The sequence below is a fragment of the Vanessa atalanta genome, chromosome 30 (assembly GCF_905147765.1).
Source record: "Vanessa atalanta chromosome 30, ilVanAtal1.2, whole genome shotgun sequence".
In the NCBI taxonomy this organism is placed as follows: Eukaryota; Metazoa; Arthropoda; class Insecta; order Lepidoptera; family Nymphalidae; genus Vanessa; species Vanessa atalanta.
The window spans coordinates 2,645,172-2,706,119 of NC_061900.1; the positions used below are offsets into that span (position 1 = coordinate 2,645,172).

Here is a 60,948-nt window from a genome sequence, read left to right on the forward strand (position 1 = left end):
GCACTGATGTCGGTTGGTGGACGTCTTGCGGTATAGATACCGCAAGCCTAAATCACGACCAATTATATCGCGTCAAATAAATGTCAATGTTGTTCATTTATCTTTGCGTCTCCTCTGGTTGAGTTATATAGTTAAATTTAAAACGTATCACCTTAAAATAGTAAATACCGTTACATTATAACCTTTCTCGTGAAATTGTAAACCGTCGAAAGATTGTCAACGGTGATTCGACTTGCAATAAAATGTAAACAATTTCGTTTAAGTGAGGTTAGATTTTTTTTTTTTTGTGAAGCTTAGTAAAGCTTCGGAAAGATACTCGGACACCAGATGCGGGATTAAAACCAATAAAAAAAAAAAAGAAAAAAGAAATGAATACTTATTTTAACCTAAATTCACTTTTATATTATTATAATAAACTGAAATATTCTGTTTTTAAATTATAAATAGTATGTTGCAGTTCAAAATATTATGACCGTTTACAATCTTACGAGATAGTTTATATGTAATCTAGCTGTATTAACAATTTCACGGTGACATAATACCAAAAATGAACGTCTCCAATTATGACATATCATTCGAATCATTGACGCAGATTATCTGAAGTGTCAAAATAAAAACTTTGAAGTGTTCGGTCAAGTATACTTTCTCCGTAATTATGAAAGTAAAGCGAAATAAATACACTACAAAATAATAGACATTTTCTTTTACTATTCGTTTAATTTTATCAACCTCACAATTCTGAAATCAAAATAAAATAATAATGTCGTAAAATTTCGTTGACAAAATATAGGTGGCAGACATTTTGCTTATAATTTACGCGGGAAAATCTTGTACTCATTGCAAAGTACGAATGACATTCTGAAATCGTCTTTTTTTTTAAAACAATCGGATACAATAACAAAATATATATTTATCAAATAAAATATATTATTAATATAAGTTCATAAATAAGTATTTCTAACTTTACTAAATGTTTATTCCGCGTTAAATTTGTGTTATACATAGAATATAATTATGTGTTGGTACAGTGTCGAAACTCGGTCATAATCATTATTCAATATTTCTGACATTTATTTTTCTACTCTTGTTTTTTTTTAATAATTTTTATATAGATAAGCAACGGCGTGATAGTTTAGTGCCTACCCTTTTCTCCTCTACTGTATTTTTTTTTTGTATATTACAAAGATATTAAATAAGAGAATTTATTTACAACAATTTGATTATTTGATTATTTTTTAAATACGTATTTCCTAATTCTTTTATTGTAAATTTTTTATAATGTTTATGGTCTTATTTCGACCAATGAACACTAGTTATGCTGGTGTTCAATATAGTTTATAATAATTTTACTTTATTTACACGAGACTCAAATTCATAGTACAAAATATAAACTTAATTAAAAATAACGCTAAAAAAAAACCGTAAATATATGAATTATTGCCAGTTACAAATTTACAATCGTTAAAACAAAATATATTAATCACTTTATAACTGCCATATAATATCTATGTTATTAATTAGTATATAAAAGCGAAATACCACTCACTGATTCATCAGGAAATCTCAGAAACGATAACACTTACAAACTTGAAATTTGAAATTCTGATCACATATAAAAGGGGGTAAAACGGGGGTTTGAAGTTTGTTTTATAAAATTCACACGGGTTCAGCTAGTATTCATATATTCTAAAATATATAAGAAATCATACTTGGAATACGTTAACCGCTATTATAAATGCGTTGGTTTGTTTGTTACGTTTTATACGTCACTAGCGAACCTCCCGGCTTCGCACGCGTGCAATGCTGATACTAAATATACTACAGAATGTCTTACAACGTTCACAGTTTTTCAGTCGTTAGACAATACAAACAGCTGTGTCCCTCCGTTTTAAATCTGTAATATCTTCGAAAATATTCATTTAAATTACACGCTGTAAAGGGCCGTATTGATCTATATTAAATACACTATGTTTTTCAAGTACTTAATTGGATGAGGAATAATGCTGTATTGCTTAAAATCGCTTCGAAAATAAGGCATTATTTCTCGTAAAAGTAAAGGATAAAAAATGGTTATTATGGGTTATCCCTAAGAGATAGTCATATACCACCTTAGACTTTATTATAGAGCTTTATAAGGTGTACAATACTATAGTACATTATTTTGATCTAACTCGTAGGGTTCAGCCAGCGTTTGCAATGTAAGCTTAAAAAATGTGTTTATTAACGACATCACTTCAGAAACCTCTAAAATTATCAGTGTTTCTCTACTATATTGTGCGTGTATTATACATATAAACCGCATCAAAATCGGTTGTGTAATTATAAATATCTAAGCATACATAGGGACCGACAGCGGTAAGGACTTTGTTTTATACTGTGTAATGATGATCACAGATGCGGATATAGAGTACTTAACAACTCAAACTCAAATTCCTTTATTCAATATAGAAGCATTACACTTAGGTACTTAGTTATTGTCAAATTAAACACTACCACCGGTTCAGAAAAGAATACCCTGACGTGAGAAGAACCGGCAAAAGAAACTCAGCGGGTCTGTTTTTGTTATAAATTTTATTATTTACAAATATTGAATATGAATAGAAATAGCCAGGAGGCGATCGTTTCATTCCCAAAGAGTGCTATCAATCATAAACTCACACGTATAGTAACCTTTCGCAAACAAGAGTTCTTTAACATTTTTTTTTAATTTGGCATTTTTTTCTGTTAACACAGACGAAGCCACGGACAGAAACGAGGGTATACTATCGACAGGCAACTTTTTAATTTAATTGCACCCATTTAAATATGGTTTACGGCAAGTAGTCCCAATCCAGTTAAACCAGTACAAATCAAGATTATGACTCAACGCGGCCAAACCTTATTAAGATACAACGCGGAGTAAAAAACTTCAATAGACTAAGAGCAGACCTTTAAATTCCGATTCCATATTTTTTTCTTATTTAATATATATTATTATTATTATTAGAAATATTAATCATCCCTTACTTCGCCAATGCCACCAACCTTGAGAACTAAGATGTTACGTCTCTTGTATCTGTACTTACACTAGCTAACTGACAATTCAAACCGTAACACAACAATACCAAATGTCACTGCTTGGCGGCAGAATATCTGATGAGTGGGTGGTACCTACCTATATTTGCACAAAGCCCTACCACCAAGTAAAACGCAATGTACGATATATAACAAAGGATTCTTGGAACGAAGTTCTTTAACGCGGCTTACAAGAGTAAACTAGCAGAAATTGTCACGTAAGGGAAAGGCGTTAAGTCCAGGCGAACCTGTCCTCTCTTTCTTTTTATCTCTGTCTCTTTCTATTATTGTTTTAATTCACACGTGATTGTTTTTTTTTAATTGTTATTGACTTTTTTATATTTTCAAATGCTGTTATTTTTTTTTATTAGTGCATGTGTTTTTTTTTTACCCATGTAATCAAAAATACAGTAATGTTAGTTAAATACAATTATATATGTATGTTATGTCTGTCGCCTGGAAGTCAATAAGCATTAACTCCACGCTTTTTTATCATCAATATAATCTTGTATCGAATAATATGCCTTGTTTACCGATGTATTTTTTACAATTGACTTGAATCTATGAAACGGCAAAGTTAAAAATACTGCGGAATTTTATTTTTGAAGCGGATACCTTGCCCCAAGAATTACACACCTTGTGATTGTTACAGTGCAGTTACATTGACGCACTCGCCCTTAAACTGTAAAAAAAAAAATATCATGTCCTTCTATAGGGTTCGAGCTTTCTTCCTTGCAAATTTCGTCAAATTCGATTCAGTGGTTTGGCTGTGAAAGAGCAACAGACAGAGTTACTTTCGCATAGACTTATTCGCCATAGAACCTTGTCATACGTAACATTACTGACATTATAATGAAGTCAAATTTGTTTGTTTGTATGTAGAGGGTAATCTTGGTAACTAATGATCCAATTAAAAAATATTGCCAATTAAAAAAAATGTATTAAAAATCCTTATGAGTCAAAATTAATAAACAAATCTGCTCCGGAAGTCAGATTACATATTCATTCAACACGACAAATAGATTAAAAAACACAGCAAGTCTATGTTCAAAAATTAAATTTATAAAAAAAAAAAAAAAATATTGAAATGTATAAATTTACATTGCATTATTTTTTTAATAAATTTAAAAGTAAAAGTTAAAAAAAATATATATTTAAATACATGTCAAACTTTTGACTTTTAATACAAAGTTTCAAAAAAGTCAAACTCATTAAACTTCTTTAAGATTTAATTAAACAACAAATAATAATATGAACTCCTAACAGTATACAGGGATTTAATGACAACATTGCGCAACTCTAAGCCTTTAAGGTCAAGGGAATGAGTCATAGGGAAGTCAGAACCCGTGACGTCAGCGCTATTCTTGCGTTGAAACTTTAAATCTTAATTCTTTCAACGGTTAAAAGACGAAACGACATAAATGTATTAATGTTGTCATGTTAAAGCTCCTCTTATTCTGATACCAGTGGCGGACTAACAGGGGGCCGTAGTCATGGCCCTCAAATGCATCCCCGTTCTCCTGATCAAACCCTAAACAAGACTTTAAAAATGTGCTTAGTACCTACATAATTTCATCAAGATCAAAACACAACACTCTACAGACTGTTTATACATAAACATAAATCTATACATATAATAAAATTGGAGTGTCTGTTTGTAATATTATAATAACCGCGTTTTACTAAATGCATATGAATGTATACACGGTACATATACCTAAATAACATTTTTTACAATTTTTATCTGTCTGTCTGTTTGTGACGGCTAATCTCTGGAAAAGCTGGACCGATTTCGACGGGACTTTCACTGGCAGATAGCTGATGTAATAAGGAGTACTTTTATTTTAGAATTATATGTAAAATTATAATATAAATGTCAACTGAATAAAAATATTGTAAAAATATTATTTTTTTAAACTTGAGGCTACCTCATCCTGCTTTGCCGCCGCGGGCCTCTGACGGGCTTAGTCCGCCATTGCTGTAAAGTATTCCGTAATAACAGTTTCGAAATTCAACGCAGACCACGCTCGTTAAATATTAAGCAATATGCTTATACTATTTTAGTAAATTTTAATAAAGCACTTTTAAATAGTAATTTTACAGAACTTTATCAAAAATAAAGCTACAACCGGTTCGGAATTTAGATACTACCGAGAATCGGCTTGACAATCAGTAGTTACTATTTTCCACCATTTTAATTACCAAATATGTCAGTAAAGAAAAAATAACTTTTTTTATATCCTGCTTAGAAATCAATAAATACTAGGTTCACGGTTTATAATCTTTAATATAATCTTGTATTGAGTAATATGCCTTATTTATCAAAGTTTTTTTTGACATTGACTTTACATTTTTAGTAGGAAAAGTTAAAAATAGCTGTGGAATCTTTTTTTTTATGTGATAGCGGCAAACGAACAGGAGGCTCACCTGATGGAAAGTGACTACCACAGCCGGTGGACATCTTCAACACTTTAGGGAAGGAGTAGACTCTTTTCTTGAAGGCTTCCAAGTCGTCTCGGTTCGGGAGCGCAAAATAACTCCCCTCCAGAATTCTGGCTTTTTCTTGCTCAGGTGGTGTACGTCCTGAGCATGGATGTCCAGAGAAGGCTTCTCCACCGCAGTCGCTGATGGTATCCTCCTGGGGTAATGTAACCAAATTCTGCACAACCATCAAGTTTTTTACTATAGAAACGAATACCGTGCGAATTCGGTAACGAGGTAATATTACTTTACCTTCCCTCCTCGTGTCTACACAATTACACCGTTTCTTTCGAAAAGATCTGTATTATTGTGAATTCATTATCACTGTATCATTGTGATCTCGGTGGTAGGGCTTTGTGCAAGCCGGTCTGGGTAGGTACCACCCATTCATCAGATATTCTACCGCCAAATAACAGTACTCTGTATTGTTGTGTTCCGGTTAGAAGGGTGAGTGAGCCAGTGTAATCACAGGCACAAGGGACATAACATCTTAGTTCCCAAGGTTGGTGGCGCATAGGTGATGTAAGGAATGGTTAATATTTCTTACAGCGCCTTTGTCTATGGGCGGTGGTGACCACTTAACATCAGGTGGCCCATATGCTCGTCCACCAACCAATGCCATAAAAAATAAAAAAAATTACATAATATTGTTGTAAACGTATTGTGAAGCAACTATAAGTATACCCACTCTATCAAATACATCACGAAGGGACTCTCGAGCTTCAAGATTATAAATAGACCTAACAGCTCTTTTTTGCAGCATGAAAACACTTTAAATATCGGCAGCGTTACCCCAAAAAAATGCCGTAATACATTATACTATAAAAGTAACCAAAGTATACTAATCGAACAGTATAAACATCCGTTTCTTGTCTAACTTTTCTAATCGTGTCCACTGCGGAGTTGAGTCTCATAACTCAACTCCGCAGTATCGGTAGCAGCAGGTCGGACACGGACGGACGATATATGAGGATTCCACTGATGTTTTGAATCTAAAGTGATTCCTATAAATACTGTAATGTGGGTTACATTTAGATCTAAATTGTTTAAAGTTAACTTGAAATTAGCATTCAGAGATAAATAATTTTTTGTAAGCCAACTTTGTATCAGTGACAATGCATTGTTTACATCGTTATAATTCGGTTGTTTCCTGTCAACTTTAAAAAGTAATGAGGTGTCATGATCAAACAATACAACTTCACGAATACCTTTACCATAACACTTACCATTTATATACAACAAAAATAGAAAAGGGCCCAAAATTGTTCCTTGTGGAACGCCTATTATTAGTAGCGATCCAGAAGACTTTATTCCATTAAGAGACCGCTGTTGAATTCTTCGATTCAAGCATGAAGCAATAAGATCAAGAGTTTAACATTAACACCGTAATTTTTAGCTTGTAAAAACGTCCTCCGACCGCTTTGAATGATACGTTGACTTGGGTTCTCCCGCTCCGATTGAATGGACGATTACAGTCCGTAACTGTACTCTACAATGCTCCTTCGCATCACCAAACTGCCTTGATCCGCGTCAATGGACAGACAGCCTTAGTTTTGTAACAGTTCTCATTGGTCAAGTGTTCGGAGAGTAACGTGCGATCAGTCGCTTAGTTGCAAAATGTCATTCGATTTTTAAATAATACAACGCGGGACAGAATGTTGAATAGTTAAAAAGTTATATGCGACAATGACCACAATAATTATATGAGGAAGGCTCAAAATAGCGTATCATTGTATATCGTTTCAACGTTTCACGATTGAGATGGGAAGATATATTCCTGGGATAACGTTGCTGAATAATGCACTAGAGGATTTAAATAAAGGTTTTTGGCGTGGAATTAAACGCAGGTAAAGTAATGAAACTGCGTTATATTTAAATATCAAAAACTCGTTCCAAAAAATATTCGAAATACGTTCGATTTTCAAAAAGGCATTTTATCGTTACGAATGTGTCTTTAGATATTGTTGACTTCAAATTTCTATGGAAAATTAACGTGACGTAATTCGACAAAGACAAAACAAGTTCATTAGCTTTTTTTCCTCTGTTTGTCAAATTTTTTTTGTATCTGTTGTTAATCTTAACCTATCAATAAAAATATAGTTACAATATATGTAAAAGTAGAAAAAATATGTTCGAATCGTACCAATTAATAATACGTTTTCCTTTATGATTAATAAAAATCGTAATCGTGTCGTTTATTTATCTTTTAATTGATGTGCTCATTTCAATAATAAGATTTTTATATTCTAAGATACAGTAGACGCTCACATTACACGAATATATTCAATAAAAATAATGGGGATCAAAATTTACGAAGATTAAATATAAAATACTTTAATATAATATTTTTACCGCCGAATGCATCAACACCTTGTAGCATAATACATTTAAAAAAAAAAGCGCGCGATCGCCCGTCACGGAGGCTTGGGTTTACTTTTTGGCGCGAAGTTTCATTGGTTTTTGTCATTAATTATTATTCATTTAAAGTAATTAATTTAATTATTGATTTTAATTATGAAATCAGACATTTATTTTAGAAATATATATTTTTTTAAAGTGAAAATTATCACTTCTGTACGGTAAGAATAAATTATGATTGTTGTTTTAAATTTAGAATTATTATTAAAGCTAGAGGTCGCTGATCGGTCGAAATTCATTAAAAGAATGGAAAAATTTGAGAGATAGGAAAAATAAGGCTCAGGTGAACGATACCTTGTATTTATTACAATAAAAAAAACCCAAATGACAGAAGAGCGTCGTTCATTTTTTTTTAATTTGACATGACGTGGTATTAGTCTAAGAGCCAGTGATCGGCAGACATACGGTATAGTAGCAAACTCTATATTGTTGCATATTAAATAAATAAATAATGCACATTCATAAGGACAGCTAAGAAACTATTATATGATCTGCCTGCACCTTAGAACCGACCTATGTGTCTGCTTTTGTAAATATATATATATATATATATATATATATAACTTATATATAAATATAGGCTTTGCTGAAATAAAGAAAATTTGTATCAAATTTAGGTACATTTGAAATTATAAAAAATATACGAGTAACCGGAATAAGTGTCTGCCATTATTTTTTTCTATAAGTTTTCTAATATATTTTAAGATATCAAAATGGCAGACATGGTGCGATCACATTTTGAAAGTCAATTTTTATACTTTTCGACTCCTTGGCGTGCCCCCTCCCTCGATGGGAATAGTGAACCTCCCTTTCCCCCACAGGTGAATATGGAGTTTGCTACTTTACCGTAAGTCTGCCGATCACAGCCTCTAAGTCTATATTGGCTATATGACCATAAACTATGAATATTTCATATTAAATAATATGTATGTGTGTGTGTATGTCAAACGCGTGGTAGTGTGTATAATGTCATACATTTAATTAATTTCTAATGCAAACTATATAAAAAAAATTAGCTTTTTGCCTTTCTTCTCCGTCAACTTCAACTGTGTCTAATTTCATACGGAGTTTCGGATTCAAGAATTAATTTATAGAGAACTCATGTTAGGAGGGAAAGTTTTAAAATATAAAAAATTACCTAACTAACTTGCTTCAATATCAACAAATGCGGTGGTTTAACAGACAGACAGTTACTGTCACATTTATTATATTAGTATATATAATATAGTTTTTTTTTTTTAAATATACAAATGCCACGACATCTTTTAAACATCCACTTTTGCTTTCGAATATTAAAAACTATTACAAATGACACGTACTATAATATCTATCTGTAATAATAGTCTGTCTGTTGCTCTTTCGCGACCTCTGAACCGAGTTTGATGTAATTTCGTATAAAACTTGAACTCCAAATTATTTTAAGTTTAACAGCTTACGACTAGCCCCTAAAACACAATCGAAGCCGCGGGCGGTAACTTGTTATTCATATAGTTCATTTATTGAATTAAACATTTAACAACGCGAGTTATTCCCCGACGTAGAACAAGTTCAAACGGCCTTGTACTTAATGCGTAAACCTGTCTCGCATACTAAAATTTCTAGTGTTTAATTTGTTTGATGGCATTCACGAACTGTTTATTTGTTGTCATGTGGTTTAAATAGTTTTTTTCTTTTGTGGCTGTTTGTAATGCGGTCTTATCAAATCAAATCAAAATATACTTTATTCAAGTAGACTTTTACAAGCACTTTTGAATCGTCATTTAACAAACTATTTAAAGTAAACATACCACAGGTTCGGAATGTAGATTCTACCGAGAAGAACCGGCAAGAAACTCAGTAGTTACTCTTTTTCAACATCTATAAATACAGTCATGTTAGTTAAATACAATGAATTATTTAGCCTTTAACATTTTAAATCTTTTAGAAAAAATCATAATTTTCTTTGTATTGTATGACATTTATCTCATTCGTTCATTAAATTCGTCCTTTCACCATTCAGATTGTTGACCTGGCTCAGTGACTCTTCAAACCGGACAACAACAATAGTTTTCTGAGACGGTAGAATACGTGATGATGGCAGTTCGGCTGCGGCGGGCAATTTCAAGGGAGACCAGTTTATTTTTTTTATTTAATTTACAACATCCACGCTCACAGTAGCCCGTGCCTTTTTTAACATTTTATTTTTATAAATTTTGTCGTTATTTTATATTTTTCGGCCTTCCCTTATTTCCGAGATGGAGTGCACATATCTAACTTCTCGGAGTGTTACTGAAAATCTTTCGATAGTAAAACCCAATGAATTTTTCATCAGCCCGATCTGGGTTTTAAGCCCAGGATACGTCTAGCCACAACACCAAAGAACTAGTCAATGAGGAATTAGTATCTAACTACCCAAACGGTCTTGCCAATCACCAAGCGTCTACTACCTTTTTTTCCTTGGTCCATTTTCCTGCATATAAAACATATGCCTTCGCCATTTTTGCTGATCAATTTTTCTTAATATAGTTTTTTTTAAGTTCTATGTCTTTTACTTGGTCTGTTCTGATGATGACCCATTAGAGCCAAAGCAAAAAGCTACGCTAATGAACTCCATTAATAAACAAAAACTAAAAATAAAATTTTACATGCAATTTGTTAAACAATATCATTTGATAGAACCAATGAAAAGAAAAAGAGCCAAATCAATCTTTAATAACACATAAGACAACGACTAAGGTCGTATAGAAACAATACACATTTCCACATATTTTTTGAGGAAGACTGACGCAAGCATCTAACCGTAAGGTCAGCTCAGACAATAATCATTGAATTTATAATTAATTTTAAGCTAGAACAGAATCATATTATGATGCACAATTATATTAGTCTAATAGAAACAAAATCATTAAAGAAGTTACAATATATAATTTAGACAAAGTAAAACATAACAGAGTACCTAATGTCCCTTGTACCGATACTAACAGATTTTAACCCTCGTTTCAAATACACAACAATAAAAAGTAATTATCAGTTAGCGGTATCTAGAGAAATGGCCGCACGCAACATAATAAACAAGATTAATTGAATTTAATCTGTGATTAAATCTCTGGTACAATTATATTTTTCTAGAAAGCCTTTACTGTAAAATAAAAAACGATAAGGTACTTTGTTAAACTATAATATATAATTAGTATCTACCAAAAAACACAATAAATGTCGAGCCTACGCCATATTGGTCGAAAATAAAAGTAAAAAAGTCGGAAGAAACGGGTCATACTTAATTGAATTCCATTTAATCAGTACTGATACAAAAATAAATAAACATGAAAATACTAAGAATTATTTTTTGAATATAGCAAGTCTACTTCGAATATTGTCGAGCAACACTAAAAAGACCGTTAATAGCTACCGATTACAACGATACGTATTAAAAATTACTGTTTAAATAAATACCACGTAAAATGGTGAAGTGAATTACAGCTTTTTCCTTTTGAATCACAATTTTAGTATCGAAATAATAAATTAACCCATAGAGACTATAAATGTGTTTTATATTAATATTAATATTACTAGTTATCGCCTGCAGCTTTTCATACCGTATTTCATAAAATTCGGTTCAGTGTTTTGGACGTGAAAGCGTAACAGGCACACAAAGTTAAGCATATACTTAAGCATATAATTATAATATTAGTATAGATTATTTTATACTAATAAAATGCCACTCTATTGACCTACTAGGTACAAATAAATCTCGAAACTTAAAATTTAATAAATGTATAACGTATAACGAATAAAAATCACTAATTTTAAATAATTTGAAAAATTTATTTAGATGCATAATACGTAAAAACTTCACGAAAAATATCGTGAAGTATTTATATTTAAATAAAAAAAAAAACGAAAACTTTTTAAAAACGCAACAAGGATATAAGTTATTTGCAAAATTGATAAGATGACCGTCTGTATAAACGGACCTCACCACATGTCAACTTCGGAAATGTATTTTTAATCTGTGATCTAACATGTAATGGAGGGAATGGTAGGGGTGAGGAGCGCGACGGCAATTGAATAGATTACAGGGCTACTAGCCTAGGTAATTTACCCTAAATTTAACAAAAAATACGAAGATTTGAATTTTATTTAAGGTAAAAAAAAAATTGTGAAATTTTCAGAAAATGGCAATAATCGTAACATAACTGCTTTGCGTAGAAAAAGAATTAAAATTATTAACATTACCCTAAATCATGAATTTTATATATTGTTGTTATTTTTTATAGAATTATACTATTTTTTATAATTTATACTATAAACGCAATTGTTTTAAGATCCTAATATTTATGTAATGGGAACTGAAATGTGATTTTTATGGGTAATTTTTTTTTTGAACTAGGCAACACTTTGTACATTCAACAGTGCGGTGTGGACATTCGCCAAACTCATGCGCAATATCGTGATCCGGGTGTAGCTTGCGAATTTTTATATCAATAAAAACAATTACTTCCACGAACTAAAGTGCATGTTGTGTAGTTTTCAAGTATTACACAGTGTTGGATTGCGGTGAAAGTAAAGTGGTTAACATAACACGGTGATAAAAGTTTTTTTTTATAAACTATTTGCCTCTTGGAAATTCAGCTCCGTACGTCAGACGAGGTATGTATGTATGACCCAGTTGAAATTACTTAAACATAATTTTCCTTAAATACACATATTTTTTCGACGTGGTGTATTCGCTAACAAAACTTGAACTTGAGAAAACTGCTTATGAAATACGTGTCTTAAAAAACGCAGCCCATGAGATGTTATCGTTCTGAAATTAAAAAACAAAAAGTTTTTTTTTTTTCGTAACATTATTTTTTGATATATTCTATACTATAATCTATAACATCGATATAATTCTTTTTTTTTTATTTATACGTACGATGCGTTTTGTTGGCTTTAAATGCATTATCTGTGTTTCGATTTTGTACTAAAACAATATATTTTATGAACAACACGAAAAATTTGACCAACATAATGTAAAGATTATACCAAGAACAACTTACTACAAAGATAATTAGAAAACATTTCTGTGGCCTGTTGTACAAATACATTTAAAACACCAAACCATTGCGAGATAACTTCAAAGATTATTTGAGCTTAATTTACAAATATCAGCAATTCTAACCTAAACAAAAGTAAGCATAACTTAGCCTCTTATAGCTACTCAAATCTGTTTCTAGTATAGTTCATGTTACATTATCATAATCCTGAATGTCACTCGTGAAATTACGTATACTATGTATGTTTAATAGTTAGTTGCAAAAAGCTTAATTGAAAGTATAACACCTCGCCTTATACGGTGGCAGGCTGTATCATTTCTTGCCTAGAGGATCGGAATTGCGATTCAACGAGGAAATGCTGGAATTTTGCCTCTATTCCACCTGGTAATTTATACAGTAACTATTTATTATCAATATTTGTATATAGTTATGGACTTATGTTGTTCTTTTCTTTTTTTTTTTGAAAAACTTGTATTAAATTTGTGATGATATGTTGATGTGAGATAGTTGCTGTTCTGATCAAAATCAAGCAGAGTTGTGGCAAGAACGTTAGCATTATCCCCTGGAATGTTAATGATAATGAACAAGCCCTATCATAGTGCTGACCATAAGACGAGTTGTTATACTTACAATAGATATTATTCTCATGGATTTTGATAACTAACTTGATTGTAATGCTGTGTTCTGCTCTGAAAGGTTAATAATACATGCACAGGGGACAACTTTTAAACCTTAAGATGGTGGTGGTACATTGGCGTTGTAAGAAATGGTTAATATCTCATACAATACATGTGTCCGGGTGGTATTGGCCCTTTAACACATCTACCTATCTTATAAAACGAAACAAATACTTCCTCTTATGTAATTTACACATGCAGCAGACACATCTGATATCTTCTGTATTCATTTTCGTATAATGTCAAGGCCAGACTAGTTTGGTTTATATAAATATTGACACTAAACAAGATAACCATGTTAATAGTACGCCTTATCTATAAAGGAAACCTTTGTACAGATTTAATAAACTCAATGTTATTTAGGTCTGTTATATAAATAGTTACATACTTGACTTGGTGGAAGGTCTTTATGTAAGCCCGTCTAGGTAGGGCTTGCTCATCACCTGCCTCACCAAATAGCAATACATAGTACTATTGTGTTACGATTTGATGAGTGAGCCAGTTTAACTAGAGTTACAAAAGACATAACATCGTAGCTCTCAATGTTAGTGGTCCACTGGCGATAGTAAGGAATGTATCATATTTCTTACTGAGTTAATATCTAAGGACAGTGGTGACCACTTCCACCGACACCGTCAGCTGATACTACTATATAAAAAAATCCTCATATTGTATATAACACTAAATCTTTATATATAAAAATTTATGTTTTTATGTGGCTAAATTATTCATCCAATTGTAATTTAACTTTGATGAGTCGTTGTGTTCTCATGCAAAGTTACTTGATAAGAAAAAATATGTATACATATACATATTTGTTCTAAAAAATATACATTATATATAAAACCTTATTCGATGTAAAGCTGGAAGCTAGTAGCTTAAACAGAAATTATAGAAACGGATACCTTGGCCCAAAATGATTTATTGACTTTGCGGAGTCGCAAACTTGGCGTTATAAGCTTATCCTTACTTCCTGTGCACATAGAATGATTATCACTGATTTTATCAAAGTGATCAATGCTAACAACCACGACTGATACTCTTATATCCGTAATTAATTTTAAAAAGTCGTATCCATACAAAGGTGCAAACGATAAAAAAAAAAATTGTTTTCATAAATAAGATACGTAGTCTATTTATAGAGTGTATTGAGTCTATGGATATGTAAAATGATATTGACATATAATATATTCCAGTCACATGTGGAGCAAAGACAAATAAACAACTCTGACCTTGAAATCAAGGGATATCATTGGTCGAGATCTTGAAAGGAATCTATGGTATAAGTTGAGTGAAATAGCATTGTATCTATACTAATACTAGCTGTGACAAACAACCTTCCCCTGTTTTGACCCCAAAAGGGGGTTGATTTCTAAAGATACATAATTAGGACACCTCCACACCATCTAAAGAGATTTATTTAAATTTCAAATCTCTTAATTACATAGGACTTTCATACAAACTTCCAAACCCCTTTTAACCCCTTTAGGGGTGGAATTTCGTAAAATCCGTTCTTAAGCTACGTGCCAAATTTCAAGTTAGTAAGTGTTATAGTTTCCGAGATTTCGTGAATAATCAGTGAGCGGTATTTCGCTTTTATATTTGTATATATATGTGAATTTATCAAGAACTGTTTGTAGTGTGCAATAACACACAGCCGTGCGATTCTGTATAATGATTATCATCGCATATCACTCGTGATATGTTGACACCCGACCTACTGTGACACGCAATTTTGATACTTGTATCCCTATATAACAATTGTTATTATTATGTCTTGGTATGGGCATGTTATGCGGAGGAATGAGGACCATGTTGTGAGAAAGGTTCTGAGAATGGATGTGGATGGATATAGAGGTAGAGGACGACCCAAGAAACGATGGATGGATTGTGTGAAAGACGATATGGTTAGAAAGAATGTTACTTGTGAGATGACGTCCGACAGAGAAGTATGGAGGAAGAAGACATGCTGCGCCGATCCCAAGTAAATTGGGATAAGGGCAAAGGGATGATATCCCTATAATTATTGCAGTCAATATCATATTATATTCTGATATTTAACGCTCGTATTCTGCGATGAGTAACTTCAGAATCGCTACTGTACGCATTACTTCATCTTCTAGAAGTAGCTACAGGTCTTTATAATGTAAGTATAAATGCTAACAGCATTTCCCCGTTGAATCGCAATCCCCGATCCTCTGGGCAAAAAACGTACCAGCCCTCCTGTCGCCAGTGGAGGCTATTGCCTCATGCCTTGCGGTTTGAGAGATTTAATTGGCTCTAATACATAATTTAGGCGATGATTAATTAAAATCAATTAATAATAAACTTTATCATTACGCGCTCCTGATTTATACAGTGATTATTTTTAATTCATATTTTTATATGTAAGGACCTCAATTTAATTTTTATGGCATAGTAGGACGAACTCATGGGCCACTTGAAGATAAGTGGTCACCACCGCTGTAAGAAATATTAACCATTCTTTACATCGGCAATGCGTCACCAACCTTGAGAACTAAGATGTTCCTTGTGCCTAGTTGCACTGGTTTACTTACCCTTCAAACCGGAACACAACAATACTGACTACTATTGTTTGGCGGTAGGATATCTGATGAGTGGGTGGTACTACCAGACGGGCTTGAACAAAGCCCCACCACAAAATAAATAATGTTAATAATTCTTATATAAATAAATGAATGTTACGTAATAATTAAAAAAAAATCCTTTGTTAAGTTTCTTAATTATGACACTAAAATTAGTAATTGACTAATGAATACTTAAAATATTGAGGATAAAATTTAATTAATATCGTCATTAGTGGTTTGCAATAACATAAAACGCTTCATCATTCTGAATAGGACCGATCATAGGAGACCAGCTAACTCAGGACATATAGAGCACGTGTGTGTGCAAACAGGAGCTCTCTTTCCTTCACACTCATAATCCGATTGGAGTACAAATCCGATCGGAAAGTGTTCAGACGCAGGACCAACGGTTTTATACTATATTCCAACTTTAAAGCCAAATAAACAACATTCGACAGGAAATTGACGCGATATCATTGGTCGAGAGCTCGATTAGTCTATGATATTCGGTTTCGCTATGGATTTGCGAAAAAATGGCGTTGTGAACGTCGACGAAACTTTTATCAGAATTTTGGAAGTTAAATTAAAGCGGATATAAGTAGTTAAGTGTAATGGTGTTGTATTATAAATAAATATTTGTTAATCATTCATTGTTAATAGTGCACAATATAGTACGTAAATTTAGAACTTCAATTTCCAATCTCCGGGTTTACTGAGAATTTTTCGATGGAAATACCCGACCTGAGATTTACGGCCTACGGCCCTATCTGGTCAATAGTTTTTCTATACAAACCAAACCTGATTTGTTCATTTTTATTTCCAATTGAAGTCGAAGATAGTTGAAGAACATCTATCAGCCGGTCCCGGAAGGTATTTGTTCGGTTTCGCGGTCCAGTCAACTTCAGGGAACACTGTTCTATGGTGTAACAGAGATGCGTATAGTGTGGAAACGAGATGGAGATTTGTCGTCATAGTACTTCGTTCTTTATTGGCGTGGGTTGCATACATAATTTACTACATACATAATTATATGTTATAAGAGGCGGTTCAGTGGCTACACGTGATTAACCTATGAACGCGGGTTCGAATACGGATACAACATTGAGTTTTGTGTTAATTCATCTCGTTATTTTTGTACCCACCAACCCTTATTGGAACAGCGTTGTGGTATAACTAAAAATAAACTACCGTACGGGTACTGTACTATTGCCTTTTTCAATATTAATTATATATATAATAATTAGTATCTCATAAATTCAAATCACTTGTAAGTAATACATTAATAAATTAATAGTTACAAAAACTAACTAAATTACAAAAGCAAACCCTTTCATTTGGTATCCATATCAGGGGGTGCATTTCAAACAGCCAGTCCGCCATCTTGGACCTCCGCCATATTGGATTCGGAATAACGTTTCTTAGCTAGTCGTGTATTGTCATCAGAACTCGGAGCGTGTGCAAAATGTCATCCTAATCGAAGACCGGCAAGTGGGTCGAATTAAGATTCCATGATTTTCTTACATACATAGTTACAAGTGAAGCTAACATAAGCATTCAATACAAGATTATATAGATGATAAGAAATCGTGGAGCTAATACTTGTTGACTTCCAGGCAGGATGTACATACATATATAATTGTATCGAACAAAACTTTTGTATTTTAAATGTTTAAAAAGAGTACTAGAGTTTCTTGGCGATTCCTCTCAGTAGAATCTACATTACGAACCGGTTGTTGTTACTTTATAATTTGTAAAATGACGATTCAAAAGTGCTTGTAAAAGCCTACTTGAATAAAGTATTTTTTTTCTATGAACAGGGAAGTTTTTTTCATTAACAACACAAACTCGGCAATAGGTACTATACCCTAAAGAAAATCTTTATTTTTTTATAGTATAGGGTATTCTATTCTTCATCCTACAGCTATATATAGAACCTTAATGTACCCTTGTGAAGCCGGGACGCGTTGCTAGTATAGTTATAAACTGAATAACACACGGACGAACGTACAAGCACATTTAGTCTATATATAAAAATGGCAAAAACAAAACAGTTCAGTAGTTTTCCTCTGCTATTTGTCTAAGCCAGTGTAACTACCGCACAATGGTCTTAACATCTTAGTTCCCAAGGTTAGTGGCGTATTTACAATGGTTACGGTGGTGACCACTTACCGTCAAGTGACCTGTATATCATAAAAAAATATATATTTATATTATAATATTTCGTTGAAATTAGACATGTGCAGGTTTCCTCACGATGTTTTTCTTTAGCACGAGATGAATTATAAACACAAATTAAGCACATGAAAATTCAGTGCTTGCCTGGGTTTGAAGCCGCAATCATCGGGTATGATGTACGCGTTCTAACCACAGGGCCATCTCGGCTCTCATTAAATATAAATTAGGTAATATGATTTACATGTGGTTGGTATTAATATTTTAAATTATCTATTAAAAAAATTAAATTTCATGTACAAAAAACATTGATAAAAAAGACACGTTACTCCATACAAGATAATATTCACAGATAAAAAAACAAGCACTTAGTATTTAAAAAAAATTAATTGTACATCACTGACATACTCTGCTAATAAAATATAACGAGTAACTACTGAGTTTCTTGCCGGTTCTTCTCGGTAGAATCTACTTTGTATGTGGTACTATCTTTACATTGAATTCAACACATGTAACATGATTCAAAGAGCTATGGGCCTACTCGAATAAAGAATATTTTGATTTTCTTGTTTGTTTTTTGTTATGAGTATTTTAAGAACTAATTAACTTGACTTTGTGCGATATTGAGTAATTAACTCTACAGATAAGTCGTGACGTTATTGTTTTTTATGTGTGAGTGGTTATGTAGAGGAGTTATGCGTGTGTGAGTTTCGTCAAGTGTGGATCGAATGGCTGACATGAGATTATATCTGAATTATTACAATATTTTTTAGTTAAAAGGTATAAAATATGTATGCATAGTATAAAACAAAGTCGCTTACCGCTGTCTGTCTTTATGTATGTTTAAGTCTTTAAATTACGCAACGGATTTTGATGCGGTTTTTTCTAATAGATAGAGTGATTCAAGAGGAAGGTTTATGTGTATAATACATGCACAATGTAGTAGAGATACACTGATAATTTTAGAGGTTTCTAAAGTGATGTCGTAAATAAACACATTTTTTGCGCTTACATTGCAAACGCAAGACTTGATTTGAGACGTCCCAAAGCTTGACGCTCGTTGGCGCTCCCTGCATCCTCAAAGACCTTGGTTACCCTATAAGATATAGTAGGTATGAAGTTTATCCTCTTATATATAGGTTTAAAATACATATTTAAATTAACACGATGTTGTATCATTGAATCCGATATCTGTAACATTCTTAATGTGTATACAAATTCCAACTCCCACGCAATCATTTTTTTTATAGTTAAAGTCCCACTACTGGGCTGAGGCCCCCTCAAATTTTCTGATAAGAACAATTGCTTGTTCCACCACGCTGCTCCAATGCGGATTGCGGATACGCATGTGACAGAATTTCCTTAAAATTAGACACATACAGGCTTCCACGTATTATCAACACAAATTGATCTAAAAATTCAGTGGGGGTTGAAAGAGTTTGAACCCGCAATCATCGGTTGAAATGCACGTGTTACCATTGGGCCATCTTAATATCGTCAGTCAACCGATTGTCAAGATAAATTGCAATAAAAGTTATCAACGGCCATAAAAGACTTATTAAAGGTACTTTACAACTGACTCCCCCCCCACTCACACATAAACTAGCTCCTTATAAATACTTAAATAAGGAATGTAGGTATTTTATATGTTTAATTAAATATTATATATATATATATATATATATATATATATATATATATATATATATATATATCTCCGAGTTTCGTTTTCCTCTACATATAATAATAATTATATATTTGACGTCAATAAATACCTGATATATATAAGCGAGAAGTATTCCTATACATATTTGAATTTATATATAATGTCATGAATTGGTATTTTCATTGACCTATTAGTGTTTATCTCTGTGTGTGTATAATTGCGTATGATACAATCCGGTAACGATAGATGGCGCTGATCGAAATTGGTGCTTTTCTGAATCGCGCTGTCTAGATGTTTGCTTAAATGGGTATATAAAGTGCTGGGTATACAAAGTCGAGGTTTTGATCAATACTATCAACACTATCGATAGTATCGCTAGCTCTCTGTAAACAATACTTTTGGTAGCAGCGATAGTATCGATAGTTTTGGACTATCGATAGTTTAGGTTAAAAATACTACTATTGATAGTATTGCTCATGGGGAGCTATCGATAGTATTGACACGTAACAATACTATCGATACTATCTCTAACACCTTAACTATCGATAGTGGACTATCGATATGCAACATTAGTTCAGAGCACTAAGCCCTCCCTTCAGACGTTTACGGCATCCTAGACCGTGGTCCTGACCTCACAGGAGCCCTTAAGACGCGCGAACTCTGTGGGCTCTTCAGTGGGCTCCCAACATCCGGCATAGTCTTCTCAGACTCGCCCACCCGCCCGGCGACCGGTGTAGTAGAGACCACTATGGGCAAACGCTACTGTAATTCCGAACAAAAATAAAATAAAAACCACCTTAAATAGAAATTTCGATAAAGCGTCAACATTCAAACCCATTTATATCCGAGGTCAGCAAGTATAGCCCCTCGGATTGGCACATGACCCTGTCGATAGACTCACCGCCGACAACATTAATATTAATATACTAGGCAACACATAACAGTCATTTCCCTCCTCTCGACGTCGAAGGCGTCCTAAGCCGTCACTGGAGGCACTCTTAAGACATGCGTTTTCTGAGCCCTTAAGTGCGTTCCCAACATTCAGGGTCGAGTAATTTGACTCGCCTCTCCGCCCGGTGACGCTGTAGATGCCATTAGGCCCAACAGCATACACAGTTCAAGAATTAAATATATTTAAAAACCCCCGATAATACTTCGTAAACTGTCTGACTGACCAATGAACCGAATTTGATGAAATTTGTTATGACGCAAGCTTAAACCTCTAGGAAGGATATGATTAACCCTTACAACGCGAAAGCCGAAGGCGAAAACTAGTACTGTAACAATACTGAGTATCGTTGTGAACTGGTTCACAGGGTGAGTCAGTGACCACAGGCTCTAGGGTCAATACCTTAGTTCCCAAGGTTTGTGGTTATATGAATGGGATATTTAAGATTTCCTACCATTTCAATGTCTGAGCACTAGTGACCATTCACCATAAAATGACCCATTTGCTTTCCCTACCAATCATAAATTAACTAGCGACCCGCCCCGGCTTCGGCTTGCGATACTAATACTAAATATACTACAGAATGTCTGTATATACAAAGTTCATAGGTTTTTGTCGTTAGACAATACAAACCGCTATGTCCCTGCGTTTTAAATCTGTAATATCTTCCGAAAGTATTCATTTAAATTACACGCTGTAAAGGGCCGTATTGATCTATATTAAACGCACAATGTATTTAAGGTACTTAATTGGATGAGGATTAATGCTGTATTGCTTAAAATCGCTTCGAAAATAAGACATTAATTCTCGTAAAAAATAGTTTTTGTGGGCTATCCTTAAGAGATAGACATACACCATCGCGGACTTTCTTGTAGACCTTTTTAAGGTGTACAATACTGTAGTACAATATTTTGATGTATCTTGAAGGGTTCTGTTAGTGTTTGCAATGTAAGCGCAAACACTAACAGAACCCTACTTACTTGGTGGTAGGGCTTTGTGCAAGCCCGTCTGGGTAGGTACCACCCACTCATCAGATATTCTACCGCCAAATAACAGTACTCTGTATTGTTGTGTTCCGGCTAAAAGGGTGAGTGAGCCAGTGTAATCACAGGCACAAGGGACATAACATCTTAGTTCCCGAGGTTGGTGGCGCATAGGTGATGTAAGGAATGGTTAATATTTCTTACAGCGCCTTTGTCTATGGGCGGTGGTGACCACTTACCATCAGGTGGCCCATATGCACGTCCGCCAACCAATGCCATTAAAAAAAATGTGTTTATTTTAGACATTACATTAGAAACCTCTTAAATTAACACTGTTTCTCTACTATATTGTGCATGTATTATACATATAAACCTTCCTCTTGGATCACTCTATCAAAAAAAAAAAAAACTGCATCAAAATCCGTTGTGTAATTTTAAAGATCTAAGCGTACACAGGTACAGACAGCGGTAAGCGACTTTTTTTTATACTATGTAATAATAATGAAGTATATTTATCCTCATTTAACAGAAGTATCACTTCTTAAACCGTCTCGTGAGCGCTAAATGTCTATTTTAGAAGTAAGTTTCCATTTGCAAATTAACCCATAATTAGATTAAACGAACCCACGCGCAACTGCGTGATCTTTGTACTCAAATTACCTCTAGGCAGGCTACCTGTCCGATAAAATAATATGAAGACGTATTTGTGATTTTATTTATAAAATAATTTGTCTCGTCAGAAATAATTCTACGTGCATTCCAATGGCAGGAGGAGTTAAAATAAACAAACCTTTTAACCTGATATATCATGCACTACGAACAGTTCTTGATTAATATATATTTATTTATAATACAACACTATTACACTTAACTACTTATATACACTTTCATTTTACTTCCAAAGTTACGATACCAACTTCGCTGAAGTACGCCACAGATTATTTAGATCTCGGCGAATGACGTCACAATAATTCAAGTTCAAAGTTGTTTGTCTTAACTCCTGTATTGGGATAGGCCTCATTAATAAAATTAGCACTGTGGTTTTGAAGTTTTATGAATTATACATAATCAAAGTCAAAAGTCACCGCCCATAAAAATTGGCGCTGTAAGAAATTTTAATCATTCCTTACATCTCCAATGCACCACCAACCTTGGGGACCAAGTTATTATAACTCTTGTGCCTGTTGCTACATCGGCAAAGACATATTATTGGTGCTTGGCGCTTTATATATATGTTGAGTGGGTGGTACCTACCCAGAAGGGCTTTACGAGCTACTCCCTTTGAGAAGGTTTATAACATAATATTATTATTTTTTTATACGAAAGTAACTCTATCTGTGACTCTTTCACTGATAGGTATTTGATAAAATTTGGTATGAACCTCAAACCTCAGGAAGGAACATCGGCTTCCTTTTTATTTTCCTCGTCGTTTAAATGATTTAACATAAATAACTTTGATGGGTATTTGAAACGAAAGGAAAACGTAACATAAGGAATATTCTGACGCCATGAGATAATTATAGCATTTATTAGGGGTCTGTTGTTAAATTGGAAAAACCAAAAATTAATTTGCTTATAATTAAAAGTCTACTTGAATGAAGTTAATTTCGATGTATTTTTTTTTACCTTTATTAAAACAGTTATTTGTATATATACAACAATACCAACTAATATTAAAAAATTCGAAAGTATATTTGTTTGTTACGCTTTCACATCTTCACTAGTAAACCGATTATCGTGAAAGGCCCCTAAGCGACGAGGGGCCTACATTGCCTCTATTGTTATGTAATTAAAAAAGAACCATTAAAGCAAATAATCTCTAGGAATAAATCGCCTTTTAATAATCCAATTGAAAATATCAACAGTCACGCAAGAAAAATTACGTATACATTACTAATACAACCAATGTTTGATCAAATATTTGTAATGAACGAACAATAAAACTAATGGAACAAATATTTGAACCAACGGAATTTGACTTTGAGGTTTGATCATATGTTGGGTCCAATATTGTCACCAATATACTAATGTAGGTAGCGTAAATAGCAGCCGATATGTAGTTACTCACGTTAACTGAAACTCACTTCGATTCTCACTCGTGAAATGTTAATAACTTAGATACGCTATTTTGAAACGTACATGGTATATGGGAATTTATTATGACTCTTGTGCCTGTAGTTACACTGACTCACTCATCCTCCAACACAACAATAATAAATAATGCTGTTTGGTGGTATAATACCTGATGGTACTTATACAGACGGGCTTGCACAAAGCCCTACCACCAACTAGTCAAAAAATATTTTGATATTTAAATATACTTCATTCATATAGGCTTTTACAAGCACTTTTGAATCGTCCTTTAACAAACTATTTAAACTAAAGCTACTACCGGTTCTTAATGCAGATTCTACCGAGAAGAACCGGCAAGAAACTCAGTAGTTACTCTTTTTCAACATCTAAAAATACAGTCAAGTTAGTTAAATACAATTATATTATATTATAGTGAGGTCATTGATACGTACAAAATGATCGTTTTCGTGTCATACGCCGGTTCCTCTCAGGCCTGAGGTATTTCTATCGGAACCGGTTTTAATCAAGAATTAAGTAAACTCTATATTAAATACGAGGATGCTCTATTAAAATACAATTGACTTTACTTGTCTATACTTATAAAATAACATGTCTCGTCGAGCGTAAACTATTAAAGTTAGGCACATGAAACCTGGTGAGTAAGATCGTTTTATTGAGTAAACACCCACTAAGGATTTTTGGAGTTTCTGGCCCTAAGGGGGTGAAATGGGGATTGAACTTTTTTAAGTTAGGAACATGAAACTCTATTTTGGGCAGATTGAAAATAAGTAGATATATTTAAGCGTTTCTGGATATTCTACCCTAAGGGGTGACATACACACCAATGTGGTATACAAAGACGTCTTAAATTACGTAATATTTTATGTTAATATGTAAATATATTTATCTAAGTCCTAACTCCACAACAAACACTAATTAAGTTCATAAATTCTATACGAATATTCTATACGATTTAAGACGTATAATGTGTTTAACATTATGTACAGTCGGGGTAAGAAAAGGTTCGTCACCTTAAGGTCTATTTTCGTGTGAGTATGCGCGATAATCTGCTTTACCGATTGAGTATGACATATTGTGTCACAATGTACACTATTTTGAACCCAGTTATCATACTATGTTAGTTTAATTTTATGTTCAGTCTTCTGTTTAATGCTTTAGTTTCAAAATGTACTAAGAATTTACGACTTGATAAAGGAATGAATTTGAAAACTGACGAAGGTTTTCTTAATCTGACTGTACATTTCTTTTTCTTGTTAATTTGAAGTAACATGGCCCAAATATTTGATCCAATATTGTCACCAATAATTGGCTTAAATGCAGGATTATGACATCATCGCTTATCTTTGTATTGTTTCTGTCGTAAATATCGGTTCGTGACGTTGATACATATGTGAATTTATTTATACAATCTCTGACCGAGATTTTTGGCACAATGTTTATTTTAATATCATAACGCACTGTTAGTATCATAAGGATAAACGGTTTTTAAGAAAACCTTTTAAATTAAATAACAAAAAAAATAATTGTTAAATGTATAAAACTATAATATATATAATACAGACAGACAGACAGACGGCGGTAAGCGACTTTGTTTTATATATATAATATATACAACAAAGTCGCTGTCTGTCTATGTATGCTTAGATCTTTGAAATTACACAACGGATTTTGATGCGGTTTTTTTAATAGATAGATTGATTCAAGAGGAAGGTTTATGTGTATAATACATGCACAGTATAGTAGAGAAACACTTTTGGTGAACGGATATCGACGGGCTGCGAGCGATGCATGCAAAGCAGTATACTACAGAATGTCTTAAAACGTTCACAGTGATCTATCTCGTAGGGTTCAGCCAGCGTTTGCAATGTAAGCTCAAAAAATGTATTTATTTACGGCATCCCTTTAGAAACCTCTAAAATTAACAGTGTTTCTCTACTATATTGTGCATGTATTATACATATAAACCTTCCTCTTGAATCAATCTATCTATTAAAAACAACCGCATCAAAATCCCTTGTGTAATTTTAAAGATCTAAGCGTACATAATGAACCTCATTATCAACGAATCGTCGAATTACGCCCATATCTAACAAAGCTAATGTCAGCTAAATTGACTAGAAATCATTTAATGATGAAACAAGTCAGGTGATGCTTCTGATATCGTTATCAGCATTACATCCCTTTCTAGCAACATGACGTCTCGAGTGTGATAACGTATCAAGTCTTAGTCACCAAGGTTAAATAGTGCCTATTCATGATGATACTGAATTTTTTTCATGCACCTTGTTTCTTGAAGGGTTAGTAACCTTATTAGGATTAACTTTCGAATCAGAGATTAGACTCTTAGACTTAGGGGGTACTTGTTATGTAATACGTACCTTAAGGGGAGCTTAAGTTTGACATCTATCGTCTTCTTGGGAGTAAGTCCGAATCGTACGTCGTGACGGCAAACGTCATGACGTTATACTATGACGTCATGTCTCTCCATCCGCTCGCGCATGTACTGTATACGTTGATGTTCCCATGCGGTGGTCTCCACCATGCCCATGAGAAATAATAACCATTCCAACCATCAGGCGGCCCATTTGCTCGTCGGCCTTCGCAAATAGATCTCGATCCGAGACCTCTTATACATAAATTCCTTGAATCTTACTCAAAACTCAACCGGGAAAGAATGGTGTTATTCATGTGTGCTATCTTCTTAGTTTAAGGCTCAGTTCAAGTGCATTCTTAAACGCTTATCATTGTTTGTGCCGCGTTAGATAACGCTACTTGTAATGTAACAAGATTAACATTGAAATAGACTAGTCTTGTATCGTTGTAGGTAAATTATCGTTTCAACAGACAAAATAGCAAATTGATTTCTTTACTATTCATAAATAAACATCGGGTTGAATAGCTTTTTCTCATAAAAGCTCTTCCGTTGCGTACCCAAAGAAATCTATATCCGATGACTTATTATGGGCAGAAAGGTGTTCCAATAACAGACAGCGCTCAGCGAGCTTTGTAGGTTTATGTTGGGACTCCAAAATGCGACTAGAGTAGATTTGTGCACTACAATGTCTCCTGAGCAGTTGGTTAAGCTCCCCCCCTCCCCGTTTCCGCAATTTCAGGACTACATCCACATTTCCTGTTTTATCTAATTTTAGTGACATAAATTTCGGTAACATCATTTGGTTTTATTTTAAAACGAAGGCATTATTTACCTATTAAAAATTTAAAGATTATGTCAAAATACATCGATAGATAAGGCATATAACTCATAACAAGATTATATTACAGATAAAGAATCTTGATATTGTTGATTTCTGGGAAGGATATATAAAAAAATAAATGTACTTTATTGATATATTCTGTAATTAAAATGGTGGCAAAAAGTACTGAATCTTGACGGCTCTAGGTAGAATCTATCAGAACTTACATTTATTTAAGCTTTACATTGAAATCAAGTGTAACATGAAGATTCAAAAGTGCTTTTACGAGGCCACTCGAATAAGGAATATTTTGATTTCGTTAAAGATTTTTGGAAATTCCAAATTTTTATGTATTCGGACAAAGTAAGGACGTGCAGCTAGTGCTCGATATAAAATGAAAACGTTATTCAAATATATACGTTATCTCTCTCTTACTCACTCAAGAAACGTCATACGGATTCACTATCTCATTCTAAATCAGTCAACACTCGGGTGCTTCCCGTTGACTAAACTTTACGACCATATGGCAAAATATCCTGCCAAATTCACTTGACATTCGTCTCGCGTTTTCTAATACCAATATGCAAATCAGAGCGAATAATCCCAGTTAAAACCATGTCCGACAAAGATACGTCGGATTTTTTTCGAACAACACTTTGCAGGCAAGACATGTTCATTGTCATCGAGTACCATATTCTGGGCCAGCTGCCAACAGTTGGATTAACATTGCAAATGTGTCGCCAATTTTGTTGGTTAAACATAAGCAGGATGACGCGTACAACTAATTTATTTTGTTATCTATACATATAATAAAATTGGAGTGTCTGGAAGCGACTGGTTGTCCCCTGTTGAAGCTGCAAAATTAAGAATTCGTTGAACCAACTTAAAAAAGAATGGGATACAGCGGAATTTTTTTTTGTGTTTTCCTCAATAACCTAGTCGATCAAATAATCCTTGGCTTGTATTGAATTTATTATTAGCAAGAAGGTTGTTCCGTATGAATTCAACGAAATCGCACGAAATAATACCTAAAGTTTGCTAAAATATTGTTGACATGAACAGAGTTGGATCAACATTTTCCAGTTTTTTTGCTGACGCTCCACTCTAGAACAATCTTTTTCGTTACACTCTGACAAAAGTTCCATAAGATTTACATACAACGTGGATGGAACAGATCGTTCAAGTCCTCGACCAATGACATTGCGTCAATTCAATGTCAAAGTTGTTTATGTGCCTTGTGATTGGACGAAGCCATAATATATAACGTTGTTTTAGATATATAATGTTATGACTAGATTTTACATAAAACATGCTACGATTGAATAAACATAAACAAAACGATGGATAAACGTCCTGTAAACAGAGATATATTAATCATTATTAGCATAAATGTAAACAGTCCTAATGACCTTAGGGTGACAATTATTATATGAAAAACCTCAGGACAAGATACTTTTTAGAAGTTGAATCTATGATGCAGCTCAGAGTGTACTTAGTAAGGATTTGTGCAAGTCCGTCTAGGAAGGAAGCCACTTATCGCAGGTCATACAGTGCACAAGTGTGTGCAAACTGGTGCACTCTCTTTTTCCCCATTCTTATAACCCGGTGAGAGCATAAACCGAGGCAACCGGAAAGAGTCGAGGCTCAGTACCATCAGTCAGTGGCGGACAATGCCCGGGGTGGCAAAGCTGAATGAGGCCGCCCAGCTTTAAAAAACTCATCCACCTAATACGACGATAACTATATTTAAATACTGGTATTTCATATCAGGAACATTCTCGAAATATTTATAAACATAAAACACATAACGATACATAATAACGACCTTCAGTCCGTTATATATAAGGTACTAAATACACTAGTCAATCAATCAAACAAAAATCGACTTTAGAGACTAAGGAATAAGATCTATGTAAAACATTTGATCTATCTTCTAGCCTTCAAATTGATCGATTGAATACGTCATATGCAACGATGTATTTAGATTTTATAGGACCGCAGATAAGCTGTGAGTTCAATTGCCTGGTCCAACTTTTCAAGGTTCAAGGAAATTTGAAAATAGCAGTCCCTACGCCCTCGTGCCTTGGAAAGCTTATCTGTTAGTCCAGCGTCTGAACTCACCTGTGTCGGATTTGCCGTGCCATGCCGTTAGAACGCGTGCATCTTAATCGATGATTTCGGGTTCGAACCCAAGCAGGCACCACTGAATTTTCATGTGCTTAATTTGTGTTTATCTCGGCGGTGAAGGAAAACATCCTGAGGAAACCTGTATGTGTCTAATTTCAACGAAATTCTGCCACATGTGTAATCCACCATTGGAGCAGCGTGATTGAATATGCTCCAAACCTTCGCCTCAAAGGCAGAGGACGCCTTAGCCCAGCAGTGGGAAATTTACAGGCTAATGTTCAATAGGTCAGACTAATCTAAATCAAAATATACTTTATTCAAGTTGGCTTTTACAAGCACGTTTGAAACTATATTAAGTGAAGCTATTTTGTAAGTCAGAAGTTAGTCATTTCCGACATTTATAATACGAAATTATGTTAGTTAAATACAGTTATACATATAAATGTATGTTATATATAATACATCCTGCCTGGAAGTCAACAAGTATTAGCTCCATGATATTTTATCGTATATATAAGCTACGTTATTTATTAATGTATGTTTTACAAACGATTTGAATTATTTTTTTATGGCATTGGTTGGCGGACGAGCATATGGGCCACCTGATGGTAAGTGGTCACCACCGCCCATAGACAAAGGCGCTGCAAGAAATAGTAACCATTCCTTACATCACCTATGCGCCACCAACCTTGGGAACTAAGATGTTACGTCCCTTGTGCCTGTTATTACACTGGCTCACTCACCCTTCCAACAGGAACACAACAGAGTACTGTTATTTGGCGGTAGAATATCTGATAAGTGGGTGGTTCCTACCAAGACGGAATTGCACAAAGCCCACCAAGTGATGTATGAATCTGACGGCGGAGTCGGAAACTAGGTGTTACAAGACTCTCCTTATGTCTCGTGTACATGTTACTGTAACAGTTTGAACTACGGTAAATCTTAAGATTTTCCAGTAAAACCTAAGATTTACCGATTATGTCCATAAAACTTTGGGATTTTAACTTTTACCATCATTCACTTGGTAAATCTAATTTACATTAGGTTTGGTTGGAACAGTAAAAGTCCGAAAAAGTCGTCCCTTTATAATAAATACTTACATTTACCGACTCATGTCGGTAAATCTTAGGTTTTACTGGAAAATCGTAAGATTTACCGTAGTTCGAGTTTATACAGTAACATACAATGATGATAACTAATTCTATCAAAGTTATCAATGTTACTGTGAATATACATTATGAATAATATTTTTTAGGTATAGTTGTCGCGCGGCTTCGCTCGGTTTTACGACTTGGTCGTAAGGCCTTAGATATCAAAAACTAGTCTATGTTCTTACAGTCTCGGCACAAATACAATTTCAGAGACTCCACAACAGTCGAACCTTCGACTACCATCACGATCATTTCCGACTATTCAAACCGCAACACAACGCTTGGCCTCCTGGAGTTCATTCACTTGCATATGCTGTGAACAGCAACCTTGGTGAACAGCAGGCTCTCTTGGCTTCTCGTTTTCATCCGAAACGTCTTAAATTTTAAGTATTTGATGATTCGCAACCTTTCGAAAAGTGAAAGTGAGTAAAATTGTAGATACAAGCGCATTGGAAAGTATATTACCTATGTTATTAAGTTTGTTTTAAAGCAACAAGTGCGTAGTATGAACTGAGGAGGCGTTTTGTAATCTATGCATACATATAATAAAATTGCGAGTGTCTGTTTGTTATATTAAAATACCGAAATTGCATACTATTTTTGTCTGTCTGTCTGAAACGGTTGGATAGATTTTGACGGGACTTTCACTGGCTGATAGCTGATGTAATAAGGAGTAACTTGGGCTATAATAAAGTCGCGCAGCCCTCGCGTCTGCCACCTCTCCGCCGTCACGTCGGGTGCCTCCCACCAACGACTTAATATCACAAAAGCTTAATACAGAATTAATAGGCTATAGTAAAATCTGCGAACTGAACAAAGTCGCGGTCACAGCTAGTCTATACTATTATAAATGCGAAAGTAACTCTGTCTGTTTGTTGCTCTTTGATTTTCATACCACTTACCCAAAATCCATAAACTTTGGTTTAAAGCAAGATTGTACCCCACAAGAGAGAAAGCGTTCAAAATGCTCCTGTTGCCAAATTTAAAAAATTGTTAAGGAACTCTTGTTTGCGAAAGGTTACTATACGTGTGAATTTATGATTGATAGCACACCTTGGTAATGAGACGATCGCCTCCTGGCTATGTCTATTCATATTCAATATATGTATTTAATAAATTTGACAAAAAAAGACCCGAACCGGTAGTGTTTGATTTGACTATCAACAAGTAAGTGTAATGCTTCCATGATAAATAAAGGAATTTGAGTTTGAGTTTATACCTAACACCTTACGACAAATATATTTTGTTTATCTTTTTTTTTTTTTAATCTAGCTTTGAAATGTAATTATTCAGCCTAATTTAATTTTATATTTAGCCTCGTAGAACATAAATGTTTCCATCAACGTCTGCGTCACAATTGATTTGTGCTTGATAGACTCGTACAACCGTTATCCGAATCGCTACACAAAACACAAATTACTTACAATTTAATTAAAGCCTTACCACTTCTGAACGGTACGATAATGGTAACATAAAATGGTAATGGAAAGATCGATTGGAAAGATTATTTTAATACGACGTTAGATACGTTTATTTTTACAAGATATTCGACATAGTCGAGATGATCCAGTGGTTAGAACGCCTGCATGTTAAATTAAGACTATGGGTTTAAATCCTGGGAATTATTTTTACGTAATTAATTGTTCTGTATTAAGCCCGTATCCTTAAGAGCCTTATCTCAACGGTGGGTCATAAACAGGTTGTTTGTCTGAGTTTTCTTAAGAAAATTATTTTTGTTTATTGTAATTTAATAATAATAAATAATAATAATATATATTGGACAACATCACATACATTACTTTGATCCCAATGCAAATAGCTAAAGCACTTGTGTTATGGAAAACCAGAAGTAACGACGGTACCACAAACACCCAGACCCAAGACAACATAGAAAACTAATGAACTTTTTCTACACCGACTCGGCCGGGAATCGAAACCAGGACCTCGGAGTGGCGTACCCATGAAAAACCGGTGTACACACTACTCGACCACAGAGGTCGTCGAATATAACATTACGTAACACACAGATACCCCCACAAGACAATAGAGGAAGGAGAGAAGTGACGTCATAAAAGAGCGTAGTGCCGTTTGCCGTCACGATATACGGACGCCCTTAACGAAAACAGATGACATATCAAGAATGTTAATTTAAGATATTTGTGAAAAAAAAATTTTAATATATTTTTTATATGTTATTATTGCAAAAGTTCATAGAGAATTTAAATTAATCTCTAGTGTTAAAGGGAGCCGAGATGGCCCAGTGGTTAGAACGCGTGCATCTTAACCGATGATTTCGGGTTCAAACCCAGGCAGGCACCACTGAATTTTCATGTGCTTAATTTGTGTTTATAATTCATCTCGTGCTCGGCGGTGAAGGAAAACATCGTGAGGAAACATGCATGTGTCTAATTTCAACGAAATTCTGCCACATGAGTATTCCGCCAAACCGCATTGGAGCAGCGTGTTGGAATATGCTCCGAACCTTCTCCTCAAAGGGAGAGGAGGCCTTCAGCCCAGCAGTGGGAAAATTTACAGGTTAAAGTCATATAAGATTATTTTACTAAAAATAAATCTCTCCATGTAAACCTCTGACTCAACATGAATGTTGAGGCAGACAATCGATTAATGAGTGTGTTGGCAGAACACCAAGATATACTTCATTGAAGTACACTTCTATAATTATGTTCACCAATGCGATTCTAGGAAGACAAACTACATAATGACTTCAATCGTAATCAGTATTAACAATAAATTCGAAAGTCTTTTTATTTATTATACTTTTTTAATTCCGATCGTATAGTGATAGTTATATGAATCTCTACGTAAACACAGTCGCTTACCGCTGTCTGTCCGTATGTATGCTTAGATCTTTAAAATTACGCAACGGATTTTGATGCGGTTTTTTCTAATAGATAGATCGATTCAAGGGGAAGATTTATGTGTATAAAACATGCACAAAATAAAGGCACGCTGATAATTTTAGAGGTTTATAATGTGATGTCGTAAATAATGCTGGCTGAACCCTACGAGATAGATCAAAATAATGTACTTCAGTATTGTACACCTTAAAAAGGTCTTTAAAAAAGTCCGGATTGTGTATGTCAATCTCTTAGGTTACCCACAATAACCATTTTTTATCCTCTACTTTTTACGAGAAATAATGGTTAATTTTCGAAGCGATTTTAAGCAATACAGCATTAATCCTCATCCAATTAAGTGCCTTAAATACATTGTACATTTAATATAGATCAATATGGCCCTTTACAGCGTGTAATTTAAATGAATATTTTCGAAGATATTACAGATTTAAAACGCAGGGACATAGCGGTTTGTATTGTTTAATTACAAAAAAGCTGTGAAAGTTTTATATAAAGACATAAATGTAGTATATTTAGTATCAGCATTACACCCGTGCGAAGCCGGAGTTTATCACTAGTAAATTATCTTTAGATTTTGCAAGAAGACATCGAACTTAATTATTTATATAAATGTTAATTTAACTTCCAGTTTCGTAACAACTTCGCAAAAATTAAGGCCGCCATTCTGAAAATTCATAATAATTTCGTTTTTGTTTTTTTATGGCATTGGTTGGCGGACGAGCATATGGGCCACCTGATGGTAAGTGTTCACCACCGCCCAAAGACAAAGGCGCTGTAAGAAATATTAACCATTCCTTACACCACCGATGCGCCACCAACCTCGGGAACCAAGATGTCATGCCCATTGTGTCTGTGATTACACAGGCTCACTCACCCTTCTAACCGGAACAAAACAATACAGAGTACCGTTATTTGGCGGTAGAATATCTGATGAGTGGGTGGTTCCCACACAGAGGGGCTTGCACAAAGCCCTAGTAAATATCACAGATTATTAAAATTCTCGACCAATGATATCGCGGCAATTCAAGGTCAAAATTGTTTATTTAGGTTTGTTATTATTGTGCTTGGAATAAATTATATCATTTAGAGTCGGTTAAGATTTAAGTTGTGAAGTCATCTTAGCTCTGTCTAGAATCTCTAAGACGATCATCCACGAGGGAATTTTTTTAGTACTATAAGTGTTTGAAACGGGATGTTTACCATGTTTTTTTTATTTTTATTTGGTGGAGCTCGATATTTCGACGTTATCTACGAATCTTGTTCACGATTCTCGTGTCGAGTCGGTCTGTCAGTATGGCAAATAACCCGTTTCAAATACTCGTACATATATAACCGTGTAAATTTAAAATCTTATATTTTTTTAGTATTATCGTATACATTTTCGCTGAATTTCGTAACGATTTTATGGAGTAGTTATCGCCTGGACTTTTGGCACAGGATCAATACAAAATATCGTGTAATTCAACTGCATTTGTTTTTTTTTGGGTTACACTATCGTTTTATTCATGGCATTTGTTGATGGTAATGGTCACCACTTCTCGTAGACATTTGGACAATCCTCATATTGTAAATTCGGCACCAAACTCCAGTTCATGATTTTCAAATCAAATGTACACCAATAAACGGATATATTAGTCACGTTCAAGAAAGATGATAGAGCCGAGATAGCCCAGTGGTTAGAACGCGTACATCTTAACCGATGATTGCGGGTTCAAACCCAGGCACTGAATTTTCATGTGCTTAATTTGTTATTCATCTCGTGCTCGGCGGTGAAGGAAAACATCATGAGGAAACCTGCACGTATCCAATTTCAACGAAATTCTGCCACATGTGTATCCACCAACCCGCATTGGATCAACTTGGTGGAATATTCTCGTAATCTTCTCCTCGAAGTGAGAGGAAGCCTTAACCCAGCAGTGGGAAATTTACAGGCTGACATGGTTGATGCTTTTAAGAATTAGAACGGGCGTTTGAACCGAAGACCTTAAGATATGCAGCATTAAAAGTTAACATATAACAAAGAGGCAGAAAATACACGAATAATCAACCCAATGAAGTCTTACAAGTTCACGAACAAAGATCACAGTAACCAAATTAATAACACGCATGACGTACACGCGCTTATATATAACGAATATGTACGCGGCATTATTTTCAATTATAGACATACATATTCGAAGAAAAGTTATATATAAATAACCTTGGCTTGCGCTGAAGTTAAACAGGGGACGATTCTACTAATGAATTGTCACTATCGAATCGAAATCGTTGCCGTTTTACCGTTTGGCTATTCCGTTTCTATATCATCAAAAGTTATCGGGTTTGTCTAGCGAAAAATTCTCAGTGAAAACCCGATCTGGAAGTTGGAAGTGTGTACAATATTTGCAGCACGTAAAGCCCTGCTGAATTTATTTCCAGTCGTTTCTGTTTTTATTTGACGGCGCAGCGATGCGGCCATCTTGGATCGACGGATATTCAAGATGGCCGCTACTGAGTACCTACAGCAGTATGGCGGTAGAATATCACTCAGATTTACCGACTGGCTTATGAGAAGTGTTTTTTTTTTTTAATTTAATTTACAACATCCACAGGCTCACAGGTGCCCGTGCCTTTGTTTTACATTTTATTTTTATAAATTTTGTCGTTATTTTATATTTTTACGTGTGACGTGGCCCATACAGACATTTTTTTTTAAATTGAATATATCCACTTATGAACTATAACATGTCCTGCGTAGTTAACTGGTCTTCCTTGAGATTGACCGTCACTGTAATCGGTCAGGCAACATCAGGTTTAGACAAGAATTACCCCCAGTATTTATCTTATCAACAAAATACTTCACACGTACAGATAGAATTATACTTTTATTTTATATATAGATATGTGCTATTTGCAAAATAAAAATATTAAGTAGGTTGCTTTTTTTTTGTTTTTTTTTTTTTAGCAAAAGAATACTGGATTTAGGAAAGGAGCCAAAATTTAACTGAAAATTCATTTTCAAAGAATGACACATTCACTCAAACGGAGGTGTGTTTTTTTTATCACTAGATGGCGTTGCTGTTCATGTTCATTATAATCATAATTACAACATAATAACGCTTATATATCTTTATCTATAAACTAAAAATAGAAAATAACTAAGTCGCTTTCTTGTAAAATAGTTACGTAATCTGATACGGTTCTCCGTAATAGAAAGAGCGATACAAATCTTCGGTAGTTCTGTTAATGTTTAAAGATCTTTATTTCTCAAAAAAAAAAAAAACACTTACATGAGAAACACAGTGATAACTTAATAAAAATCGTCTGTCCGAAATACGGCTAGCGCTGTGGGTTAGAGAGAGAGAGAAGAAGAGCCCGCCCGCTGCCGTATGGGTAAGAGAAAGGGAAACCAGGCAGACTGTCGCCGTAACGCGTTACGTAACGAAGCGGTTTACCCTCCCGTAAGAAGTTATCGCTACAAAAGCCACTACCACCGGTTCGGAATGAAGATTTTAGCGGGAAGAAACGGCAAGACAATCAGTAGTTACTTCTATATTATACTATCTTTTCCAATATTTAAAATACATTATGTTGGTTAAATAAAATTTTATATAATATATCTTGTCTGAAAGTCAACAAGCATTCGCACCAACCTTTTTTTTATCAACTAAAGGGTCTATAATTATACAAATTCTATATAAAAAACAAACATAAAAAAAACTTTTATCATTCCCAACTAGGGAAGCCAAAATCATCGGCCTTTCTCAACTATGACATACATATAAACCTCCTTGAATTGCTCTGTTTATTAATGAAAACCTCATTAAAATCCGGCGCGTAGTTCAAAAGATCCAAGCATACAGACGGAAACCGAATATGTTTCACACTATGTGGATATGTTAGTTTTATTAACACAAAGCCGCGTCGTATAACTCGTTAGATAATCACGTTAAGGTGGAATCAGACGGTTCATTTTTTGTTCATTTTCGTGTTTCATTTTGCATCTTTCACTCAAAGTGCCGAATGAATTCATTAGTGAACTGATCCAACGACGTTGCATCGGTTCATTCGGCTTTCATTCCCACTCCGAATTAACGAAAAATGTACAGTCTGAACACAGAGAGAAATGAAATGATCACAAATTAAACTTATTCCAAGAGACACGACTTCATTCGACGCCATATTGAATGAAACTGAATGAATGTTATTTTAACGTCATTCCAGCTAAGAACGTGGAATGAAAGAAAAATGAATCAATCACTCGAATGAACCGTCTGATATCACCTTTACTGAATGGGATGTTATCGATGGTAAATCAGGCGAGGACAAAGAATCTTTAAGCTTAATATTTCCGCGTGTATCTACGATATGGAGTTCCCACACTATCGTGTTTATATTATACATATAATAGCAGTGTTTGATGGTAATTGTGTTACGATATATTATGTAAGATGTCATTAATATGTCGTGATGGTTTTTGCTAGACTGCTATGTATACATTGATTCATATATCTATATATACATAGATACATTAAACAGCCTTTAAATTTTCCACTACTGAGCTAAGACCTCCTCTCCCTTTGAGAAGAAGGCTTTGGAGTATATTCCAAATATATTATATTCCTTTGAAATTAGACACATGCAGGTTTCCTCACGATGTTGATGAATTATTGACACAAATTAAGCACATGGATATTCAGTGATGCTTGTCTGGATTTGAACGCGCAATCATCGGTTAAGATGCACGCGTTCTAATCATTGGGACATCTCGGCTCATTACTAACATTTTTCTCGTGAACAAGACATTCGTAGATATTGTCGAAATATCGAGCTCCACCAAATAAAAATAAAAAAAACATGGTAAATATCCCGTTTTAAATACTGTTAGTAATAAAAATAACCACGTTAATTTAAAATCTTATCTCGGCTCATCTTCTGCGAAAATAGAACTCACTGATTAATCATGAAATCTCATAAATTATAACACATACTAACTTGAAATTTGGCGGGTAGGTCCCTTATAGGGTGTAGACATCCACTAAGAACGGCTTTAACGAAATTCCACCTCTAAGGGGGTAAAACGGCGGTTGGGAGTTTGTGTTTTATAAATATCAGCTAGTAAACTATGTTTTTCTACTAATATTATAAATGCGAAAGTAATTATGTCTGTCTGTCTGTTCTTAAAACAAACCATTGAACCGAATTTGAGAAGGTCACGGATTACTTTTTATGCTTATCAGCTGACGACCAATCTCTTAAATACGAGCAAAGCCGCGGGCGACAATTAGTAATATTATAAATGAAGTTGTTTAATTTTTTTTTAATATTATTTATTAAGCTTTAAAAATATTAACCATTCCTTACCAATCACCAATGCGCCACCTTGGGAACTAAGATGTTATGTCCTTGGTGCCTCTGTACACTGACTCGCAAACTCTTAAGTATTGTTGCATGGCGGTCGAGTGGTACCTACCAAGACTTAAAATATTTTTTTTTATCAAACTCAAATTCCTTTGTTTAATAAAGAGCATTACACTTACTTATTGATAGTCTAATCAATCACTACCACCGGTTCGGAAAAGGAAACACCCTGATCTGAGAACCGGCGAAAGAAACTCGACGGGTGTTTTTTTTTTTGTCAAACTAATTAAATACGTATATTGAATATGAATAGACATAGCCAGGAGGCGATCGTGTAATTCCCAAGGCGTGCTATCAATCATAAACTCACTAATTGTAGAGTAACCTCTCGCACACAAGCGTTCCTTAACATTTTTTTTTTTTATTTTGGCAACAGAAGCATTTTGAATGACATTATCAAATGACAAGTCCCAACATCGAGCATTTACAACTTATGTGAAATAAAGTAGGTATTGGAAACTCGATCTATATATAAACAAGGAAACAAAACGGTTCAGGAGTGCGATTCTGTAACAATGCATTTTTTATCTCACCGATTTACGTTGACACGCCATTTTGATACTTGTATCCTGTAAATTTCGTAACCAATATTGTCAATATTGCATATCAGACGGATTATAAAAATGCAGGATGTATTTATATAATTGTATCGTTTGGGTTTGAAATATTGGAAAATATAACTGGTGAGTTTCATGCCAGTTCATCTTGGTAGAATCTAAATTCTGAACCTTTCTTAAAAGTGTAAAAGATCAGAAGAGGGATTAAGTAAAAAAAACAATTGCTTAATTCCATATATTAGATTATTGGTTTGTTTTACATGTATATTTTAATTTCAGTAGTTTAAGATGACAAAATAAAATCACGTTTTATAATAATTCACATTCACATGATTATGACAAATATTTAATAACGTCATATATGTATGTATGTATGTATGTATGTAGGTAGGTATGTATGTATGTATATGTATTTGTTTGTATGAATGTAAGTATGTATGTATGTATGTATTTATTGATATATGTACGTATGCATAATATTGTATATTTATTACTGTTATTTATTTTTGTATGTGTTTAGGTTGTATTTATTTTAAGAGTATTTAAAATTGCACCACCCTATACTGTCTTCCAAACACAATCCTCTAACCCAAGGTAGTCTGGAAGAAATGGCTAATAAGCCATAAGGCCGCCTTTTGTTTCACCATTAGTTTATTAGTTTGTATATTTTGTAATCGTTTGTGATTGTGCTTGTGGTGTACAAAAAAGTGTTAAATAAATAAATAAATAATTCTCCGACAAATATATTTTTCAATGATATCCAATCTCATGATATTTCTCGTGACAGATCAATCGATCTAAAGTATTTGTGCCAGTCTTAAATAATATGCCAAATGAAATAGTATCAATTAGAATTTAACAAATTATTAAACGACTAATTATAACAATAATTTTATAAGTACATAGTAATGTAAACTAAATAGTTTCGATTGTAATCATTATATATAATTATGTGATATTAATTATGACATTCTCTGACGTAACACCGTATTGGAGGCTAGGGCTGCTCGCTAAAAATATATATCAGGTGATAAACTTTAACAAATCAAATCAAATCAAGTTTATTCAAGTAAACTTCACAACGAAGCGTTTTTGAATCGTCGATATTTAAATACCACCGTATCGGAAAGTCTCCAGCGAGAAGAAACGGCAAGAAACTCGCATAGTTGCTCTTTTCAAATAAACAGATTTAGAATGATGTTTTTTTTTTACAAAAATTATATATAGTGTCCTGTGATGGAACCCGAGCCTGAATCGAGGCGTTTTTTTCTAAAAAGTACTCATTTAATGAATAATAAGACTTATTTATTAATTTAGTCTTAATAAACTTGATAAATTTCGTAAATGATAAATTGGTTACATTTCACGATGTTACAATGTAAATAAAATACAAGCGAGTGAACCCTCCGACGACTTACGTACGAATGCCTCTGAGTGTACGGATGTATCTTGCTTGAAGTATTGCTGTTGACCCTACTGGCCTTTACAGTGTCACCGAACGTTGGGGCGAGTGTGAAAACTCTGCCTTAAGGTGAACCCTTTCGGGCTCGAGAGTGACGTTCGTCCTGAGGCTGTCTCCTATGAGATCGCACCTCGGCTCAGAACGTAGTCGGTGGGGCTAGGCTGTGCTTCCTACAAAAGTATATTTTGATTTGATTTGACATTTCGCGTGTTCTGCAGTGGATTTCGAGTTTCATCTTATAGAATACCTCAACAGTGCCTCATCCTCAACTATTTGACTAGTGATTTTCGTTTTTGATGAGTAGGTACTGACAAACTTCAGTATTATTAAAACGTTCATTTTTTTAGCATTAGCAGCCCTTAAATGTCCCACTGCTGGGATAAAGGCCTCCTCTCCCTTTGAGAAGAAGGTTTGGAGCATATTCCACCACGCTGCTCCAATGCGGATTGGTGGAATACACATGTGCCAGAATTTCGTTGAAATTAGTCACATGCAGGTTTCCTCACGATGTTTTCCTTCACCGCCGAGCACGAGATGAATTGTAAACACAAATTAAGCACATGAAATTTCAGTGGTGCCTGCCTGGGTTTGAACCCGAAATCATCGGTTAAGATGCACGTGTTCTAGCCACTGGGCCATCTCGGCTTTAAAACGTTCGAATCATTCAAAATTTAAATTTCGTTACAAATATAAAACCTGTTTTCTTAAACTGTTACAAAGTTTTAATTATGAAATATCAATTGTTTCAGATGCCAGAACACTTAGAAGCGTTATAGATTAAATCAATTATGGGAAGTCCTAAGGTGTCGAACCTTCAACCGCATTCACCAATGGCTGACGACAAGAAATCGATAAAGAACCTCCTCAAGAAACCCTTCCAAGCCCTATTCCAGAAGAAAGACAAGGTCAAACAAAAGAGAGAAGTAAAAAATGAGACAGCAACGAAACCGACAGAGAAAACCGCAACACCGATATCAGTCCTACTTGACAAATTCGATAAACTAGAAATAGAGAAGAAAGAAGAAATAAAGGAAGAAGAGAATGAATTCGATAACTTCTCCTATAAGATTATAGAAGACGACAACAGATCTGCTAGAATAGATTCGCCGTCTGACGATAGTGGATACGCGGAAAAATTCTCAATTACAAATGATTCAGAGGACGAACGAGACGAACTGAAGCTCATTGATTCGTTGAAGAATTTAAAAGTTGACCCCGATAAGAAAGTCAAAGAAGATGACAAGAGGAAAAGAAAGTTGCAGACTGTTCTCGTGTCGAGAGGTCCGATTAGGAATCGGGCGGCGGATTTTGGAACTTCGGTCCACCCATACGGCCAGGAAGCAGCAGACAGCGTTTACAGACAGGTAATTTCTATGTTTATTGGTTATTCTGATCGTTATTTGGTGGTAGGGCTTTGTGCAATCCCGTCTGGGTAGTTACCACCCTTAGATTCTACTGCTAAACAGCAGAATTCAGTGTTATTGTGTTCCGGTTTAATGGGAGCCAGTCAGTGAGCCAGCTTAACTACAGGCACAAGGGATATAACATCTTAGTTCCCAAGGTTGGTGGCGCATTGGTGATGTAAGGAATGGTTAATATTTCTTACAACGCCAATTATGTATGAACGGTGGTGACCACTTACCATCAGGTGGCCAATAAGTTCGCCTGCCAAAATATATCATAAAAAAATAATCTTGGTACGTTTTCTTGGTGGTAGAGCTTTGTGCTGGTTAACACTCACTATTCTGAGATATTTTCAATACTTAATGTGTTTCGGTTTGAAGGGTGAGTCAGTTTACTTACAGGCACATGGGACATCTTAGTTTCCAAGATGCTGTAAGGGATGGTTAGTCTTCTGGGATGATCACTTACCAAGTAGTTCACTCAAGCCACCTGCATATATCCAAAAAAGGCATATTAGCGATGTTTTCCTTCATGAAGATGATTTTTAAACATAAAATAAGTACATGGAAATTCAGTGGTACATTAAGATCGAATGTTTTAACTACTTGGCCATTTAAACTATTAGTAAAACTATTAATCTGTTATAAAATATTAATTGACTTAAATTATCTTTACGAATAGCAAGCGACAAAAATAAAAAAAATAAAAATCGAATACTTCGCACTATTAAAATCCATGTTATATGTTGTTATATGTTTAAATTGGTGTATTTATGACATCAAATTAAAAATGTATACTGTGAAGGTTCTGCAAAAAAAGGTCGAATAAAAAAATATATATATTTAGTTACAGTATTCTTGGTTACTGGAAACGAATACCATTATATAATCATTTGGAAGATGTTAAGTATTTTATTTATAGCGTTTACGTATCTGATATAATTGGATGACATCCGTGGTCGAGTAGTGTGTACACCAGTTTTCATGGGTACGCCACTCCGAGGTCCCGAGTCCGATTCCCGGCCGAGTCGAATGTAGAAAAAGTTGATTAGTTTTCTATGTTATCTTGGGTCTGGGTGTTTGTGGTACCGTCGTTACTACTTCTTCCATAACACAAGTGATTTAGCTACTTGCATTGAGATCAGAGCACATATGTGATGTTGTCCAATATTTATTTATATTGGTCGAAATTCGACCGTATCTCATTGCTTATAAAATATAAGATGCGTTGATTCGAAAGATAATTAGGAAAAATAAGGCTGAATTGGACAATACCTTGTACACTATAACAATAAAAAAACACATTGAACATAATGGCATTGATTCTCATCTTCGACATAACGTGTGTTGTCTTTGTCAGTGTATACGTAAACTATTAATGTTTCATGTTAAATATTACGTAGATAAAGGTGTATCTGTTAAAATCGTATCGTAGTGTGTGTGTGTGATGTTTTTTTTTACTATTGAAATGTATTTGTAATGCATATTTTATGAAAATATCCGCTTTCTGCACTCCTCCACGTAAACTTTAATAGTGGCAAATTTCTTTCACCTCCGTCCGCGTCTTTTTGGTATAAAAAGGCTACAAAGTTATTTCTTCAAGTATTAATATGTATTCATAAAATAACAGGTCCGGATCGACTGATTCATCATCGCCGAGCGTAGACTATTAAAGTTAGGGCCATGAAATTTGGGAGTGGCATCGTTTTATTGAATAAACACCCACTAAGGAAGGGATTTTGTAAATTCTACCCCTAAGGGAGTGAAACAGAAGTTGAAAGTTTGCTTAGAAGTCCGTCATTTTTTAAGTTCGAAACATGAAACTTATTTTTTGGGATACTGATTAAAAATGACTAGATCAAAGCGTGTCTGGATATTCTACCGTAAGGGGTAAAATACACACCAATGTAGTATACAAATATATTCAACTTCCACGCGAACCCAGTCGCAAATACTAGTTAATATATTATTGTAGAACGATAACTGAGTGACGTGGTTAAGGAAGTGACGTCACCTCTCAGACGTAGTAAAAGAAAGGGGCGTCCATCTTGGGTCGTCATTGCGGTAACAAGTTTGTAACTGTCAGTTGCATTCTTAATGAATTTAATATTTTGTTGATATACAAATGAAACTTGTTAATGACTGTCCGTCGATATTGTCGATTATGATTTATGATATAGATAAAGAGGTGAAAATTGTTTGTTTGTATGTAGGGGGTAATCTCCGGAATAGGCTATTTGACAATGCGAAAAATAAAGTGTCAATTATTGTAATCAGTATATATTATAAGTTTGAAAATGGTTATTTATTAACGAAAGTTGAAAATAATATAATTAATTTATACAAAAATCCATTTTTTTAAACGTTTGTCACGTGACACAAAACGATCCTGATTGGTCGGGTGGATACAATAGAGACAAGTGACGTCACCGACCCCATTGCAGCGCCATATTGTCAAAGTAGCGTTTTCGCGCGCTATTTAAATGTTGTATTTTTTATTTGATATTTTTCAGTAAATATGTAGGTATTAGAATTAAATAACACAACGTTTACTGGGTTCCTTAACCTCTACTAAATAATATAAAATGGACTTTAAAAACCTGTCAAATAGATTAATGTTTTTTTTGTATGTAGGGGGTAATCTCCGGAATTATTGATACAATACCAAAATGTTATTCACTGGTTGAATGTTACATTATTATTTCCAAGTGTTATATAAATTAATTTCATAACATATAATTTTATTTATAAATAAATTACACCCTTAAAAAGGGGGTGGATTTGTAGTATAATGAAGATAATATTAATAATATCATAAAGAGGAAAAATCTTTTTCGTGTTTAGGGGGCAATATCCGGAACAGGGGGCAACGACCGCAAATTGTCTGCCAATTTTTCTGTGCTAGAAAGCTACATTATTTCTGAGTGTTAAAGAGTATTTAATTATATTTAAATCATCCATTTTAACCGAGTTGATAGAAAGAGAGAGAAATACTTCTTAAAACAATATCTTTATAATAATATGACCTTTCTTATTAATAAATTAAACTCGTGCGAATGCGAGGTTTCTGTTGCAGAAGATTTTTAATTGAAAATAATAAAATCCTTCGAAAAAATTAGAATGACGTCACACACCATGAAAGTGAGTTATTCATAAGAGATAGACATATACCATCGCGGACTTTTTTGAAGACTTTTATAAGGTGTACAATACTGTAGTACATTACTTTGATCTATCTCGTAGGGTTCAGCTAGGTCACATTAAAAACCTCTACAATGATCAGTGTTGCTCTACTATACTGTGCGTGTATTATACATATAAACCTTCCCCTTGAATCAATCTATCTATTAAAAAAACCGCATCAAAACCCGTTGTGTAATTTTAGAGATCTAAGCCTATATATGAACAGACAGCGGTAAGCGACTTTGTTTTGTACTATGTAATGATATCGTACTAGTTGACGGCCGCGTCTTCGTTCGCGTTTTAAGAGTTGCTTGGCATATAAAGTAGTATGTACTCCCTTGGAGTTCAAGCTCGCTTTATATCAAATTCGATTCAGTGGTTTGTCCTTGAAAGAGCAACAGACAGACAGAGTTACTTTCGCATTTATAATATTAGTACAGAGTGGATACTTAGTGTTTATTTAATTAAGGGCTTAAAGATTTTAACCCTCATAGGGTTAAAATCTTAACCCTCGGGGTAGAGGCGATTTCAAAGGTGCACCTCAATTTGTTTGTATTTTTTTGTTTCTTCAGAACTCCGCCATTTACCATTTACTTGGTGGTAGGGCTGGTAGGGCGGTAGGGTGGTAGGGCTTTGTGCAAGCCCGTCTGGGTAGATACTACCCACTCATCAGATATTCTACCGCCAAACAGCAGTACTCAGTATTGTTGTGTTCCGGTTTGAAGGGTGTGTGAGTGTAACTACAGACACAAGAGACTTAACATCTTAGTTCCCAAGGTTGATGGCGCATTGGTGATGTAAGGAATGGTTAATATTTCTTACAACGCTGTTGTCTATGGGCGGTGGTGACCACTTGCCATCAGGTGGCCCATTTGTTCGTCCGCCTACCGATATCATAAAAAAATATATATAATGTTTGGGAAATATTCATGATTTAAATAAGAAATTAAAAAAACACCCCTAATGTTGTAAGCTAGGATGATTTTATTATGAGCTCGCATTAAGTTTGTCTCGTATTTGAAGTCAGATTTACTTTGGTTCAAATTATTGGAATACTAGACACGTTTTTACCTGATCTCCGAGACTGTCTAAAAACAAATCGTCGCTATTGTACGTAGGTTTCCGACCTGAGACGATGTATTTTTTTTCCAATAGAATCGCCAATGGCCGGTGTACGTTTCTTTGAACCCAAAAAAATACGTCTTTGTATGTATTTATACATAGTTTGAACTTAAAACGCTAATTTACCAAACTTAATGGTAATAAAAATTATGGCAACATTCGAGGAATTTAGATTCCACTATCGTTTCCGAGCTGGCAAAGTTTTAACAAAATCATTCCTAATAAATTAATTATTTTAATCCATACTAATCATTACACAATATAAAACAAAGTCGCTTACCGCTGTCTGTCCGTATGTATGCTTAGATCTTTAAGATTACACAACGGATTTTGATGCGGTTTTTTCAATAGATAGATTGATTCAAGAGGAAGGTTTACATGTATAATACATGCACAATATTATAGAAAAACACTGATTATATTAGGGGCTTACTTTGCAAACGCTGGCTGAACCCTACGAGATAGATCAAATTAATGTTCTACAGTATTGTACACCTTAAAAAGGTCTTCAAAAAAGTCCGCGATAGTATATGTTTATCTCTTAGGGATAACCCACAATAACCATTTTTTATCCTTGACTTTTTACGACAAATATTGGCTTATTTTCAAAGCGATTTTAAGCAAAAATGCATTAATCCTTGAGATCCGCTATATATCTTCACAGAAAACTCCAATATTTTTTTTAATGGACAAATTTGAGTTTTTCACGTACGACTTCGTAATTGACAGCCTCATAAGCTCGTGATTAGACCATCGAGACAAATATATTTTATCTGTATATTACTGAAGAGTATTTGTCACTGTCTATTAAAAATTATATTTTAAATCTGGTAACACAAACATTGACAGATACATGTCGTGGCGGGAAAATTGATTCTCGGCTAAATGTTTTTAACAGCGTATTGAGTAAAACCTTATTTGTAATCCAGTTATATAATAAAACCTAATAAACATAGTTTTATTTCTGACTTAAGACTTAAGTTCTTGCACGAGGAATTTTAATCGCTGATAATAAAAAAAATTATCTCAATTAAAACCTTCAAATTGTTCATCTGTTAACACCCCCCCATAAAACACTTGGAAGACTTTTGCTTTTGAATCTTAACGTATTTCAGACGCAATATTCGAGAACTATATTGACAAGAATAAAATATAAAAACTCTTGTTTTTGGTCGGGTTGTAATCAGATCACGTGATTTCCAAGTATTACAAAATTATACTAATTTAATCTGTCCTTATCAACTGACTTCTTGGTATGTATACGAAATATTAATACGTCAAATATATATATATATATATGACGGCGCCTGCGATAGATCAGCGGCACGCCCGTCATCGGTAGGAGCTTCTGGTACAGGGCGTAGGTCCCAGGCAATTAACCACAACGATACAATATGACAATTCTTGTATTTTATGTAGGTAATCAAAAATCACGAATTATAAAGTAGGTATATTATAACTATCCGAGTCCCGTTAGGAAGGCCCGAACTGTATCGCTCAATAGAAAAATTTAGCTTCCGACTCATCGCTCTCGAAATAATTCATAATGTGACAGTTGTCCCTTCAAACGATTCCGATCACGTGACTCATTATGTCACCGCGTCCACACCCCACAGATACAACAAAATCATCTAAGTTAATCATTATTCATTATCGACGACATATGTATGTATGTCAAGCAATGGCTTCACTTTGTAGCCCTTTTTATCAAAAACGACGCGAGGTGTAAAAAATTTGCACTATTAAAGTTTACGTGGAGAAAAAGAAAGCTTATACTTTTATAGAATATGCATTACATAAAAAAAAAAAAAAACATTACACACACTACGATGCGTTTAACACATACACCTTTATTTACGTAATATTAAACACGAAACAGTAGTTTACGTATACACTGACAAAGACAACACACGACATGTCTAAAATGAAAATAAATGATATATTTTTTTGCATTTGTTTTTTTTTATGTATTAGTGATCTTACAGTTCGAATCAACGCATCTTATATTTCACTAACAGTTGTCTGTGGTACCATTGCTTAATATAGTTTGTTAAATAACGATTCAAAAGTGCTTGTAAAAGCCTAAACAATTGAGTGTACAGACAGACTACAGATTTATATAGTAGTATAGATCGATGTTGATTAGCAATGAATTACGGTCGAATTTCGACCAATGGGTCCCCAGTTTTAATGCCTGAAATGTGTATTCTTAAAATAATTGACGTTGAATTAATAAGTTTTGAGTATGATATATGCAGTGACGTGGAAGCTTTGAAGCTGATCTCTGGGCGATTTCATCTCATGTCTAGCTTAAGCTTAACAGTTAATAGGTAGGAGACATAGAGATAATGAGCTAATGGACCTTAGATAGTGTATACTGATGAGCCACCAAGCTTGGGAACTAAGATGTTATGTCCCCTGTGCCTGTGGTTACGCTACCTCACTCCTTGCCTTTCAAATCGGTTTCAATAATACTAAGTAGAGCTGTTTGGCGGCAGAATTGTCTGACGATTCTGTGTCTAGTCAAAGAGGCACAAAATTCTTGTAATACTGGCATTGTTAGTATTCGTTTTGAAATAATGATGATTTCCTCCTGACCGTTTTCGGTCATGGTGATATTATGTGTGTGCACTTTTGTAATCGGATGGGACAGCCAATCCGATACGACCGGAAGGAGTTCAGCTTCAACGTGGTCTTGCGCCAGGTTTTACGTGTTTTCCGAGGCAGGGGTGTGTAAATACTGCCAGTAATCAGACTTCGGACTATTACTGAGAATCGGAAGTAAAACTCGATAACTTTATCAGCTCGACCAGAATTTCTAACCCGAAACCTCGAGATCTGCAGCGGCTATTATTATCAATGTTATAACTAATACATATCTTCAATTTTCAGATAAACCAGATAAACAAACAGACGTTTTCGGGTGGACAAGTTATAGTGAACGCCAATGCGAGAAGCGAAAACTGTTCCGAAATAGATCTCGCTCTCAAACAAATCGAAATAAATGTAAGAAATTTCGCCCAAAACTCGCAACAAGAACAAGTAGATCGTTGGCAAATCGCTCAAGAATTTATTACGGAAAGTTCCAGAAACGTCGACGATATTCTATCGGAGTTCATCGACCAAGACGATCAAAATATCTCCAATCAAATAACCAATTATGCTTCGAATACTAAAAGCCCCACCCCTAATCCGGTTGAGGAGTTCTCAACAGCAAACCATACACACGACTACGATATCGATCTATCGATAATCGATGGCGGGGAATTGGAGAAACCATCGATATTCCCAACGCCACCACGTTCCGAGAACGTCCCAAGCCCCATGTCAGACTCTCACTCATCTTTTAACCCCATAAATTCTGACTATACACTCTCTCCCGAAACTTCATCGCCAATGTCGAACAGTGATTATGAAAAGTATCAAGACATAACACCGTTCGACGAGTACCCAAGCTGTATCACAGATAATGTAGAATTAGATAAGGATGTCACAGATAAGAAAAAGGACAGGACGTTAACGTCATCAATGACAATGAAGCAATTCAAAGATTTGCAGAAAGAGATAGCGAATAATTATTCGAAAAAGGAATGCTGTCAAATCAACAGAAGGCCGTGCAAGGAGATATTCACGGAATATTTGCAAAAGTTGGACATCGATGAGAGAAAGAATAATTGCCGGAAGATAACGCAATTGGATTTGGAGAACTGTTATGGGTGAATATGATTGTTTAATTTTCGAACGTTCTTTTTTTTTTAATTGCCTATCAGAATTTTGGGTTTATTCATTTTTGCCTTTTACATTTTTCTTTTGAAAGGGTTTAACGAGTTTTCTTAAAGGGATAGGGAGCCAAATATTTATCAATTACTTAAACAAAATACACTGAACAACAGTTAAATCTCTTATTAATAGAATTTATTGAAAAAAAAAACTAAATTAACATTACTAATATTTGACAAATTTGTTTTTGAAAAATTTTACAATTCGTGTTTTTAACGCTGCTTTGAACAGTTCAGATTTAATTAAGACAATACTCAATAGATCGGTTTTAATTAAGATTAATCTAAAAGGATTATTCATAAGTGATAGTTATATTTATATAAGAGATACCGACGACCTCCGTGGTCGAGTAGTGTGTACACCGGTCTTCATGGGTACGCCACACCGAGGCCCCGGGTTCATTAGTTTTCTAAGCTGTCTTGGATCTGGGTGTTTGTGGTACCGTCGTTACTTCTGATTTTCCATAACACAAGTGCTTTAGCTACTTACATTGGGATCAGAGTAATGTATGTGATGTTGTCCAATATTTATTTATTATTTAAAAATAAAAGATTATTTGATGAATTACAAAGAAAATAAATATCAATGAAAATAACTAATACAATGAAATTTTTAACGAAATAAACTTGCCGTCCATAAGATTATCCAGTAGTTGAATTCGTCGGCGCTTTTCATGTCGATACCCAATTTTTTGACGTTTCTCGACAATTCTTTTTCTTGTTTCTGGGTGACGTGACAACTACACGACGGAGTCTCTCGCTAAACCGAAATAGACAACTTCACATCTTATTTTATTGACAATTTAAATTGTGATTAGTTTAATTTGTAAAGTGGAACTTCTACGCGCACCTCTATTTTAAATTTAACTTTTTTTTTTCCAGAGTCCTTCATTACGTTCTGTTAAACTTGTCAAACGATAAGGATGTGAATTTGAATATGTCCCTATTTATGCTGATCTGTGAAAAAGTCCTCGCTTTGAAGCCGATGCTGTTTGTCGGTGATTTTGGTGAGTGGTTTTTTAAATTATTTAAAAAAAAAACAAATGGTGTCGCAGGACGATTAAATAATAGACATCATGGAATAAATCTGTTAAAAAAGAACCTTATATAAAAAAGACGGAGAGAAAGAGAGAGGAGGGGGCGTGATAATGCTTTCTCCTTACGTTTAAATTTCTGCCAGCTCAGAGTCAGTATAAATTAAAAGTATGTACTCCCGTGCCCCGGACAGCACGTAAAGCAGTTGGGCCCCGCGCCTGAGCGAATTTCGGTCGTGTCGAATTTAAGGTCCCATTGGATTACGAGAGTGGAAGTTTATGCAAAATATGAACGTAGCTTAAGAATAGCAGACTGGCTAAAGTTAAGCTGATATATATATAGGGCTTTTGGCAAGCCCTATGAATCAAGCCTTTTCTAACTTTACAAAACTATATTAAGTGAAGCTACCACCGGTTCGAAATGTAGATTCTACCGAGAAGAACCGACAAGAAAATCAGTAGTGCTCTTTTCCATCATTTAAAATACAAAGTTATGTTGGTTAAATACAATTATATATGTATATAATATATTCTGCCTATATAATAAGAGCCGAGATGGCCCAGTGGATAGAACGCGTTCACATATATAATATTAGTAAATTTAAATGTTCATTTTCCTTGGTCACGCCATGACTTCAGAACTACTGTACCGATTTCAGTCATATTTTCCACTAAGTTTTCTAATGTCTTAAAGAAGATTCTCACGGAAAGACTTTTTTTTTTAATGTGCAGATAATAATCAATTATTAGCACACGGGTTTTCTTATCGGGTATGATCTAGGAGTTTACCACGCGAGTGGTAGGGTACCTAAGGTGGATACCTACCCACTTTGAATCTAACTCAACACATACCTATGAATAACAAACAATAATCAAAATATGTTTTAGAGTTCTCCTGAGTAAAATGAAAAATATTAGACTACTTACAAGTCGATTTACGATATTATAATGTAGTTAAAATTTTGTTAGTTTTGGAGTCGGTGTCAGCCAGGACTAACAAAAAGGGTGTAAATCCAACACTTAGATTCAAAAACAAGCCACAATTACATTGTACGTACACGATTTTTCCGGCTAGGAAATTTGAAATTCTCGACTTTTCTCTACTAGACAGTGTACACGGGTTTTCTTATCGGGTATGAGCCAATAAAAATGTAAATTTGAACACGTGTTACATTTACGAACAAGTGCCTGTTGATATCTTGTATTTATTTGACAGCGTTTTTTCTAGCACTCCATAAAAAGACGAGACATAAACAGCCGATCGACTGCCTGACGCCATCTCGAATTCAAATGTAATCAAAATAAAAATTAATTCTTCGAATATGCTCATAAAAGCACTTCGAAATCGTCATCTTGTGTTATTGAAACTATATATAGTAAAACAAAGTCTCTTTCCGTGTGAGCGCTTGGATCTTTTAAAATACTGAACGCATTTTAATGCGGTTTCCATCAATGAACAGAGCGATTCAAGAGGAAGGTTTCTATGTATAATACGTGCATATTCTTGTGGAGAAAAGCCGACAATTTCAAATTTCCTAGACGGAAAATACTTTTATTTTTGAAAAAGTTGGTTTTACACCCTTTTTGTTAGTCTTAGCTGACGAGGACTCCAAAACTAACAAAAATTGTTACTACATTATTTATTATCGTAAATCGACTTTTAAGTAGTCTAATATTTTTCATTTCATTTTACTTAGGAGAACTCTAAATAATATTTTGATTAACATTAACAAACAATGGTTTGTTATTCGTAGATATGTGTTGAGTTAGACTTAAAGTGGGTAGGTACCTCTCGCGTGGTAAACTCATAGATCGTACCCACATATTGATGGGTAGAAAAAGTACGTTCATTATTAAGCTGTAGAAGAATACGTAATTATTTTTTTTACTTTTTAGTGCATCCGAGAAGGACCGACAAGAAATTCGGTAGTTAATCCTTTTAACCATTTAGAAACATTATTCGTGTAACCAATGAATACAGGTCTGACGCCACCTCCTAACCTTGTAGTACATTAGCAAACCGAACTTGACATTTACGTATCTTTACTAATCAATTTAACAACACCGTTTTATTTCGTGATAACGTTTAAACATCAATTAATATACAATCTTTATTACAAGTTTTATTAGCTTTTAATTAAATTTAAGTTTTTTTTTTGTTCAACATTAGGTACAACATTAACAGCCATTAAATTTCCCACTGCTGGGCGAAAGCTTCCTCTACTTTTGAGGAGAAGGTTTCGAGCATATTCCACCACGCTGCTCCAATGCGGATAGGTAGACGTCTGGCAGAATTTCGTTGAAATTAGACACATGCAGGTTTCCTCTGAGCACGAGATGAATTATAAACACAAATTAAGTACATGAAAATTCAGTGGTGCCTGCCTGGGTTTGAACCCGAAATCATCGGTTAAGATGCCTGGGTGACAATGACTGGGCCATCGAAATTGTTTAATTCAACTCGATTTAAAATTTTCATAATGAATTCAACTATTTAACTCGTTTTGTATAAATTCAGTAAGTCAGTAAAGTGCATGAAATAATGAGACTTCCTTCGGTGTTTTTAACAAAGCAGGTGCGTCATAATACATTTCCCAACCGATTTTAAATGAATAAAAATTTGTTTACAGGTTTAAGTCTCCTCAAATCAGCTGTACTGAGATGTAATACAAGACCCCTCTTAACACGATACTTGGTACAATGCATACGGACCGTAACGCGTACTGCCACTTACAAACCCGCAAACGACTACGTGTTCTCTGAGGTGAGTTGATCTGTATTTAATATGTAAAGTCCGTTTCAATGGCAGGAGCTGTGACCTTGAAATGTCACGACGTCATTGGTCGTGATCTTATTAATCAGTTGTGTTAATTGTTGGTTTGATTGCGATGTAGGGTTGGGTTTAGAATAATACTCCACGATTTTGGGGAAACAAATTGTTGTATATGTTAGAGAATTGATCCCTGATTACAACAATACCACTCGCGTCCTGCGAAACTGCACCATTTTCGAGAAAATTAAGAAAAACTGTCATAACCTATACACGCGGAAATATGTCAAATAGATCGTAATATTACTATAAGAGCAGGATAAGTAACTATTTTGTATAAGTTCGACAAGGATGCAATATACATAAGGTGCTTGTCATATGTCAAAACGCTAAATGAATGTGTCAAATATCACGAATGTGTTTTGACGTTATTCATATTTAAATATGTCGTCCGTTGTTGTTTTTTGCCTCGCGTATTTCGAATAAGTGGTCATTTTGTTTGTTGTGATTTATTTCGATGATTTTGCTAGAAAGCTTAGATTTATACATTTGATTTTATAAAATTGACACAAAACCGACTCTGTTAACTCTAACTCAATATGGTCTTGTCGGACTTACCCCTAGAGTGTTTTTTAAGAAACCGAAGGCGCGAAGGGGGTGCAGCACCCGCCTGCTGTAACAAAGCACGAAAGGTTACGAAAGGCGAAGGTGCTGCACATCCCGTAGCGCCGAAGGCCACTGAGTTTCGAAATTGTTAATAAATAGCCTGATTTGAGGTTAGAATTATATGATTAGTTTTTGCCAATACCTCAATAACGAAGCAAATTCGCATGATGGGAATGGTACCAGAGCATAGGGAGAATACTCATATACTTCCCCACAGCCCCTCTACCCCCCGCTCCTGGAGCAGATTACTAAACCGCAACCGCGATGTATAATTAAAGTGTATATAAATAGTTAAGTGAAATAGATTTGTGTTATAAATAGAGTTTTAATCAACTGTTTGTAGTGTACAATATAAATATCAAAATATACTTTATTAACAAACTATTTAAAGTAAAGCTGCCACCGGTTCGGAATGTAGATTCTACCGTGAAGAAACGGCAAGAAACTCAATAGTTACTCTTTTTCAACGTCTAAAAATACAATCAAGTTAGTTCATCCTGCCTTGGAAGTCAACAAGCATTAACTCCACGCTTTTTTATCATCAATATAATCTCGTATAGAATAATATGCCTTCTTTACCGATGTATTTTTTACAAATGACTTGAATCTATGAAACGGCAAAGTTAAATATGTCTGCGGAATTTTATTATAGAAGCGAATCTCATGGAATATGTTTATCTAATTTGTAGTTCTCACACTGGAATGTACAGTAATGTTTTTTTAATTGTATAAATTCTTAAGAAAATGCACCCGAAACTTTATTTCTGTGAAATGTTTCAACATTCTCACAATATAAGACGTCTGGCAATTTAACGATCGTCCAGTGAAACTCGTGTATAACTCGATCTTGGCTCAATACAGAAGCGAGTTTTAACGAACGCTCTTAAGTAAAAAAAGGAACCGATAATGGCGGGCTGTCAAATCTGACAGTTCAGTGACATTTCTCACGTATTGCTATAATCAAACTATTTACTGACACCGCGTGAATACTATTAAAACGTCATTTACTATATAATTTTGAAATAGTAACTTTAATGTTAGTACTGGTATCGCTGCAGGGTACGACATTCCTCGCTGATTTTAAATATCTGTTTATGAAGGAGAATGTCGTGAGGAAACCTGAGCGTCGATTCTAAAATTATTGTCGGTTTATCGCAATCGTTTCGATGCGAAATCGTTTCCGTTTCCTACTAACACAATCCAGATACGGTTCAGTCAAAATCGTTATATAATCGAGATCGTTTCGTAACCCATATAAATAAGTAGAATTCATAAAGAGAGTTCACCTGTGTTTGTAAACACTAGGGCACTATACGTCCTGCATAGTTGGATGGTCTTCCACTAAATTGAACGCTATGACCGTAATCGGTCAGGACAATGACATCAACGAGCCGAGATGTCCCAGTGGTTAGAACGCGTGCATCTTAACCGCTAAATAAGGAAATAGATAACATCACACACATTACTCCAATTTCAGTGTAAGTAGCTAAAGCACTTGTCTCATGGAAAATCATAAGCAATGACGGTACCACAAATACTGATGTTTTAGAACGGCTTTGTATAACAAACTCCTCATCCTTCTCAAATCTTTCAACGAACCTATTAGTAAGAATGCGCTGTCTATCCGTCTGTCATCAGACTGTATCTCATGAACCGTGATAGGTAGTTGAAATTTTCACTGACGATGTATTTCTGTTGACATAACAACAAATACTAAAAAACAGCTTAGACAAAGTCTCTTATGTGATTTGTGTACAACAAACGCGAGTCCGACTCGTACTTGGCCGGTTTTATTATTAATACTTTTGTGGTTGTAAAATCGTAAGGACACATCTGATCGATCATATTTTGAAGGTGGACGCACTGGGCGACAGCTTAGTGACGGCGTGCGCACGCGCTGGCGACGAGTGCGCGGACGTGCTCGCGGAGATCGTGCGTCGCGAGGACGGTGACCAGCCGCTGTTCAACGTGCATCAAGCCAACACAGACGGTCAGTGTCACTAATAACGAAACGAAGTATATTCTTTATATAGGCTGTTAATATTACACAAATTTTGTACTAAAAATCTTCTTGTTGTGTGATTTGTTAAAATTTGTTTTCTTTGTACTAGATTTAAGTACCAAACACTTAAAAAAAAGGAAACTTTATTTCATATAAACCTATCTGGTACACGAACAGCTTAAAACTAACTTAAGTTAACAATTTTGAATTTTTGAATGTTTTTTTTTTATGATATAGACAGACAAATGGACCTCCTGATGGTGAGTGGTCACCACCGCCCATAGACAATGGCGCTTTGTATTTACTGCTAACTCACCTTTTAAACCGCAACACAACACTACTAAGCATCGCTGTTTGACAGTGGAATATCTGATGAGACGGTGGTGCCTACCCATACTGGTTTGCCAAAGACCTACCACCAAATGAAAACTTTTCAAAATCAAATATGACCATTCGCCTTCGCCGTGTATCATAAAAAAATGTTCACTCATTCGTTGGCTCACTCATTTAGATGTTTTTTGATTTCGTAAGCGATAAATGAATTGTAAGCTTAAATTAACGCGTGTGATGTCGCGTGTCGGGCAGGCTACACGGCGCTGCACGTGTGCTGCGGCGAGCACAGCGCGCGTACGCCCCGAGCGCACGCACTGCACGTGCTCCTCAAGCACGCGGGCGCCGACCTGTGGCGCGGGGTGAGTCGCACACACAACACTCGCACACCTTACCTGACTACACCTACCTTCTCCACTATTTCCACCTCAATATATGACATCTATAGAAGTTTAGAACAAAATGGAGGACTAATTCTTGCGCGCTGCTATGCCTGAATTAAGTCAATTGTGTAACATCGTGAGATACCCCGTTGGAACGAAGTTGCCATCGCTATATACTATGTATTAAATAACAGACACTATACCCTGTTCAAGTTAGCTTGATTTTGACAGACGGGCTAGTGATGGGAAACTGAAAATATCGAGTAGTCCAAAAAATAACGTTTTAAAATACTTGCAACTGTGACGAGATGGTGTGGGTGATTATGTGTGACATTCTTTATTGCACTAGACATATATATTTTTTACCTTATTTTTCTAAAAAGCCTTATACCAGCTAAAGAGACCCCAACCGAAAGGACCCCCGTTCGTAACAATAACTTAACAATGATCTTTAATAAGGATTTTTGTAATCGATATTTGTAGCAGTCACTGCCTGTCATTCGCGTCCCTACCGTCCGACCGACGTAACATTGTACAAGCGTCTATTATTTTCTGAGTTTCTATTTAAATTTTGCTTTGAAACAATAAAAAGTCTTTAAACATTCGGATAACGCTTGAATATTTAGGGACTTTTGTGTCATATATAATTTTTAAAGAATTTTACATTTTGTTAAATCTTTAAATTAAGGAAATTATATGTTCGTCATTGCAAAGTTATGTCGATCAGAAAAAATTATATCTGTCAAAAAGATCAAGCTATCTTGTACAGGATATAAATGAATCAACGTTTGAGAATAATAAAATGTCAATGATAAAATTTTAAAATAAAATGACGTGTCACTTAAAATCATAAAAGTAAGAGACAGCGAGAGAAAGAGAGAGAGGGAAAGTTCGCCTTGAGAGCGTTTTTCTTACCTAACGATTTCTATCAGTTCATTCTACCGTGTTAAAGAACTTCGTTCCAAAAAAACGATATGTACTCCTTAAAACTAATCTATATATGTTATAAGAACTGAAGTCTTATTTATAACCAATAATTGCAGGACATAAAAGGTGGCGACACCCCCCTCCATCTGGCGGTCAACTCCGCAAACTGCGACCTCACAATCATAATGATACTGTTCCAGCATATCGATAGGAAGGAATGGAGGAAACTGGCCCATGTTCAGAATCGAAGGTAAGCTAATCTGGACCACCCCCTCATCTATATTCTACCACGCTGTGTAGCGGTGGAATTCTGGTTTGAAGCCGGTGAGCCAGTGTACACAGACAGACACAGTGGCAAATTGATATGCAGAAGTTAAACAAACAAACAGTTTTTTTAATATTATATTTCTAGTATAAGGTAGTTCTTTGTGAGCTGATGCCAAAATTTTGACATTTCAAATAATGGATTTTATTTTAAACTAGCGACCAAGCCCAGCTTCACACATATTCATTTATTAATAAATAAAATAATATCATATTAAATTTATACCCTATTTATAGCACTGATAGCAAGAATGATATAGCAACCAGTGATATTTTTTTTAGAATTGGTTCTGTAATGTTCACATATAAGGTCGATTTACAAATAAGATTAAACAGATATTATATTTAATTATCGCGCGCCAATTTTTATATATATTATTTTCCCGCGCTTTCGCGATGTGTGACACTCGAGATGACAGATGCATAAATATACAGATAATATATCCTTACATAGAATAAAACAAAGTCGCTTACCGCTGTCTGTCCCTATGTATGCTTAGATCTATAAAATTACACAACGGATTTTGTAGCGGTTTTTTTTTAATAGATAGATTGATTCAAGAGGAATGTTTATATGTATAATACATGCACAATATAGTAGAGAAACACTGATAATTTTAGAGGTTTTTGAAGTTATGTCTTAAATAAACACATTTTTTAAGCTTACATTGCAAACGCTGGCTGAACCCTACGAGTTAGATCAAAATAATGTACTACAGCATTGTACACCTTAAAAAGGTATTTAAAAAAGTCCGGATTGTGTATGTCAATCTCTTAGGTTACCCACAATAACCATTTTTTATCGTTTACTTTTTACGAGAAATAATGGTTTATTTTCGAAGCGATTTTAAGCAATACAGCATTAATCTTTATCTAATTAAGTACCTTAAATACATTGTGCATTTAATATAGATCAATATGGCCCGTGCGTTTACAGCGTGTAATTTAAATGAATAGTTTCGAAGATATTACAGATTTAAAACGCAGGGACATAGCGGTTTGTATTGTCTAACGACTGAAAAACTGTGAACGTTGTAAGACATACATATTTAGAATCAGCATTCCACCCGTGCGAAGCCGGGGCCGGTCGCTAGTTTTCATGTAAAATCTAAATCTAATACTAATTAATATTTGGTTAAAGATCTGTGTACACTAAAGTTTTATTATCAAACATTAAAATTTTACGATTTTAATATTAGTATTTATAATGATTAATTAATTGTAATTAATTTTACAGCTCCGTCAATCCTTTGGAATACGCCCGATCAGCGATGAAGTCCACATCACGGCAAAACTATCCCGTTGAAGTTCTAGATTTTCTCAAGAAATGCCGTTAAAAATGAATTTATAAAGATAAATGACTTTAAAATAAAATTTGTTACGAAACTAAACTGTGTTTTTCATAAAATTATAATGAATTTAGAAATTAGAACGTCTTAAAATTTCTGACATCAATGAAAATCGAATTTAAGCAAAATGGCGCGCTGTCAATATTTTTTCGTTTTTTTTTTTTTTTTATTAAAATAAGATTAAGGTATCATTAACAATAAAGATTTTAGTTTTCTACAGATAAGATATTTTAGTTTTTCTATTATGGCGGAGTCTTTGTTATTTTTTTTAATTATTAGTACTAAGATTTATATTTACTTTTAACAAAATGTGTTGTGATTATTTAAAGAATTACAACTCCATGGACACAAATGCTTTTTGTAACTTTTTTTTTTTAATTATTCAGACAGATAAATCAGATTTAAATCCTTTGATGCAACTTTTTTTAATTGTATAAATATTGAAAACACAACCATAGTTTTATGTGCTATGATATAAATATATTATAAGAAATATTCTTAGTTTAGTTATTAACTTAGATAGTTTAACAATAAACGATAATTTACGTTTTAAAATATATTGAAAATTCGACATTAATTTGATCTCCGTAGTTTTGTTTTGATCTGATACATAATTATTCTTGTATATATAATATTTGATAACGTTTACAACGATTAAAGTTTTATTTATTTCAAGTGTTGCCAGCTAAAGTTAAATTAAAATTAATCAGTTAGTTCATATACAACTGATTTTTTTTTTAATTCGTCGAAGGTTTTCAAATTTCAACTATTGCAAACTTTTTAAATAAATTATGATGTGATCTTTG

At 34.4% G+C, this 60,948-nt stretch overlaps 2 protein-coding genes across 3 annotated transcripts in view; one reads left to right on the forward strand and one right to left on the reverse strand.

Moving 5' to 3' along the window:
* Nucleotides 1–148, reverse strand: part of LOC125075401 (probable serine/threonine-protein kinase clkA) — a 13,677-nt gene extending 13,529 nt beyond the window's left edge. Inside the window, exon 1 of the mRNA XM_047687141.1 lies at nucleotides 1–148. This exon is cut by the window's left edge and continues 110 nt beyond it. The gene's annotated coding sequence lies outside the window, so the exon portion shown is untranslated.
* A 12,208-nt stretch (nucleotides 149–12,356) lies between these two features.
* LOC125075222 lies at nucleotides 12,357–60,602 on the forward strand. Of its 2 annotated transcripts, none has more exons than XM_047686915.1 (9): nucleotides 12,357–12,586; nucleotides 41,620–42,234; nucleotides 49,471–50,294; nucleotides 51,240–51,364; nucleotides 54,022–54,155; nucleotides 56,682–56,817; nucleotides 57,415–57,521; nucleotides 58,586–58,719; nucleotides 60,031–60,602. In XM_047686915.1, exons 2-9 carry the CDS (start codon nucleotides 41,659–41,661, stop codon nucleotides 60,128–60,130), a joined length of 2,136 nt encoding a protein of 711 aa, XP_047542871.1. In that variant the 5' UTR covers nucleotides 12,357–12,586; nucleotides 41,620–41,658; the 3' UTR covers nucleotides 60,131–60,602. The 2 variants fall into 2 exon arrangements, with proteins under 2 accessions (XP_047542871.1, XP_047542869.1); XM_047686913.1 differs by having other exon boundaries at nucleotides 12,357–12,582.
* Nucleotides 60,603–60,948: the final 346 nt, after the last annotated feature.

Coding starts and splice junctions, on each gene's coding strand:
- LOC125075222 (XM_047686915.1), top strand. CDS start 41,659: ATGGGAAGTCCTAAGGTGTCGAACCTTCAACCGCATTCACCAATGGCT. Junction 51,365..54,021: donor GCTGTTTGTCGGTGATTTTG/GTGAGTGGTTTT, acceptor ATTTGTTTACAG/GTTTAAGTCTCCTCAAATCA. Junction 58,720..60,030: donor GCCCATGTTCAGAATCGAAG/GTAAGCTAATCT, acceptor TTAATTTTACAG/CTCCGTCAATCCTTTGGAAT.